This window comes from Lissotriton vulgaris, chromosome 8 (assembly GCF_964263255.1).
Source record: "Lissotriton vulgaris chromosome 8, aLisVul1.2, whole genome shotgun sequence".
Classification (NCBI taxonomy): Eukaryota; Metazoa; Chordata; class Amphibia; order Caudata; family Salamandridae; genus Lissotriton; species Lissotriton vulgaris.
In genome coordinates, this window is record NC_141696.1 from 1,386,173,277 (window position 1) to 1,386,245,365 (window position 72,089).

Here is a 72,089-nt window from a genome sequence, read left to right on the forward strand (position 1 = left end):
CACTCACAATCAAACTTCACAACCTACATTTGGGGTTTATGGATTTGCGAATATTTTCACTATATGTCAAAAGCTGTTTTTGCAAGTGCAGTCTAGTTGCTAGTAGGCTACTTACATATTTTAAATAGTCATGTTCAATAAATGCTCATCTGTACAGATTTACCTAAAGCTTGAGTGAGTCTTGTTTGAAGATGAAGGTGAGTTATGAAATGTGTATTTGAAAATCTCTAACATGTACATTTGGGCTAAGTTTCACTACCTGTTAGGAAATGCATATTTTTTTGGTCATCCCCCCCAAGTTTCTTGACAAGTGCTGCTGTGCTGGTTTTTTGACTCTGAGAGTGCACTGAGGGCTGCTAAGCAGATCTCAATGGCCTGACCCCGAACCGTGTATGTTACATTGGCTATACCCAATTGGCATGAGCTAACTTACCTGAAAGTGTCTAGTGTATGGTACCCAGAGTGCCCTGGGCATGTAAGTTAGGGAGTCACCCCAGGGATTGTGGCTCTGGTTGTGCCACCTGTTGGTGTGACACAGGTAAAACAAGTCTCAGAGTCACGTTTGCAGACTGGAAGAGGAGTCTTAAACTTCTAGCTCGACTTTACCCTTTAAAACTAAGGTAAAGTCAATCCCCACATGCAATATGTCTATGTCACCTATATGGCAGGCGTAATGAGCCCTAAGACAGGGTACAGCATATTTCAAGGACAGAAAATGTAATTGACATGTTCTGGCAGTAAAAACATGAAACTGTTGTTTTTATTGTGAAACGTCTTGGCCACCCGATTGGTGAGTACAGGGTTACACACTGACTCCTCAGCTATGCTAACTCTGGAATTATGGCCCACATGCATCATCCCGGGATTTTGCGAGTTCTAAAGTGCGAAAAATAGCGATTCGCATTTTAGAATTTGCAAAACGGGATGCATGAATATTTTCGCAAATTATTTGCGATTCGGTAGAAATCGCAATTTCTACCAAATCGCAAATATTATGCGATTTTCAAAGTGCGAATTCGCAATTCACATTGATCCTATGGGCCAAATGGGAATTGCGAATTCGCACTTTGAAAATCGCAAATCCTGATTGCATTTCAAGGGTGGTGAGGGGGGTTCAAATGAACCCCCCCTGCACCCATGAAATGTTGTTTTCGCATCATGTTGCACACACACATGTCCTAAGGACATGTGTGTCCGTAACATGAATGTTTAAAAAATTCATTTGCTGCGTTTTTAACACTTTTTGCAAATTTACCGAGTGGTTGCATGTGGGCCTAAGCGACCAAGGTTGATACTACAAGGTGTCAAACAACTCGTTTTATTAAACTAAAGTTGAAATTACTGTAACAAGTAACAGTTTACAACTTTTACAAGGTTACCTCTTTGTTGCCTTCAATCTGCTGTTCCCTTAACGGTTACAGAAGGAGCTTGTCCCCAAGAAAACTTTATACCCTTCCAGGAATGGAGACAATAGGGAATTGCACTGGAGAGAAGTGTTATCTCCCTCCTGTAGGAAGCCATACAGATGTTGGGTCAAAAGGCGAGCATCAAAACTGAAGCCGCCTTTGAAGAGCAAATGAGGAACACTTGGGAGAGCGGCAGCCCCATTGTTTAGGCAAACTAGCTGGCACTCACAAAGGAGAAGGGAAACCTGTTGTCAAACCATTTTTTCAGAAACTTGGTAGCCACACTTCTGGGTTGGGTTAGGGAGCTCTTAACACAGAGAGAGAGATTCTGCCATATTGGGAGAGGGAAGAATGGTGCATCTTGGGCTAACCAGATGCCACACTTTCCAGGAAGTGGTCATCAGGAGGGAGGGACCCTGGTACCGCATTAACTACCAACTGAATCCTACCCTGAGGGCATTTTCTGAGCATAAATAGGGCACCCCTGGCACCCAGAACTTAGATCTCGACTGAACTGGAAGAAGGACCAAAGAAGAGCTGCAATGCTGCACTGTGAAACCGGCAAAAAGAGGCTGAACCAACATGGATTTCACCTGTGGAACCTGGTGTCTAGCAAAGGAGAAGTGACTGTGCATAGTGTGCTCGAGGAGAAGTTACCTCCAAAGCCCAGCCAAAGCAAACAGACTCCAGGGGTCAGTTGGTTGACCCCCTGCTCACAGCACAAGGACACAACAGCTGAGAAGCATGCTGGGGCAAGCTGGCAACCCAGAATCTTCAAGCCACTGCGACCACTGCTGTGCAGCACCAGAGACCAGGATCCAATGCTCAAAGTTGCACCCAAGTTAGATGAGCCCTGAAAAGGTATGGGTAACAGCTTGGTCACCTAAAAACCGAGTTATCACCCAGGGAAGGATTTGGTTGGGACCGCGACACTGGGTGACTGGTGCTCCAGTGGCAACTGGACTTCTACAGCACCGAGACTTTGAGGGACATCAACCCTCTGATTGTGGCTGCCTCACCCCCTACGTGGAACGTGGAGTAGCTGCAGAAAGACCCACACCAACCGCACAGCATCATTAAGCATCTTCAGCTTCCTTCATCACATGCATCTCATAGGAAGCCACTGCAATGTATAAATGTTCTGAGGACCTGGCTTGTCCCCCTGACTGGTTCCCTCCTGGAGTTGGTCGCCTAAAATGGCTCTAAGTGACAGCATTACAACTAGCCCAACTTTTTAGTGAAAATGTTTCTGTCAAATTTGTTGAATTCGCCAATGCTTGTTCTTGGTTGAGTGAAATGTTTTATTTACTATACCTTATAAATACTGTATCTCCAGAACCCTCAGGAGCATCTCTTTCTTACAGTCTGTTTATATAAACTGGTGTCAGATTTCTTTAGTGTCTTGTTGGTTTGTTTTTCAATTGTATTGATGCTGTTTAAATGCTTTACACTTGTTTCTCTGTGTAAGCCTTGTTGCTCAGTGCCACAGCTATCCAGGGTTGAGTTGAAGATTTGACAAACAAAAACCTACAGGTCCTTAGGGGATTGGTAAGTGCATCACGATGTGAGGTCGCACAACCACACCATATAATACACCCCATTTCCTCACACTACCGCTCCGGAACACTTCAATGTTCCTGGTTGTACACTGCATTCATTAGGTCTCGCCCTGGCGAAAGCGCGCGATGCGCGTTCTCGCCGCGAGACCTATAGCCGTCAGCTCTGCTTCCAAGGAGCCAAGTCGGAGACAAAAGATGTGCACGCGCAGCATGCCGGAATCGGGTCAGGTCGCGCGCGTGAACACGCGCTCCGATTCCAGCATGCTCTTCAGTCACCATGGATCACGTACGCACACACAGAGCGATACATATACACACGCACAGCTAACAGACACACAGACACACATATACAAACGCACACCTACACACACAGAGCTACACCCACACACGCGCACATACCTCCCACTTCCCCCCACTCACCGGCTGCACCTTCACCCAGTCCAAGGGGGTACATGAGGCAATGCTCCATGATGCCGCCCATGGCCCGGCCAGCATGTGGGTGGTGACGGTTGATCCCTCGGGCAGAGCTTCGAAATCCAGACCCTCCTCCTGGTCGTCCTGCTCCTGCTGGGCTGCTACGTGCCGCGCTTTAGGAGACACGCGCTGTGACACATCTTGCGCTGTGAACGCGCTCGTCTCTTCTCGCTCTCCGCCATGCTTTCACGAGCGAGAGCGCCTTTCTTTGTATCAGAAGCGCTGTGCGCCTTCCAGCACTGATGCGTCACCGGACTCCGATAACACCCCCTGACCCCGCCCCCACAACTCGGCGGTAGAAGCAGCAGTGTCACAGTTAACTTCCGGTGCCATCTGCCCCTTTTACTCTATCCCAACGCACCGATTTTGAGGGGGTGTGGTGTACAGTACCCTGGGGCGCAGATGGTATTGTTGTGGGTGCTAAAATGAGTATTCTAGGATCTATGCCGCGGAGTGGCTCTTTTCAATCTGTGAGCAGCGGAGCCTGTGCTGGGTGCACAGCTCCACAGCTCTCCTGCCTGCCCCACCCCTGGCGCACCTGCAGCCCAGAGTGGCACCGCCCATGCCCGTCCTAGGACACCTGGCCTCCACCAGTCCCTCCCCGGTGATGCGGAAATAGTACATTACACATCAGCCTGCACGCCGGCTTTCTCTCCTCCACGCACCACACCTGTACCTGCCAGCCTTTTCGCAGAGCTCTGACCTGTGCCCTCCTCTAACAGCTCCAACAGCCCACCCATCATGGCCCAAAACCAGCACTCCGGCACTGCAGTCAGCAGTTCCCCAGGGGGCAACGGAAAGCCCAGGAAAGTAGCACTCATCACTCGCATCACAGGGCAGGTAAGAGTGTAGGTGCAGCATTATTGCATCTAATATGGCCCGACTTACTTAATGTTTTCTTTTAACTTACCTGTGCATTCCTTTCCCATTAACGACATATGCTTCCGTTCCTGGGTTCACATCCAATTTAAAGCTGCTTTCTGGAAGCTGTAGTCTTATTTAACATCAGCTGAATTGAGCTGTTGTATTGCATGATTATATTATTCAAAATACATAATAAGTATTGTAAACATGGGTTTCTGGATGCTTGAAAGATCATATTCCGCCCTCTAGGACAATTTTGGTTTGGCGATGTAAAGTCTATGTACCATCTATAAAGTCCAGATAAATTCAAATCGAGGACAAGAGCGGGACATCAGGTAGTGGTGGCCAGTTGTTTGGTGTGGTTAGTTAACTAGTGTGAGGTCTTTAGTTATTCTTTTTTGTAGCCCAGGTTTTATTTATTAAAACCTTTTTTTGACTCATCACCTGCTGCTTTGTGGTGATCCCATGCTTTTGCAGTCTTTCATTGAAAAAAAGATAGTGGAATTGTGAGGGACATTTATTTAGTGCATACCAGTTGAGTACGTAAAATGGATTTATTGCCCTTTTTGTGAATATATTTAAAAACAGGGCAAACTGCTCATGTAACTGATGAGTGGCAAGTGCAGATATGGTGTACCTGCTGAGTCAGCCAGCAGTTGATCCCAGGGCTGTCATCATCAATTTTCCACAATTGATCAGTAGAACATTACGACCATTCTTATGTCTCAACCACAGCAGTTGGGAATGACTTCCAATCGTCACATATCTTATGACCTGTACTGGGAAACTAACAGATAGCAAAATAAGTAAGCCCCCTTTAGCTCTGCTCATGTTCGAACCTCGTGCTGGTAGATTATAGGCGACATAACCATCATAGCTAATATCATCTACGCTCCAAGTCTCTTGTACACACAGGATATCGTATGATTCCACAATTTCTCTCCAGCCAAGGACACCCAATTTGCTATTCCAGCCCGCAATATTCCAACTTGCTAAATTGTACCCTCGTCTTTCTTTTTCAGTCCCTATCTCGGGGATACGAGCCTTGTCTCGGTATATAACATCTACAGCCTCTGTGTTTACTAGGTTAGGGATCGGTCTACTACATCCTTGTTTATAGGATGGGTCTTTACTATAAGTAGTGCCCCGGACAACATCCTTATGCAGCTCTCTGTCTTTATCTCCAGTAGGGCCCCAGTCTTCAATGTTATTAGGTTGTACATGGTCTAACGACTTTGAAGAGACTACGGGTACTTCTTCTGTTCCCTTCTTGTCCTTGGGGGTTCTTGGTTCATAGGTGGGAAACTGCAGTCAGTCTACTGCTTCAAGACAACTAAAACGATTATAGTTAAGAAAGTGGTTCGGGATGTGAATAGGGATCGATCTACTCCAATTCCCCCTATTTCCACCCCGCCTTTCCACTCTCATCCATTCATGTGTCCTCCCTTTAGCTACCGCTACTTTATTCGGCGGCTAAAAATAGGCTAGTGGTAGTGACTGGATAGTGGTATCCAATACTTGGTTAGGCCAAGCACAAATATAAGAGACGGTGCTAGGGTCTCTAAAGGTAACCACTTTGCAATCACCATCGATATTTTTAATCATTCTACCTATCCACGGAACTCTCCTCACCATTCCAATCTCGCTCGAACTTTGAGGGGGCAGGGGTCTATTTACGTTAAGCCAACTGGTTACCTTGTTTTTCAGAGCAGCAAAGGGCTCCTTAGCATGTTCTCTCAACATTGGGACTCTCGCTAATATAACCACTAAGGGATTAGCTTCTGGGGCAGATCCGTTGTCGATAATCTGTCCTTCCTATTGTCATCCACTTGCGCCTGTCCCTTATGTTGGACACCTGTATTCAAAGAATTTAACCTGGGCTGCCAAAAGGGGCCCAGCGACTATTTTCCCACAAAGCTGGGGTATGGCAGCAGCTGGAGCTTCTCTTACAGGTTGGTCATGTGTGGCAGGTAAAGTTGCGAGTACTTCATTAAGAGAGTTCTGAGGCTGACCGATAATCGTTGGTGCCTCGGTAAGCTTTGTGTTTGTCCCCAGCCTATCCAGTGAAGTGGTGTTAGCTTTCACCAGAATTTCCAATTGATCTAGTTTGCTGTTAATCAACCTTGTTTGTTCTAATAGAGGGAGCATTAAAGATTTTAATATAATTTCCATTTTACCCAAAAATATATCATTTATGCTAGAGTCCGTACTAGGGTTGGTATTTAAAGGGTGTCCCATAGGTGGACTAGTGTATAAAGAGTTTGGTACCAACACTGGAGGGTGATTTCAGAGATGGTTTTAGACATTTTAGACACGTTCCCCTTCTGGGAAACACCTTTTCTTTTCCTTTTACCATTATTGTTATTTGTTTTTGGCCCAGGATTACCATTATCCTTTACCATCGGGTTAGAGTTTTTTTCAGGGGGACTTAGTATAGTTGGAGTAGGAGATGAAGTATTAAGTAAAGAGGGCGACCCAGAAAATCCACTGATAGTGGTAGAATTTAAAGTATCCTCTACTAGATCTACTAGCAAACTGCTCATGTAACTGATGAGTGGCAAGTACAGATATGGTGTACCTGCTGAGTCAGCCAGCAGTTGATCCCAGGGCTGTCATCATCAATTTTCCACACCCCTTCACCCTCACACCCCCTCACACCCCCTCTCACCCTCACTCACCCTCACACACCCTCACCCTCACATACCCTCACTCACTCACATACCCTCACTCACTCACACACCCTCTCATCCTCACACACCCTCTCACCCTCACACACCCTCTCACCCCCTCACACACCCTCACACCCCCCTCACCCCCACACCTCCTCACACACTCTCACCCTCACACACTCTCACCCTCACACCCCCTCACCCCCTCTCACCCTCACACCCCCTCACCCTCACACCCCCTCACCCTCACACACTCTCACACCCCCTCCCCCTCACACACTCTCACACCCACTCACCCTCACACCCCCTCACCCTCACACCCACTCAACCTCACACACACTCACCCTCAGACACACTCACCCTCACACACACTCACACACTCTCACCAGCATAGCATAACAAAACATAGCATAGCATAACAAAACACAGCATAGCATAGCATAACAAAGCATAGGATAGCTAAACATAGCATAGCATAACAAAACAAAGCATAGGATAGCAAAACAAAACATAGCATAACAAAACACAGCATAGCAAAGCATAGCATAATAAAACACAACAAAACATAGCATAAGAAAACATAGCATAGCATAGCATAGCATAGCAAAACACAAGAAAACATAGCATAGCATAAGCAAACAAAGCATAGGAAAGCAAAACTAAACATGGCATAGCATAACAAAACAAAGCATAGGATAGCAAAACTAAACATGGCATAGCATAACAAAACAAAGCATAGGATAGCAAAACAAAGCATAGCATAAGAAAACATAGCATAACAGAACAAAACATAGCATAACAAAACACAACACATAGCATAACAAAACATAGCAAAACACAACAAAACATACCATAGCTTAACAAAACATAGCAAAACATAGCATAGCAAAAAAACATATAATAGCATAGCAAAACATAGCATACCAAACACAACAAAACAGACGCATCGCATAGCATAACAAAACATAGCATAGCAAAACAAAGCATAGCATAATAAAACACAACAAAACATAGCATAGCATAACAAAACATAGCATAGCACAACAAAACATAGCATAGCAAAAGCATAGCATAGCATAACAAAACACAGCATAGGATAGCAAAACATAGTATAGAATAACAAAACAAAATATAGGATGGCAAAACAAAACATAGCATAGCATACAGCATCACTCCGCACCACCACAGCATCACTCAGGGGCACCACAACATCACTATGCGCTACCACAGCATCACTGAACGCTACAGCATCGCTCGTTCCCCATTACATCACTCAGCGCCACCACAGCATCAACCTGTGCAACCATTCAACAACACCTGGTTCAAATATGTTTTCTCAATGTTTCAAGCTTTATTACAAAAGTAACAAAAAGATGTTAATATTTCACTTCTGTTCTTGGATTTTCTTCACAATAAAATACACTGAACATAATCTTCACATAAGTTATTTACAAAACTTTAAGCTATTACCATTATAAATTACAATAACTTTTATTTAAGTAATAATTATTGAAAAAAAATTAAAAGCCATTGTTATTTGTAATATCAATTCATGCAAGTCACGCAAATACAACACATACTGCATTACAAATGCTATACGTGTCACATTTGCGAACGTTATAACTATTGGCATTGTAAATGACAAGGCTATTAATTTCGCTATTTTCAAAAACAAAACATGAATAAAAATGTTGTCATTTACAATACCAATAGCTCAAACTTTCCTAATGCGAGATCTATTGCATTGCAAATGCTTGTTTTTGGTAGTGTAAGCACTTCTCTTCTGAAGCATTTTTCTAGAGTCCTAGCCGAAAAACAACCAATGAGCACCTACATAACCCATACAACCATGGTATTCTGCAACAATGTTCAGCTATGAAAATACATATTGTATGTGTGTCCTGAACATGCTTCATACTTTTTTAGCCTTTTCTTCAAATCAGCTCTCAATTCTGGGATGAGCAATAGAAGACGGACTTTCCATATATAACCTGACCTTACTGGGATTATTCGAGGCTCCTTTTAGCAGGACAGTATACCACAGGTATTTTTTAGTAAGCATTGTTCTTCACATTAGGGTCCTTCAAGATATTCCACACTATCTTTTAGAGATCCTTTCCTGGCAATGGGCAGAGCCCTACAAAGCATGTCAGCAAATATCCCAGCTTAATTAAAATATTTCAAGAAAGGATTAACCTAATGAAACAAGTGTTGGCTGTTTAAAAGCAGAAGTGATCTGAAAGCAAGCCATTAAGCTTTTTTTTATTTATGAAACACTTTCTTGAAAAAGAAGAATTAGATTTTGAGGAATTCGATAATAACAAATAGGTTGAACATATGATAACAAACTTTACATTTGGAAGCCTCTAAAACTATTTCATGCTAGTGTTTTGTACACGTACTCTCTCAGCTGGCCCAGCTCTACATTTAGCCCTTGAGAGCACCAGTGAAGCTGGAAGCAAGGGTGTGGTGGAACACGTGCTCTACTGACTTCCGTCAGTGCTTCTCAATGGCCCTTCCTAACTCTGATATGCAACTTGCAGGTCAAAAGAAAAAAGCTAAACCTACTAAATAACACATAAATAAATAAAATACCATACCACAGCTGTGGGTTGGAGGGAAGGAGTTGGACGGAATTAAACATGGTTAGAGAAAGAGAAAGGATAAAAGAAATGCAAAGAAAAAAGATAGGGAAAAGGAAAATGGAAGTGTGAAGAAGTAAAAAGAAATGCAAAGATTGAAAGTAAGATGGAAGATGGAAGAAAGCAATGTAAAAAGAGGTTTGGAATTAGCAAAGAGTAATAAAAAAAAATAAAGATGGAAGTGAGAAATTAGAATAAAAAAGGAAGAAGGAAGAAAACGTTGCTCAGGGGAACAATTCCAGCTGACCGTCCCAGAAACAGTCGTAATTGCATGCATTTCTCACGTAGAGCAATATGGTTCATACTGGGGAGGAGTATTAGGGGTATTTTTCTGGCGACTCCCTTGGTTGGAAGAGGAATCAGGGGATGCCAGTCAGAGAAAACATCCCTCAACATTGAGATAAAAGTTAAGGAGGGTGGTCTAAAAAGAACTGGACCTTAGAAGGGGATTATAGGTGTCCTTCCACTCACATCATGTCGGCAGATATGCTACCCCCATCCCACAGCTTATGAACAAATGATACTGGAAAATAATTTCATTGAAGCAAGTAAATGTGACAACTCCTATAATAGGGAGATCATTATGTTAAGTACTGTGCAGTTAAAAAGGAACATTCTTAAAGATGACAACCTCAATATTCCTGCTCGGCTGCCTCTTACTTACTCAGCGTACTCGCTACGTAACCTTCCCAATGTATCACTGCTAAGTGGAACTTGAACCTTCTCCTGATTATTCCCTCCTCTTGAAGCAATCATAGAGAGGAACAGACTTCAAACATCTCTTGGTGTTCTTTCCTGTCTCCTCGGACATGTTGGCACTTTTCATCGGCTGGGCTTTCTTTGCTATTCAAGACGAGAGAAGGACCACGAGTATGAATGGATCAATTATTGCTTGACCCTACACCAGGTTCTACAAACGGCGCGTTAGTAGTGCGTCCTCGCAGCGCAGGTCACGAGGTTCTACTACAAACTGTTCTGCTCCTTCAAGATGATGTCTAGGTTGAGATGGTGTTGGCTCTTTAGTAACAGGCGTGTCCAGCTCCGTGGACACAGGGACATTCCACCACAAATTTGGCAAGCTGAAGAGCAGCTCACAGTAGAGCCACCTCCTTCCAGCTGGGAATCAAGTGGCAGTAGAACTAGCAGATGTGGAGCGTCTCCTTCCCTTCTGCAATACGTAATAGGAATATGGGCTTAACGTCAAGGTCTTATATTATGGCTTTGTATATGTAATATCTTGAAATAAAATATTTTCCTTTAGATGCATTTGTGATGGGAACATGGCCGATGCCTTATTTAGGTCTCCCTCTTCTTCTGCTTGTTGATTCTGGTAGGCATTGCTCTTGAAATCGGCAATCATTCGTCCACGAAACAAAACAGCGCGGCTTCTACCCATTGAGATTATGATATCTAGGGTCAAAGAGCTTCAGATGCTCTGACATTCCTGAACTCTTAGAAGTATAGCTTGGTTTCTTAACAGCTTCCCTATCCAAATCACTCTTGAACCCCATCAGTAAGGAGGTGATAGCCTCTCTCCTGCCTTCTGCTTCTAAGTGAAGTGGAAATGTTGCAGTATATTTCACATGTGTTACCCCTTTTAGATGAGACTCACAGAAAGAAGATGCAGCTTCTTTCCTTCTGCTTTTACAGGGATACCTTGAAACATACAATATGTGATGGATGGAATGCTTTGCGTTAATCTCCATTAATATCAATGGGGTAGCCCAGTTATGCACAGAACCTGGGGATAGATGCAGCAAGCGAACAGTGGTTCTGCTACATAGTTTATCAAAAACCTTTATTATTTCATACGCACCGGTGTGGGATCACCATTTAATGGAAAAAAGTCACTAAAATAATTCTCCAAACTACTCAAGTAGATATGAAACAAACCACTACCAAATAATGAAATGTTAATAATGCATATATATTAAATTATAAAGGCTTATTGTAGTTACGTTTAATAAAGTAACCAAGGGCATATAACACACAAAAGATTAATCAGAGTATAATTGAGTCCAACTGGAGCCGACCGCTAGCCGTCCTGTAGAAAGAGAACGTTTCTATATTCGACTCTGAGCTCCAGATGCCAGAGCAGCAGTGCTTCATTTGAGCAGGAGCTTTCAGGTGCTCAGCACCTGCACTTCTTTCTCAGGGCCGGGTCTATAACTTATGCCCTCGCAGATGGTGGTCTCAATATTAATTGTCCAAATTCAAAATAAAAGGAATAACATACATTGCATGGTTTCTGGCTGGTAAATGTTCATAGACAGGCCAGCATACGCCTGTCCAGGCAGGCATGATTGTGTATCACCAAGTTAGTGATGATGTCATCTCGCTGATCACAAATCCAAGAAGTCATCGACAAACTATGTCTTGCATTCTATTCCCAGAGTCTGCTGCACCATGGCACTGCCTGAGCCTAAGCCTCCCATTGGATAATTGTAGCTGGGGGATGGCTCAAGACGGAGTTGAGGCAAGGAAGCTGCGAGAGCGCATTTGGAACTTGGGAGTGAGGACTCTAGAGGAAGAATAAACAGAGTAAGTGCTGACTTTCCACTTGCTGTGTAGCCAGAGTAGCTTATCCTGCAGCTCTGCATTGCTGCTATCCTCAATGTGCTCGATGTGGCTGTGGCCCAACATAACTTTTGTGCGCCGTGGCGTCACCTGTAGAATCTGTGCGCTGCACCCCAGCACGGTAATTGCTGAGCGTGCATGTGAGGTTCCGTGAGAATCGTAATGACGTTTTTGACTTGTTCGAATATGGACGAGTCCTTTGTACGGCGAGACGATAGACCGGCCTTCCTGGTGACGCCATCGTTCTTTCAGTTAAGTATTTGTGGGTCGCTCACAGAAACCTTGGTCGTTGTTGTTGAAACTTGGTTGTTTGCATGGTTCCATTGCATTTGTGGTTCTTAGTTGTTGGTTCTTAGTTGTTGAGTTTTTATTTGATGATTGCAATTGCCAAAAACCGAGGGTCTTGCATTTTTGCGAGGACATCGTAATTCGATAACCCTTGAAGTTTGTAAACTCGGTTAGTGTGCACGATGCCTGGCCGTAGTACTTTGTTGGGTTTCCTTAAATGTTGCGGTACGGATTCCCGGTTGGAGGACTCATGTCCGATACCTCCAGTTGGAACTCCGATTTATGAGCTCTATAGTCGACACGGAGTGGGTTCTATCGTATATAATGAATATTGGATCCGTTATACTAAAAATGATGGTGTCCTTAGTTGGCCACCCCATGGTAGCTTCGAAACTGCAATTTTAGATAATCTCGAAGCAAAATTGTTTAAAAAGAAAGCTAGGCCGGCCATGTTTGATTCCTTTCGGCTATGGCGCAAAGAGGCCAAGCAGAAAGAAATCAAACAGATTAAGAAAAATAAGAGAGAAGGGATCATTACGGTGATGCGAAATGCAGAACAGTATCAGCGAGACAAAGACGAGAAGGAAAAGGAAGTTTTTACTAGATTGCATCATATGGCGGTGGATAAATGTTATCCAGTTTTACTGTCAAGTTCTGATAAGTAGGGAGAGGAATCGATAGAGGATCCTTTGTTATCCTACTTGTTGAAATCACCACCTCCTTATGCACAGGGTACTACAGCCCCTGTGGTACCTCCTGTCCCTCAACCTGTCGTTCCGGCAGCTGCTGGTCAGCCTGTCATTGGTCCTGTTCCTCCGAATCCTCTTGTTCCTCAAGTTGTCCCTGTTCCCTTACCTGCCCTTCTTCCTACTGCTCCATTGCCTATACCTTCTCAGTCTATTGTTCCTGCTACTTCTGCTATCTTGGCTACTCCTACTGCTCCTACGTTCAGTCCTCACGTTGTTGCCCCTGTACTTCTCTCCTCTTCTCCTTCTGTTCGTAGTCGCATACCTAATGCTGTTGCTAATCTTTACTCTGCACTGTTCGGACCGATACTTGTCTCAGAGACTAAGTCAAATTCCTGGTGGTAGGGAGAGTTAGACGTTAGTGAATATGACGCGTAAATGGATTAGACATCCTGCTAAGTACACTCCGCGCATAGTTTATGATACGTTCTCTCAATTTAATGAGCCCACACAAAGATTCGTGTTTGAGGAAATGTGTAAATCCTTGAGAGAGGAGTGGGATAATGATGAGGTAGACAATGTACCGCCCGAGATGACTGAACTTCAGAATCAGTTTTCGAATGGTATGATTGTAGGCGGTAATGTCCGACGTGCTTTAGAGCGTCTGTTAGCTTTTAGATCTACAGTGCATCCTCGAGTGTTGTTTGACAACGACTCTGAGGATTGGAAAGCACAACCTGGTCAGTATCCCATGCGAGAAGTTCCCCCAGTGTGGATGCCAGGTGATGCTGCTGCTAATCCTGCAATTCCGCCACACTTCCAGAGAGTTTGGATACACCTCCCATGGAAGCGATCAGAAGTTTTGCAGGTGAAACAATCTTTGCCTGACCCCCGGAAAAATCCGGCAGGTTATTATAAGGAATTATCCCAACTTGTGGATGCTACTATTATGAACCTTGCCGATATTGATATGTTGTTTGGTAACGTAGTACCGCAGCCGATTTGGGTGAAAATCCGTCATGAGGATCACGCAGCTGAGTTAGGCGGTGATTGGGCCGCACTTGTAGTTGGTGGGGCTAAGCCTGAACAGTTAATTACCGCTCTGCCCCAAAGGATCATTACGCTCATGAAGACACTTATGCCGGCAATGAAGGTGAACTGGGATAAATTGTCTGTTTGCAAACAGAAGAAAGACAAGAATGTCTCCGATTTCTTTACTAGATTTGAGGAGGCATTTATCGATAATAGTGGTCAGGATATGAGCACTGAGGGAGGCCAGCGGCTGTTTGTCAATAAATTTGTATTAAATTTGTTGCCTGAGCTATGCAACAAATTGAAAAATTCCGAAAGTTCATGGGCCGTTTCAACCACTGCTCAAATATTAGCAACGGCTCAATATTATGTAAATAGAGAAAAAGAAGAAAATGATCGTGCAGATAAGAAAATGAAGGAGCTTAAAACTAAGGTTTTGTTGCAGCAAGCGTATCCCCCGCGCTCGAATCAAAATGATTCACAACAGCAAAATCGATCACAATCGTAGTCTTCTAGGTCGCAGTCGCGTTCTGACTCTTCTACACCCAGATCTATGCTTGGGTAAAATCAATGTGCATATTGTAGGGGTGAGGGCCATTTGAAGTTTAATTGTCCGGTTTTACGTGACCGAAATAATGGTGTTTCGGCTCGAGGTGGTCGTAGTGGTCCTCAACAGGCATCTCGTGGTAGAGGTTGTAGTATCTCTCAAAATCAGAATGAGCGTTCTACTACTTCATCGGACTCGAACAATTGCTTTGATCAGCGCGATTCATCGTCCGGTAGATCTGCACATTATCATGTGGATGACTATTACGTCGAGCATGACATTGATGCGGACGGTAATTACTAGGACAGCCACAGACAAAGAGAGGGAGTAGTATCAGTTCCGGTTGATCAGAGAGGGCCTTACGTCGCAGTTGCCACATCGGGCGTAGTTGAGCCTTTTCTGTTGGACACTGGTGCAGCGAAAAGTTCCATCATGCATTCGAAACTCCCTGGCGCACCTTTGTCTGGCTTAACGAATGTTTCCGTTGGATTCTCTGGCGCCCCGGTTAGCAATCCAGTTTCTGGCCCTTTGCCCCTTACAATTGGGCCGCGTGGGCTAGAAGCTCTTTTGATTTTAACTACTGGTTGTGGTGAGAATCTTTTGGGCCTGGATTTGCTGAAGCGGTTATATGCGACTCTGTATTGTTCTCCTGCGGGAGTGGAGCTTACATTGGGTCAGAGAGTGATCTCTCCTATGTACTTGTCAACTGATAAGCTCCCACCGGAATTGAGTTCTCTTCCTGAGTCTTTGTGGGCAACAGGTCCCAACGATGTGGGCCTGCTGGACATATCACCTTATTTTGTCCAATTGAAATCGAATGTGAGATTACCACGTATCCCCCAGTATCGTATTTCCCTTGATGGTGAACGAGCGCTATTAGCGATCATCTATGATTTGATCAAAAAGGATGTTATTGAGGAAACTCGGGGAAATGTGTGTAATAGTCCTGGGTTACCTATTTTGAAAAGAACTGATCCATCCAAGCCTCCTGTGTACCGTTTTGTCATTGATTTGAGAGAGGTGAATAAAATTGTGATCCCACAATTTCCTGTGGTGCCTGACATTACAGCTCTGCTGACCCTGATTCCAGCCTCTGCCTGTTGGTTCTCGGTAATCGATCTGAAGAATGCTTTCTTTAGCATTCCGATTGCTGAGGAAAGCAGAGATCTATTCGGCTTCTCATTAGGTGGTCGCAGCTTCAGATTTAAACGCGCTCCTCAGGGCTACTGTGAGAGTCCATCGATCTACAGCCAAGCTCTTAAGAGTCAACTTGACGCGTTTGTGTTACCAGCTGGTGTGGCCTTGATTCAGTACGTTGATGATCTGTTAGTGGCTGCTGACACTAAGCAGATTTGCAAAATTGCTACAGTATCGCTGTTACAGCATCTATGTGACTTACATCACAAGGTGTCACCTTCTAAGCTACAGTATTGTTGCCAAGAAGTAACCTATTTAGGTCACTTATTGTCAAAGGAGGGAAGAAGGTTGACCCGAGAAAGAATTGCAGCGATTGCTCGAATGACTGTGCCAACAACTCAGAGAGATGTGCGTGCCTTTCTAGGTATCACGTCATACTGCAGACAATGGATTCCAAACTTTTCATTGCTAGGGAAGCCATTGTTAGCTCTCACGTGCAAGGATGTTCCGACTCCTTTGCCATGGACCGAAGAGTGTCAGAAAAGTTTTTCTGAATTGCGTGATGCGTTGTGTTCGGCTCCTGTGTTAGGCACTCCTGATTACAGTAAGCCGTTTACACTATACGGTCACGAGAGAGAGGGTTGTGCGTTGAGTGTCTTGACGCAACAATTTGGCGGTAAGCAGCGTCCATGTGCATATATTTCCTCGACCTTGGACCCAGTAGCTAGAGCATTGCCAAATTGTCTAAGAGCGACAGCGGCAGCTGTGGTGTCCATCCGACAATCTGCAGGCCTGGTCATGGATAATATGCTTACGGTGATGGTTCTGCATGCAGTTGACACTCTCTTGAATCGAACGAAAACTCAACACTTGACGAGCGCAAGGTTGTCCGGTTACGAGTTGACACTTTTGGCAAGTCATATACAAATAAAGCGTTGTAATGTGCTGAATCCAGCGACATTGTTGCCGACTAATATGGAATCAGATGATGTAGCACCACATGATTGTTATCTAAGAACTGAAGAAGAAACGAAGGGTCGTGTTGACCTAAAAAACACTCCATTGGCAGATCCCGATGGTACTCTGTATGTTGATGGTTCATGTTTCAAGTTGCCGAATGGTGATGTGACGACCGCGTATGCTGTAGTGACGTTGAATACGGTTGTGGAAACTGCGAGATTGAGCCAGAATTCAGCGCAAGCGGCAGAGTTGATTGCGTTAACAAGAGCGTGTGTTTTGTCTAAAGGGAAGCGAGTGAATGTGTTTACTGATAGTCAATATGCATTTGGCGTAGCTCATAGCTTTGGTCGATTGTGGAGAGAAAGAGGATTTATGACATCGCATGGCACGAAGATCCAACACGGACAGCTCGTGAACGATCTTTTGGATGCACTTACATTGCCTAAGCAGGTGGCAATCATTAAATGCAGCTCGCACCGAAAGGTTACGGATGATGTTGGTCGTGGTAACGCGTTTGCGGATGAGATTGCTAAGGAAACGGCTAAGGATCTGACAACTCGAATGTATGTTATGAGTTCAGTGAGATGGCCGACGGAGACTGGTGTGTGTGAGGACACTGTTGAGAGCGTGAAAGCGATTCAGAATGAGGCTACTGAGATTGAAAAGACTAAGTGGAAAGAAAGCATAGGAAAGTTAGACGCGCATGGATGTTGGGTTGATTTGTCGGAATGTCAGAGGTGGATGTTACCGGATGCATATGTGCTAGCCGTTGTTACTATGGCTCACGGCTTGTCACATATTAGCGCGAAAGGTATATGTAAGTTGTTGTCTCCTGTATGGAAGAATTATGGGATTGCTAAGTGTGCTGAGAGAGTGGTTAAGAACTGTATGGTATGTTTGATGTATAATCCTGGCAAGGGCACCCCCACTCCACCTGGTCATTTTGCTCCTCCTACTTGTCCCTTTGAAGTCATCCAATTGGACTTCATCCATATGGAGAGATGCAATAACCTGAAATATGTTTTGGTTGTTGTTTGCGCGTTCTCCAGATGGATTGAGGCCTACCCTCTTAAGGATAATACTGCCCTGTCCACAGCGAAAGTCCTACTGAAGGAATACTTTCCTCGGTATGGAATGCCACGGATCGTATGGTCGGATAACGGAAGTGAGTTTGTGGGGAGTGTGATGAAGAGTGTGTGTAAGGGCCTTGGAATACGCCAGAAATTCCGGTCAGCAGGTTTAGTGGAAGGGTACAATGGCACTCTGAAACTGAAACTTGCCAAGATTCAAGCGACGACTGGTCTGTCATGGCCCGATGCACTGCCTCTAGCTCTCTTGTCGACCAGGGCGACTGTGCACTCTCGAGTAGGGCTTAGCCCATGTGAGATTGTGTTCGGCCGTCCTGCGAACATTTGGGGAGTTCCGAGGCCTAAGGCATTCGACAGTCTTGAATATCCAATGTTGATTGATTATCTTTATGATCTGACTGCTAAATTGAGTTTAATTCATCAACAGGTTTTTGAAGCTCTACCGGCACAGACAGAGGGTCCTGGACATCGGCTCCAACCGGGTGACTGGGAGGTTACCCGCAATTTTGGGAGAAAGCATAATCTCGAGCCGAGATTTGTGGGACCTTATCAAGTTTTGCTGGCAACAAGGACTGCAGTTCGGTTGGAAGGCAGGAAGAACTGGGTGCATGCCACCCATACGAAGAAAGTCCCAATTCCTTTGCCAGCAGATAACTGGGTAAGAACTGGTATTGCCCCAACGGAGACCGAGACCCCTCCACGTTATGTGCCATTCAGTGATGCTCAACCGTAGAAAACAATTCAGCGCAGCCAGATACACCTGTTGAATCATCAGCATTGGAGAATTCAAGTCCTGAACTGTCATCTGAACGATCGAACACTGTTTTGCAATCTGAACAGTTATTTGAAGAGCAAACTCGACCTGGAAGAAGTCGATATTTTCTTCGATCACGTGACAAAGACTAATAAAAAAATACCTTTTGTTTTTTGAATTCATATTACCCCCCTACTGTTGCTATGAACATTATGAACAATTGCATCTTTTATTGATTTTTGAGTTCTTTTTCACGTGTATTCCTCTTTTTGTACAGCTAAGAGACTTGTATTAAATTGAATGTTTGTTTAAGAAAACCTATCATCCGGGTTGACCGTAGGGCCGTGCGGGTACTTCCTTCTGTTTAGCAGGTTCCTGACACTAGGTCGGTTACTTTTGTCGATTCCTGGGAACTCCTGGGAATTGATAATCGCTACTCAGAACGAAGTGCGTCAAGAACGTTACGGACGGTTTTTAGAGGATGGAGTTCTCTAAGCTGACGGAAGTAGAGAGGATGTCGGCGCAAAGATCAAAATTGCATAAGGTTTTACGAACAAAATGTTTTCTGTTTCAGGTATTCCTGCTGTTTCTGACTGTTTCTATGCTATTGGTGGGTGGAGTGTATTTCAGAATTCAGTCGTTATTGCCTTCCACTGCACCTACTTCTCCTTCTCACGAACTGAATTCTATTCCCACTGTTTCTCCACATTCCTTTCATCTTCTGCCCCAACATGAACAGGTTAGACGTGCGGAATTCATGAACAACTCCTTTGTCCAACTCCTACATCAGCATCAGTTGGTGATGAATACTACTAACTGTTGGGTGTGTGGGTTAATGCCACATACCATGAATAAAGGTATTCCATATTTGGTTCTTCCTTACAGTTCCCAGGGGTCAGCTCGGGCATTCCAAACTATGTTCCGTAGTGCACTAGATTCCTACCCCCGTCGAGAGCCACGCTCTACAGACCTTGGTCCCGGCCCGTACCACAAGACTTTGGCAATAGCGATTGCTGACTTAGATAGAGATATTTTTGATGCATCGCTTATTCCGGAGGAAGAGGTGCGAGCATAAAAGGATCTGAGTGAGGCTGAGTATAGTATGTCAGTGGGTGATAGACAGCTTAAGAGCTCGTCTCCGATCTGGATCGTACCCCACCTCGGTAATTTCTGCTTGCAGGGTCTTGGTCGAAATCTGCGAGCTCAGCTTGGGAAGAGTGCTTGTACTGAAACGTATGTCTTACCGATGCTCTCTTCCCCTGTCTTCCTGACTGCCAAGGGTACCTATTTTGTATGTTATGATCGCGCTTATACGTGATTGCCCCGTGACTTCTCGGGCACCTGTTATATCGCGAATCTTTTGCCACCAACTTTCACAGTTGCCTCGGACTATCACAAGACTAGAGTTGTGAGAGGCGTTATTAGCAAAGAGGACACTGCCGGTCAAGAAGCAGGAGACTTCTTTAAGGGTTTCCTGCCGTTTTGGGGACCTATGGTTAATAGTAGGAACCTGAGACAGTTGACTCGAGTGGTAGAATCGACTGCTAACATAAATGCAAGTGCTCTTGGTAATCTGACAGCAGAGCTTCAGGCGGATAGACATATGATGTTGCAGAACCGTATGGTTCTAGACGTTGTTCTCGCAGATAGAGGTGGTGTGTGCAAGGTGATCCATTCGAGTTGCTGTATTTTCATTCCTGATAACGCTCCAACTGTATATCAAGCCATCTCGAAGTTGCATAAGATCTCTGAGTCCATACACGTGGACGTAGGTGATTGGACGCTACTAGGATGGTTTTGGGGCCTGATGTCGACTTGGGGTTGGAAGATTCTGATGATCGTCGGGGTTGTTGTAACGTTTCTGTTCACGTGTTGTCTTTGCGTGCAGTGTGGTCCTGCCTTATGTGGCCTCTGTGCTACAACGTGTATAAGACGGCCATCTGTTACCAAAGAGACATTGATGGATAGAATAATGTTGCAGCAACAGTTGAACGATCTGATGAATATCGAAATCGATTCTGATATCGACTAGTGCTTGCCTACATGAGGGCAAAAGGAGCGTCTGAGGTTCCGTGAGAATCGCAATGACGTTTTTGACTTGTTCGAATATGGACGAGTTTGGTATCTATGAACCGCAAATGACGAGTTTAGTGGGTGTACGCGTTTTCGCTACACTACTTTGCACCGTTCGTCCTATTCGTGGGTTTCTTCATCTGAACCCACGGGTTCCATTTTAGATACGGCATCCATTTTGTTTCTTGCCCTCATGTAGCCGGCGAACGGACAATGTCCGCTTCGTGACCCTGGGATTCCCAAACTCTTGCGGAAGACACATGTTCCTTTGAGTGTGTCTTTATGACTAGGGGGATGACACGGCAAAGGCAGATGGCTCCGCTCAAGGCTCATCTTGCCGTGCCGGTCTATTGTTTCAGCCGTGCATGCATTAGGCACGAATCCTTTGATCCTGCGAACATGCTTCCGATGTTGCCCCTACACTCTTTTTCAATGTGTTGTCTGTCTTTGTCTTCCTTGCACCTGTTTCTGTCTCTTTTCTTAACTCGTTTACAGCCAGAATGGAATGTGCCTAATGGTGGGATAACGTGCTTTTACAGTTGGGAACCGGCGATGCTACTGTAATTATGTTCCGGGCTCCTGAAAACATGAATGCAACCCTTTTGAAGTTTATTGCGGGAGCTGAGTTGTAACCTTTTGTTCGCCATGTTGTGCAATGACGAAAATGTGTATAAAAGGAGCGATCCACTTTTGCAATTTGAAGCAGTCTCTCAGAACCTACACTTTGTGTACTTCTTGCGATCTCTGTATCCCTGCAGTAAATAAACGCTGATCTTTGACGCCGAAGGAAGTGTCCCGTGTCTCTGTGAATTGTACGCCGGAACAGGTAACCCACGAAGGTTTCAGGTGTTGTCCCCTGGCACCGCTGGGCCTTAGAATAGCCCAGTCCTTCACATGAGTCCAGTAGGCACCACAGCCATACTTACCGGCATTGGCAGCATTATGGCTGGGGACAATGCCTGCACTGTAACAGGCAGGGTCACAGCAAGCTGAGCAGTGGATGCCAATACCGTTGCCTTCCCTGGACCTACTAATTACAGGCAGCACTAGTAGTGACATCACCTGCTGTGCTCTAGCAGCTACCTGTTCTGCAAATAACCCAGTTATACTGCACTGATAAATATATGCAAAAGAAGAATTTTCATTTGGTGTGCATTTTGTTTTTGCATTCGGTGTAGGTAAGAAAGTAAAACACATGTCATCTTACTCTTCTTTAGGAAAGACAACAGGAAAACGCAGAGTTCAAAATAGCAGGGACATGTACAGGCTGACAACAGGGGTCACAGGCTGCAGCAGTGTTATAGATGAGTGAGAAAGCAGGAGTAAAGAGGAGAAAGAAACAACAGGAGAGGAGAGAGATAAGACGGAGCTAAGTAGAAGAGAAGGAGAGCAAATCAGATACAAAGAGAAAGTAGCCATGATGTGAAGAAGAGAGCATTAGGAAGAGAGAAGATAGAATGAAATGATGTAGAGGACAGGACAGAGGAAAAAAATCAGACAAATGATAAAACGGAAACACAGCTAATCACTGCTAGAAGAGTGATCGTAAAGAGCCAAGATTGAGGGGAGAGAGAGAAGAGGATGGATGAAAGTGAAGAGGAAAAAGGTCAGGGTAGAATGAATAGAGGGCAAATCAGAAATGCAGGAAATAAGGTAACACACCAGGTGTGACAAAGATGATACAAAACAATTAGAGAGGTTAGAAGATAGACTCTTAGAGCAAAGACGTAGGGGACAGACAACAGATCAAGATTAGAAGATAGAGACTGAGGCAGTGACAGTGTTGAAAGGGGGGCTCACAGGAGGAGGAAGTGAGCTCTGGCCTCCTTGGCAAAATGTTCAGCACCTGCACTTCTATTTTTACAAATTAAGCACTGCGGAGCAGTCAAGGTAGAAATTCTGCTCCTGGCTCACTTGGGTGCACGGGATCAGTCGGCTCTGGTTGGACTCAATTATATTCTGTCCTTAAACCATTCAGGAATTTCTTCTCTTTATTCTACGAGCAGAGCATATTCAGCCGGAGGTAGGCATTTGGAACCTTCATTTCTTGGGCAACGGAGGCGATGGGCCCCGGTTGTTGACACAGGAGTACACTTATTTAATTTCATTGACTCCTCAACGCTTGACACTGTAGAACTCAAAGGGAGCACACTTGCCACTCCACTTCAGATTATTTTCAGAGAAGACAGATTACCGCTCATTAAAGACGAGGCTGCTCAATTTGATGAATACGGCATCACACAAATTGGTCCTTAGTCCTGATGAAGACCCCTTAGCGATGGTTACGAATTTCACACCTCTTTAAGGGGCCGAAACGTCGACGTACATGGAAATCAAATGTTATAGCCCAACTAAACTTTACATCCATCGATTACGTTTTTATGTTTATATTAGGGCGGTCCCATAAGAATATGACGTTGATGTAATTGAGTGTGTTATATATGTAAATCCTTTTTGAGTCAATCGTATTGTGATTTATGTGTGTAATTGTTTGTATTCATGTACTGTAATTTGATAGTGTTTTCTTGTGTAATAACCTCTGATTAGTCTTTGGTGTGTTTATATGTCCTGGGTTACTTTATTTAAGGCAATCCACAATAAGCATTTATAATTTAATATATATGAATTATTCACATTTCATTATTTGGTAGTGGATTGTTTCAGATATACTTGAGTAGTTTGGAGAATTACTTTAATTACTTTTTTCCATTAAATGGTGATCCCACGCCGGTGGGTACATAATAAGAAAGGTTTTTTTAGTTAATCTCAGCCACGTGTAATTCCTCGGGCTGCATCCCAGTTCATTATTTTGCACACCATGCCACCCCAGATTGGATTTAGTAATATGCAAATCATTCTTGCACCTGCTCCAATGGGAACAGTCAAGCCCAAACTGCTAAGCCAGGTCCTCCCTGACATGGAACACAAGACCGGTTTTGCCCTAGTTGGAGATCATCAACCAGGTTCCAGTAACTTACTGGCAAACTTCATTATCCTTAGTCCTCCTCGTCTTCATCACATTCATTACTTTTGAAATGATTCCCACCCCAGGAGAGGACAAAGAATGCTAAGTATGATGGCAACATCCTTTCCCAACCTACTGAGAGCGATAAAGGTACGGCCTTCAGCCCAGAATTCCTCCGAACCTAAATGTGAGCAGCAGTTAAATCATAATGACTTTGACAAGGACGAGTAGGACTAAGGATAATTAAGATAATGGGAAAGTAACCAGAAGCAGGGCATTATCCCTGCGTCCCTATCCCCGTCATTACTACTATAGTCATACAGGTGTTCAATCTTAAAAACGTGACTGAAAATATTTAAGCAGAGACACAAATAATACTGACGAGAACTTAGAGCAATTTAAAGCCTACAGAATCCAAAGCATGTTGACCAAAAGAACAGCCTTCCAACCCCAACTCCTATAAAGGATAATGGGAGACAAGGGTGTGGGAAAAAGCCAAAGTGTCGGCTCTGTGAATCTCTAATAAAGCAATAGTTTGAACTTCAGTCCAAGTAGCTGCATCCCTCTAGTAGATCTGCCATGCATGACTTCAGAAGGGGAGTGCCAGATGAAGGACAGGGCATAGAAATGGCACATCACATCCATTTTGCTAATCAATATAATGGAGGGTTTACAAACTGCGCTGGACCACCAAAGGCTACAAAAAGGGGATCTCAATTCCTTAAATGTCTAGACTGTTCCAAATATAGCAATACTGCTATTTTAATACCTAGTAAATGCAGCGAATGCTCTCCCTGCGAAGGAGAAGGGTAGATCACAGGAAGCATATTTATTTGCTCTCTGTGAGCCACAGATGACACCTTGAGAATGAATGAATTCAGGGCCTGACTTTAAAATTAAACCATCCTTAATTCTCGAAAAAGTGGTTGACATTGAAGAATGCCAAGCTCACCAACTGTTATAGCAGATGTAACTGGTACCAAAAACACCAATGTCATGGTTAAAAACATTATTTCAACCATATTAAGAGGCTAAATTGGTATACCTCTCATCTGCAGCCCAATCCTCTCAACTTCCATACTGACAGAAATAAGACACTGAATAGGAAGACACCCGAGTGGTCTTATAGGAAAACATAAAAAGTGCAAGGGTAAAAGAAGTAGCCAGAGATATAGATTGCAGAAGAGGAAACCAAGCTGTGCGAAGCTAAATCAGAAGACCCTATATGACCTCTGCTGCTTTTGGTTGAATTCTCAAAAGAAAGAGGAAAGGATGGAAAATCATATGGGGGGAGGTGTAGGCAGGGCTTCTGTGAGAAGTTGGTCTGATATATAATGTTCACTATTCTAGTGAGCACTTTGTATCAGTCCAAACAACCCTTATGGTGATTGGTTGTAAGTCAACCTTATAGACCAGCTATCCTAGTAGCGTGGATACGAGCAGTCTTCGGGCTAAACTCTAGAGGGCGTGTTAAGCCAGCTGTTATACCATCACATATACCCCTTGAACACCAAGTGAAAGGACACCACACAAGTGTTATGAAAATAAACAGTGTATTTATTAGAATCACAACAGCCCTGTACTCTTTATGAGGACAGGGTACTAAGCACACAACAAAACTCTTATGAAAATACTTTAAGTTGCACAATTTACACAAGTGCCCGAGGGGCACGTCAAACCATATACTATGGAAGTGGAATGCGAAATTACTAGCAGGTAAGTACTGTACTAATAGGCTTTGGAATCGCTAGGACTACGTTACTGAACCTTCAGATTACTAGTAGGAGGCCTAGGGGACTCGGGTGCAGAGTGTGCACTCTCACGCGGGATGCGGGACAAAGTCTATGGTAGCTAGATTTCACAAAGTTAGTGTTCTCGGGCGAACCCGACTAGTTAGGTCGAAAACGACAGTGGATCCTGACCCTTGGATAGTGAGGCTATGCTGGGGCACCGAAATGCCGAAGTTACCTAGCCCAGGGGCTGCAGCTGCATGGGTCTCAAAAGACGTCGGGAATCCTCGTAGACGAACCAGGAGCCTGAAGGAAGAAGTTGCTGGCAGGCGACCAGTGAAGATAGTTCGAGTGATCCAAGCCTGGATCGAAGATGGATGACATCTGAAAGCAGAGGGGACCAAGTTCGTGACTACTAGCTAGTAGTCAGGTGGCACCAGGAGGGCACCGGATGGTAGTCACCTCGACTAGGTGAGTGGGCGACGCTGTGCTCTGCAGATCTCACGGACCAGGAGGCGTTGTCGGTGACCAGGATGGAGGGGCGAGCTGTCCCACGATGGATGAAGCTGTCGACGTCGCTGGACCCAGGATTGGGGCAACAAGTCTTGGCAAATTCAAGCCCACGCGGTGGACTCAAAATGGCATCTGGAGTGGACCAGGAGGGTCCGGGGTGCTCCTCTTTTGGAAGGGAGCAAGGGCCAGTCTGGAGCAACCAGACCAGCAGCAGTGATGTTGTCGGGCATCGTTAAGAAGGCCACAAGCCAGCGGGCTAGAAGCCAAACAACGCGGTAAGCAGCAAAAAGCAGAAGGGCCCCACGCAGATCGTGGAGATGCTGGGAGGCTGGACTTCGGTGCTGGAGCTGCTCAGGGTCGGGGCTTCTCGGACCCCAAAGCACTCACCAGAGGATCCCTCGGCGGTCGTGCTGGATAGAAGTCGTGCAGTTCTGATGATGGCCGGTCCCTCGAGGTCTCGTCGCACCTACGGTTCTCAGCTTAGCTGTAGAGGTAGGTAGAGGTCAGAGGTGCCAGGGAAGCTGGGTCTCGTCGTGCTGGTCGGTCGGATTCCTGAGGAAGGACGTGCAGCAAACCGCAGAGTTCTTAGATGGTGCCTGCGGATGCAGGGTGACTACTCCTTAGCCACAAGGGAGAAATCTTGAGAAGAGTCTTGAGTTTCCTTTCGTAGAAAGTAGTTCTTGATTCAAAGATGATCTAATTTGGAAGGGTCCCAGCTCCTGCCTTTATCCTAAAGAAAGGGGTGGGTACGCGACTAGGTCCTGCCCTAGGGGTGGGACCAGGAAGGGGGGTGGTTACACCCCTCTCCCATGCCGGACTTCCCCAGGCCAGGGGCTGGTGTGCCCCTGGAACTGGTTCTAGCCGGCTGATGCGTAGTGAGCACCGGGGTGCCACGCTGCAGTCACCTTCCTGTAAAGCCCTGCCTACCCAGGATACACAAAACCCTGTCTGGGATGGTGCTAGCACCGCCCCTGACAGGAAACCCTTTGTCCAAGCTCTCCTCGCTGGAAGGACTCCCAGCAGCAGGAGGTCAGACTCGTGTCTGTGGTGGCAGCATCCATTTTGTGGAGCTGAGGCTTCGTTTAACTTTAACCGGGGTTCACAGTTACATACATGTCGTGTCCCTCTAGAAGGGTGGAATGCTAACCCCGTCGCCAGAATTGGTGAGGGGTTAGTATTCCAATTCGTATGACACCTTACTCGACATGTTTTGATAAAGCAATACCAAAGATAGCATTTAACCGCGTGGAGAAGTGTGGCTCAGGGGTTAGAGGCGGCAGACCTGGAGCTTGAGTTCGGCCCTGGACCAGGGTTCAATTCCCCGCCTCGGCGGGTCTTGGGCTCAAAAATTCCACGGACTCGTTAATTCTCGCTCCGGTGCCTTCTCGACTCACGGGTTCACACTCTGCGACTCTGGGCAATAGCTTGCTTAATCTCCACAACGGCCCCTCACAGTGGGATGCCTGGCTTTCACCTTGTGGATACCCTGCCAGGGTTATCTCACAGGGGAATACCAGGACGGGTTCCCTAAGCAAGCGCGGAGATGCCCCAGGGTAAGTCGTGCGCTATATAAGTTTCATTCATTTCATTTCATTTCATTTCATTATAATGCACTTAAGAGTATATGGTATGCGTTATCATGGAACAGCTATTAGGACTTGGTTCCGCAAGCTGCAAACGGGCTAAGCTCATGCCAGAGCACCATTTCACACGAATCCAAGCACTCTGCCTTCAGGATTGTCAAGGCCTGCCATAGGAGTGACTGATAGGAATCTGTGTGTCCATTTTTAGGGTTAGATATAGGTATACTATATCTAAAGCAAAGGGTGATTACACCACCTTGCCCCAGCTGTCGTGCAGCCAGTTGTGTCAGATTTAGATGGCCATCCAGGGGTGGCATAATACATGCTTCAGCCCCTGGTAGGCCCTGGGTACACCTATGCCCTGAGTTACAGGGTCTGACAAGGTGGCCCAGTACCAATTGGATAATGCACCTAAGGTACACATGTCAATTTAGTGAGAGAACAGCTAGGCTGTGGGTCTGATTGGCAGGCCCACAGCCAGAGAAAGTCGTAAACCAGTGAAACAAAAGCAAAAAATCTGGGTGATCATAGGATTGCAGACCCTACTCTCCTACAGCATCCACTCCCCATACTCCTGGTGCAGAAAACTGAGAACAGAATCTGGGAAGTTGAATGTTCTCGGGTGAAGCAAACAGGCTTAGGAAAGGTCATCCGTGTCTCTGACATTATGCTCTTAAAATCTTCCCAAAAAAAGAGAGGTCTTGTGATGTGAGATGACTGCCACTTTGTCTAGCTGCATATTGTCTTACCCTTTGATACTGTTTTGCATTTAAGCATGGCAAATGAAGCTCTGCCCATGTTTTCAAACTGAGAAATTCCTCCCATTGCTTTCAAATTGAGAGTTTAGGATCTGCTTTGTATGCTACAGTCACAAGATTGTCAGTAAAGAATCCACAGTTACTGACTCTGGAATGGTTTGTCAATATCATCGATCCAATAGAGTCTGGGCATGAATCTTTTTTCATTGGCTCTTTCTTTTCACTTCTAGCACATGTTGCTGTAATGGAGTCTAATCGAAGGTGCACACTGAAATTGTCTCAAAACTGTTTCTGAAGACATGCTGGGTAATTCATCAACAGCGAGGCCCATGTTCCATTTTATCTTCACAAGAAGGTCAGGAAGCATATCTCTGTCAGTGTATTTCGCTCTTTGGTGTGGAGGAGGAACCTCAAATTATCCTTCCTCGAGTCAGGTGGATATGAAAGGGCCTCATTCTGTTCTGTAGCCTTAGATGATGGAGGAGCAGGCTGTTGCACTAAGGACATTGTTTCCCATATGATCCTTCTGATCTTGTCCTCAAAGGTCTCGTGATACCATCCTTGACTCCCCTTCTAAGAGGTGCTGGGGATCTGGACTGAGAAAAAAGGAATTGTCCATGAGACTTCTTTTCCTTGAATGTTTGACTAATTGCTCAAAAAAATATTTTAAAATAATCTCAAACTACAAGGAATATTACAATGTAAAGCATCCTTCTCTTCACTCTCCTCCTAAATGCCCTTGCGAATGTGCTAGGGTAAGTGCAAATTGACTTACTGAGTACACCAAAGAGAGTCATTGTCATTGTACCACAGCACTCAGTGAAGGTGGCCGAAGGAGAAGTATTTAAGGTTGTGCTTACGGAACCGTCCATACCTGAGGCGATACATTCACAAAATTGCCTCGTTGGGCTCAGAACGACTTCACAAGTCTTCAAAGAATATTGAGTTGAGAGTGACTCTTGAAATAGTGAAATTTGTCAGATGGAAGCTAGGAAAGTCACATTCACAGATAGTTGAAGATAATTCAGAGGCCATCATGTTGTAAGGTCTCACAGATGAATTGCCTAAACCAAGTTACAGTGATGTACCTGCAGTGTCATTAAGTTCCAAACTGGTCTACCACTCTGCTGCATTCCTCGAAACACCACCACCACCTTTTGATACCGCCAAAAAACAAAATATTGGCAATAGATGGACTGCGTGAATCCAGACATTTGATGATTTCATTGATGCACTTGAAGAGACTGATAACAAAAAGATTATCAAGTATTTTGAAAATCTTGCTAGTGGTGGTGGGAAAGAGGTCATAAAGAAAATGCCACAAACTGACGAAGAAGTCACATACTGCCAGATTAAATAAGCTTTGGATTACAAATGATACATTTTCAATCAGGAGCACTGAAAGGTTGGTGAAACCATTGATGAATTTTTGGAGAGACTTGATACACTTATCAGACACTGTCAGTGAATTTAATGATGAAGAAGCTGCGTGTCTTAGAGTTATTGATGTATGCTTGTCAGATTCATTCAGACATGTTGATGGCTGCCAGAGCTGAAGAACATGCTGAAAGACAAGATGCTAACATAGAGGTTAAAGGGCTCTGAGTTAATCAGTCATGAGTATAAAAAGTAAGCCAAAGAAAAAGACAGAAGGACACAAAGTGATGTCAACACCTAAGAAGAAGCTATGTTTTAAATGTGAATTTTCTTTTTCTCACAAAGGTAAATGTACCACCATTGGACAGATATGTATAGGCTGTGGAAAAGAAAAACATTTTGTGACGGTGTGTAAAGTGAAGTAAAAAGTAAGTGTGTCATGGTGTGAAGACAAAATGGCTGCCAGAACATTCTCAAAGCAATGTTCAATGGAGACACCCACAAGGTCAAGTGGCGAAATCAATTGAGGCAAATTGACACTGCACAAAGTAGATTGTCATCTAAATCAAGGTCAAACAGTACTTCCGCCTCAATATCAAGTGAAAGTGATGATAATGGTTGTACCATGTCGATGTTTACCTCAGAGAAACCTGCACATTTTGGACCGGCTGCATGTCAGGAAAAATGTCTATCAAAGAAAATTCGATATGCTAAAGCACCAAAGTCATATAAGCATTGTCCAAAGATTACATTGAAATTAATGGCTGCTTGATACCTTTCATCAATGATAGTGGTGCGTCAATAAACATTATGCCTGAAGAGAAATACAAAGAATTATCTCCATTGCCTCTACTGACGCCATCGAAAACCAAATTGTACTCATGGGCTGTATCGACGCCCATAAAAAGTAAAGGTTCCTTTATGGCTACAATGAAACAAGAAAATGAAGGTGCAGGCACCCATCCATATGCTTCAAGGTACATCATCAAGTGCTTGTCTGCTCAGCTTCAGCACAGCTGCTGATATGGGACTGATTTCAGTGAACAACAACATGAATGCTCACCAAGAAATAGAAAACCAGTTCCCTTCATTATTTCATGGTTTGGGAAAGTTTAAGACTATGAAAGTAACATTGCTTAGTAATGAAGATGTCTGTCCTGTTGCTTTTCAGTTAAAAGATGCTGTAGAAAATGAACCTGAATCATTACTTAAGCATGATTTCATTGAGCTTTCAACTGGTCCGATGCCATGGTTTTCTCCCATAGTAGTAGTGCCCAAAAAGGGCAGTGAAGGAGATGTACGCATATGTATTGGCATGCGTCAAGCAAACAAGGCAATTGAACAAGAACGACATCCAGGTCCACACATTGCAGGCATGATAAGGCAATTAAATGGAGCAAAAGTCTTCTCTTTCTGTGATTTAAATAAAAGTTACCATCAGTTGTTACTTGAAGAAGATTGGAGGTATATTATGAACTTTTCTACAAATGTTGATCTGTTTCAAATCAAGAGACTCAGTTTTGGTTTGTCATCAGCTGCAGAACATTTCTAAGATGTAATTTGAGGTGTCATACAGCCTATTGTAAATGCATTAAAGTATAACAATGACATATTTATTTTGGGAGCTACACAGAAAGAGCACGATAAAGCTCTCAGTCAAGTATGTTGTTTACTTACTGATGCAGGTTTGACTTTGAATGCCAACAAGTGTGAGTGAGACAAAGTTAAAGTTCTGTGGCCATATCTTTTCAGATGGCGGTATGAAACATGCTCCTGTAAAAGTACAAGCCCTGTTAAAGGCTGATCCCCTACAAGATGTTTCTATGATAGGTTCATTTCTTGGCATGGCCAGTTATGGTTCAAGATACGTACAAGACTTTGCTACTATCAGTGCTCCATTACAAGAGTTAATGGGGAAAAATGTTTCATTCAAGTGGTCACAAGAATTTGGGTGAAGTTTTAAGAAAATCAAACAAGGCATTGACACTGCTGATGAAATGGCCTAATTCAATCCAAAGCTTCATATAGAGGTTGTTGTTGACGCTAGCCCAGTAAGGTTCAGGGCTATACTTGCGCAGAACAGCGGACACCTAAATGCTCGAAGGCATATTGTGGCATATGCCAGAAGAAGTTTATCCCAAAGCGAACGTGCTTATTCACAACTTGAGAAAGAAAGACTAGCCATGGTATGGGCTTGTGAACATTTCCATGCCTTCCTGTATGGAAAGCCTTTTACGCTTGTAACTGACCTATTTTAGGTAATCCAAGAGCCAAGAAGCTTTCTCACATTGACCGGTGGGGACTACAATTACAATATTATAAGTATACCATTGTGCATGGGACATGGAAGGGTAAAACCCCTGCTGACTACTTTTCCAGAGTGCCTATACCAGGTCGGGGAACTCCATCCAAGGCGGCTGAAGCTTACAATAATTTCATTGTAAAATCTAATACCCCAACTGCTATATTTTTAGCCCCGATCATTACTGCCACAAGCCATAAAAGTGACATGCTGTCATTGAAAGATATAACTACACATCAGTCATGGAGCCGACACACTCAACCTCTCACCAGTGATTGTGAATGCCAAAAATACAAAAATGTTAAAGACGAACTGTCCATTCTCAGGAAGGAGTTATACTACGAGGGTCGAGAATCCTAATCCCGGAGAGTCTGCAACAGAAAATAACTGAAAGCTCACGAAGGACATTGTGGTATTATTGCTACCAAAAGAGCTCTCTGAGAACTGAGTTTGGTTTCCCTATTTAGATGAAAGAGTTAAAAAATAACTTGAAGTCTGTCATCTATGCAACTGCATTTCTACAAACATTACTCAACATACTCTTAACATATTTGAACTCCTAAAGCATGCATGGGAGAGAATAGCCATTGATTTATTTGGTCCACTCGATAATATACATCATCTGCTGGTAATTGTGGATGAGTACTCACGTGTTCCATTGGTCAAAGATCTCTCATCCACAACTCACAAGCAAGTCATTGAGATTCTAGATCTTTGCGACATGGGGCGTTCCAGTCTGAAGTTTGATAATGCCTGCCATTTAACAGTTGCGAATTCAAGGATTTCTTGGAGTATCTAAACATAAAGCATCAGAAGAGTATACTGTTGTGGCCGCAGGCCAAAAAATTTGGTGAGCATTTTATAATTATGCTAAAGAAAGCAGTACACCATGCAACTCATGAGAGGCTCAGTTTAAAAACTGTATTGAATTCCACGCTGCAAGCCTCACTTGACCACAGAAGAAAGTACTGTGACTTTGATGTTTGAGAGAGCACTGAAAGTGAAGTTACCTCATTGTACCAGAAAAAGAGAAAAAAATGAGAACACAACTCGTACAAAGGATTTGGTAACAAATGCCTATGGAGACAAGAAGTAACATCCAAAGAACATTGAGTTTAAAAGAGGATATCTAGAATGGTTTATGTGCTGAGCAAGATGACAGCGGACCTTTGACCCCCATTGCGAAGCAGAGCTTCATCATTTTTAGTGCCACATTCCGGACAGCGCACTTCTCCTCAGACCATGGCCCTCTGCCTTCCCATGTTTCCAGTGTTGAAAAGGCTGCAGTAATTGCCGCTTTGGGAGCCTTCTTCTGTAAAGGGCTGTGGCGGTGAGTTTTCGACTTCAGTGGCTGCCATTTTGTCGGCTTGCTGCCCGATGTTGTCCTGCTTCACCTTTGTACATACATCGCTTATTTTCGCTTGCCTCATTATTGTGTGCCCTCAGGTTGCTCTGATATTATGTGGCTCCTTACCAAAATGTTCATCCATGCACTGCTGTCACGCCTTTTCTGTTGTTGCAGTAATGTCTTCTTCAATTAAGTATGAGCTTCAGCCATTTTTTGTGTTTTCACGTGATGCTCGCTCCTCATTCTTCATGGCACTGTTCAGACTTCCTGTCATAAGAAATGTTAGTTGGCCATGAAACTTTATTACCTGCAGTTCTCTTATACACATATGGTCAGTTCCCAAACTAAAGGCAACTATTGTAGAAATATGTGGTGAACCTCTTCAGCTTATTCCTTTTGGTATATATATGAGGCAGTCTTTTAATGGTTGTCCTTTATTGGTAATATTTGCCAACGCTGCAGGTTTTCTCCTCAACCTTGCTCAATCTGTTTATTAGCCCATTAACTATTATATTGTATTACTACTATCTAAATTTTTGATCTAATATTTGTTTCCTTGCTTGCTGGCTACTTGCACACTTTTGCTTTAACCTGTATGGGAAGGACCAACTCATCCCAAAAAACGATATCTCATACTTTACATCACATAAATATGGCATGTAATCCTGTTTCCTCTGCTAAATCGACCTCTCCCATTACTAAACCTAAGAGGGCGAAAAAGTATCCTCTGGCACCCATCTTATCTTCTCATAACGCTGTTTTGGATCCTATCATGGATGAAGTAAAAGATCTAAAACCTTTTATGTGTGCCAACAATGAAAAATTACAACAGATTGAGGATTGTTGGATTGCTATGGAGAGTAAAATGATTGAAATGGAACAGCGGGTCAGTAATCTGCAGGACATGGCTTCAAAATGTAATATTCTTTAGCAGGAAATTCTCAAACTTCATACTGAGGACCTTGCAAATAGAAATAGACTGAATATTCTTCGTATTTACAGACTACTGTGCCCTTTGAGGGTACTGACCGGCTTGGTTTCTTAAAGAAATTTCTTCCAGATCTTCATGGCATTCAGAATACCCCACTTCTCAACATTCAGTGTGAACATCATCCTGGTCATCTTAATTTGCATGCTGCCAAATCACACGGAATTATTCTGTTGTTCAAAGAATTTGTAGACCTGTTATGTGTCTTGAAAGCTGCAAAAGAAAAGAGTTGTCTCATCTTTATCTCTCAGGATCTCTCTAACACAACTAATGTTAGAAGAAAAGAGTTTCTGGCCCTCCAACCTCAAATGTGTTCATTAAATATTTATTATGGCTTACTTCATCCTTGTTTATGTAAAATTACTCATGAGGGTGCTCCAACATCATTTGAGGGTCCTGCGAAACCGAAAACATTTCTTCAGACTCTTTCTCCTAATGCTATGGACATTATTGTTCAACAAACCTAAAATGCTGTTATTGCAACTGTTCCCTCCATTTATTTCTTTTTTTAAGTTTTTGAAATCCATGACTTTTGTATTCTAAATTATCTTTCATCTCTCTGTCGTATTCTTGTTCTGGTGTTGACTCGTCCGATGATGCGTCTTCATGTTCTTCTCCTCAGATATGGACTTCTTTCCTTGATCTGTTCTCTCCCTCAGATTTTTCTGGTTTCTTTTTTTTTATATATGAGGGCTTATCATTGTGCATATATTTACCATGCATTTTGTTGTTATTAATCAATGGTGTAATTTTTTTCTCCCTTTTCGTTTTTGCAACTAGTCATCCATGGCCCTGTTTCCCTATATTTGTTCTTCGTTATATTTAACTTTGTCTCGTGGAATGTTAATGGTCTGGGTCATCCAGTTAAAAGACAAAAAGGTATTATCTCATCAGTCTAAACTTGATACACTTATTGTCTTTTTACAAGAAACACATTGCAATGATATTGAATCGCATAAATTGAAACGTCAGTGGGGTGGTCAGGTATTGTTTTCTCCAGCTATCAATCGCAAGGGTGGTGTTGCCATCCTCTGTCATAAATCACTACAAATACAAATTTTATCTACTGAATGTGACAATGATGGATGATTGGTATTGGTCACTGCTAACATTCATGATAACCTTGTTACTATATTTTACGATTTATGGCCCAGTTAAATCTGATCCTGACTTTTGGCATAGTTTTAAAGTAAAACTTATCTCTATTGATAATCCCAATATCATTGTAGCAGGCGATTTCAATCAATGGTTAGATCCTTTTTCTGACAGGAAATCTAAGTGCAAATTCCTTCCAGATAAATTCCATAAAGCATTTCAGTCAGCCATTGCCATTCGCCCATTATCTGATGTTTGGAAAACTTGTAACCCTGATCTATGCAAATGTATGTTTTTTCCAATGTCCATGATAACATGTCACAAATGTATTGTATTTTTGTCTCCAAATCTCTGTTACCTTCAATACTATCATCAGAAATTGGTTCCATTTTTATTTCATACCATGCCCCTGTTTTATCTTCTTTAGTTTTTCCCTTGGTAATTCTAAAACTGGTCTTTGGAGGTTTAATAAACACCTATTTTCAGATCCTAACTTTATAACAGAAGCTCCTGCTTGTATTACGAAATGTTTTCAAAATAACAAATCTATTGATACTTCTGATCCCAATAATTAGGATGCCCCTAAAGATTCTTTTAGCGCCTTCACCACTGAGTTTTAGGCTAAAAAGAAAAAGAAATTAAACTCCCAATACCTTGCTTCTCTTCAGCAACATAAAACATTGGAACATACATATTTCACCTCCAAATCTTCTGCTGTTTTACTTGACTTAATTAAAGCTAAATCTAATCTTAACAAAATTGCTACCACTGATGCATGTAATATTTTATCCAAAGTTAAATCTATGTATCATGCTGGTAAGATGTTGGATAATTACTTCAAAATTAAATCAGAATGTAAAACTGTGGGACTCATCCATAATGAACTCACTAATACCACCTTGACCTCTGATTCAATCAATCAGGGGTTTGAATCAAGGGTTTATATAGAGCGGCTACTTACTCGTAAGTGTATCAAAGGCACAGATATTTCTGCTTGTTTCCTATGACATATGACATTGTTATATTCTTTTCAAGGGCATTAATCCTCAGTGTGCATTGCTATTACTGAGACAGGTTTTCGTGACCAAAAAGTCCACAAACAATAAAACCCTGAATGGGAATAACTTGACAAAGGGTAAGTTCTCTTCCTCTTTCAAATATGCAATAGATAAGTTCTTCTCTTGCGCCTCTGTCCTACATGGGCAGCCTCCTCCTTAGACGTACTCCTCCGGTTATGTATTGGAATTATGGTACAACTACATGCAAATAAGAGTTTGTTAATACAAGCAAGATGGCACCCAGAATATCACAATATAGTCCTCTCATCCTTAGACCGGAACTGACGTTCTAATTACAATGGTGATTGAACACCCTAGAAAAGAGACTGTGCTGGAAATTCGCTTTTGAATTTGTATGAGCATTGAGAAAGGCACTCGTAGAAACGTGTCTACTCTTTGGATTAAAAAGTCATGAATCCTGATACCCCGTGAGTGTACTCACTTTCTTTTGGAAGTTGCAGCATACATGTATATATTTTTATTTAACAGAGGGGGCAATGTAGTGTCTTGCGAGTTTTATGACGGAACCCTTTTGGCTTCTAGTGGACTCCGTAGAGCTATGACGTAGGTGTCAGAGAGGAATGTCATGAAAGCTTGTTGGAAAGAATGTGGAGTTCGCAGTTACATGCAGCAGAATAAAGACGTGTAATACTGAGCTCCATGCATTGCATAGTCCTTCATGGGTACCCAGGCTGGGTAGGACGCTACACCTGTTATGAAAGATAAGAACTTATTGCAGCCCAGACCTCTCCATGCCTGAATCAGAGAGGACAATACAATACACACAATGGTTGGGGACCAAATCTGACAGGGAACCCTGCTTCCCATCCTCGTTTCAGCCATGAGATAGGAGAAAAACATGAATAATGTTGGGAAGACTACACCTTTAAAGCACCCAGAAAGACAGACATTAAATAACTTTATAATCATCTTCATATGTTAAAAAAAAACCTGTCTGCACCACCCTGAAAAAACTGGAAATCTATATATCTAGGTGGGGTGAATTACTACCACTAGGTGTATTAAGTCTATCTGCTTCCCTTAGCATCTTCTGACAGATAATCCATAACTGACAGATTAAAGCTCGTCATTACTGCATCATCAGTCTCTCTGGCCAATCACCTCTTGTGCAGCCGCGGCCCAAGCGTCCAGACAGTACATGCAGATGAACTGACGTTGCATTGGTTCACCTCATAACATACATTGAGTCACCTTACACTCTCGCACAACGGCCAGTAAGATGTCGACGGGCCTCGGTGTTTCTAACCCAACTACAGAAGGCTCTCTCGCAGACGGTTCCGTTACCCCTGACAGGCTGGATAAGCACAGGCTTCCTGTACCATACAGAAGGTGCCAATTGTCCCGCTATAGGATATAAGCCTACCCCTATACATTCTTCAATCAATGGATAAAATGGAACCTCCTAATATATTAACAAAAACTTCTCTCAGTAATCACAATCCCCACTGAGGATTAATGTCCTTGAAAAGAATGAAACAAAGTCATAAGTCTTCTAAGCCTACAAAATTAGTTGACAGGGCAAAGACATAGGTTCTGTAAACAAAAACATTTTTGGGGGGTGAAATACTGATATCTGTCAACATGTTGTGGACGAATGCAGAAAGGCCCCACTGGGAGTAATGCCTGCTACATTGCAACCCCACTATATTTCACTAGAGGGCAGTAACGAGTTATCGGAAGAAGTTACAATTGTTTTCTGTTTTAATTTACTCGTCATTCCCCGGGGAAGTAAGAGGTTGGAGTTATGCAAACAGGATGATAACAAGGACGCAATATTTCTTGAAGCTTACTTGCAATTTCGTTCAGTACTTGTTTCGTAGACTTGTATCATGAAGCAAAATTCAATTCATTTGTGGAATCATCAGTCAACGCAGCACAAGAGTAATAAAAAGCATTGCAAAGTATACAGATCGCGACCGTAAGACCTTTTGGGTTTGCTAAAGATTTTTAGTCATGCTCTACAGCATTTCAGATACAGTACAAGCAACATATTGGGGGGGGGGGGGTGGGGGGGGGCACATTGTGCAGTCGGTGCATAATTTTGTAGCACATGCGTTAAACACAAAAGCGTGTACCTATAAAAGGACACTTTTTAGGTTTCGCCTATTATCATTCGCTTGCGAATGTAATAGGCGAGAATTCAAGTGTAAATGTAAATGTAAATGTAAATGTATAGGCATTTATATAGCGCACTACTTACCCGTAGGGTCCCAAGGCGCTTCGACCGCTGCGAAACCCTTCCTGGCTTCCCTGGGTGAGACCAGGCATCCCCGGCGGTCTGGTGGGGCCGTTTGTGAAGATGAGGCAAGCTAATGCCCAGAGTTGCCGAGTGTGATCGCTGATCAGAGTGGGCACCGAGGCAAGAGAATTATCGAGTCCGCTGACCCTGGTCCAGAAACCTGCCGCGCCGGGAATCGAACCCTGGTCCCGGGCCGTCCTCTGCTCTCGGGTCTGCCGCCTCTGCTCCATCGACTCATCAAACCACTGCGGTTTTTTCACAGTGCATGTGAGTCACGTGACCACAAAAGCGGGTCACGTGACCACACAAGCACGCACATCTCCCTAATCCGCCTGCCACACTTCTCCTCCCCTCGCTCGCATTCCCGCCACCCACCAGGCTCTCCCGACCCCATCCGGCTTCTCTCCACGCATCTCCCTAATCCGCCTGCCACACTTCTCCTCCCCTCGCTCGCATTCCCGCCCCCCCACCAGGCTCTCCCGCCCCCATCCGGCTTCTCTCCACGCATCTCCCTAATCCGCCTGCCACACTTCTCCTCCCCTCGCTCGCATTCCCGCCCCCCCACCAGGCTCTCCCGCCCCCATCCGGCTTCCCTTCTCCATGATTTTTTGCATTTTCAATGATTCCTTGAGGCTTGTAGACTTGCATCTCTCTCCTATAATATTATATCATTTAACCACGCTTAGACAAAAGTACAAAACATATTCGAATTCTTTAAATGAGTAAGAAAAGTATATCCATCTTGATGATACCTTGCAAAGTACCGTTCACCAGCAATACATTTGTTTAATCAGTATCTCCCTTGCACTTGGAACACTATTGTTTTAATAACAAACTCCGCGAACCCCCTACATCTCTCTGGGCAGATGTACTTTTGGAAAACAGTGACAGAGGTGGAATCATCCAAACACAAACGTGCAAGTACATATTCCATGCAAAAAAAACTGTTTGACATGTTTAAGATTCCGGCAGGCAGGTCAGAGCAGGTCTTTTTCTGTATAAACAGTGAGAAGTTGATGGGAAGCAACCTTTACAGTCCCCCACAAAACACCCCTTCAGCGCATGTACCTCAGTTAAACAATATTAATGAACGGTCTCACTAGGAACGTCTGTAAGATTTATATGAAACTCGTAAATAATTTACATATAAAAACAGATGTACAATCTGCATCGAGGAAATTATGATATAAATAAAGTGTTAATTCCTAAAAAGAAAACCCAATTTAAAAGTAAAAATGAGGACTACTCCAATATTTTGTTTACTAACTTAGACATGAATACGTTTATGTTGGTCTTCATGTTTTTTTCCTCCTGTGGTCCTGTTATGGTATCTTCGAGATTTGATTACAGCTTTATTTTACTTTATACTACTCAGAAATGCACACCCTCTACCTAAGAGTTTAGGAGAATTGCTAAGCTATTGAAACAAGCACTGGCGTTGCCAATAGGTTTCGCATTTGGAAAGTTGGAGCTATTGCTTTTGTAAATGACATTTTATATTTATATATTGTTATTGACAATGCCAATAACGATATATAAATATAAAATGGCATTTACAAAACCAATAGCGCCAACTTTCCAAATGCGAAACCTATTGGCAACGCCAGTGCTTGTTTGATCTGGGATCAATCACTCAATCAGGGATTTGTATAGCTCGGCTACCAACCTGTGAGGGTCTCAAGGCACTTATGGGAGAAAGGTGGTGTAAGAGGTGTGGCGCCGTGGCCAAGGCGACTGACTCCGGAATCAGGGGCTCACAGTTCGATCCCGGCACCAGCGGCAGATCAGCCCAGCACTATGTGACTCTTGGCAATAGCTTGCTAAATCTTCCCGACGGCCCCCAGCGCCGGGATGCCTTCGGGTAGCTGTTCGCGCTTTACAAATACTGGATTTACATTTTATTGATCCTTCTAGGATCAGTCAAAGAGCCAGGTCTTGAGAGCCTGCCTAAATTGAGTCAGCAACGAGGATTGCCTAAGGTGGAGAGGCAGGGTGATCCAGGTCTTGGCGGCGCAGTAGAAGAAGGATATTCCTCCGGTTCTTGTCTTGTGGATCGGAGGGATGGAGGTAGACGATGTTAAGTCTGTGGTTTCTTATGATGGTGGAGAGGGGAGCCTTGTAGACATTAAAGAGGGTGGGGCTCACGAAGAAGCCCTGGAGCACTCCGTAGCTGATCTGTGTAGGTTCGGAACGGAATGGGGTTAGTCTGACTCATTGAGTTCAGCCGGAGAGGAAGGGGTTGATCCAGTCTAGGGCCTTGCTGCGGGCGCTGGCGTTGTGGAGTCTCCTAATTAGGGTGCGGTGTGAGACTGTATCGAAGGCGGCCGAGAGGTCCAGCAGGATCAGGGCTACCATTTCACTCCGGTCAAGGAGGGCATGGATGTCGTCGGTAGTGGTGAGGAATGCAGTCTCAGTGCTGTGATATCTATGGAACCATGATTGGGAGATGTCCAGTAAGTGGTTCACTTCAATGGATTCAGATAGTTGGGCAGTGATGGCCTTCTCGGCGACCTTTGCTGGGAAGAGGAGCATGCAGGTGGGTTGGAAGTTTTTGAGGTCTGTTGGGTCGGCGGATGGCTTTTTCAGCAGGGGGTTGATCTTGCTGTGTTTCCAGTTGGGGAAGGTGGCGGTCTCGATGGAGCAGTTGATGGTGCACTGGAGTTCGCGGGTGATGGCGGTAGCTGCTCTATAAAATATGTGGTGCAGGCATGGATCTGATGGGGCTCCGGAGTGGATACTCTTTATGGTCTTGAGTGTGTCATCCATGGTGAGCGGGGTCCGGTTGAGCAGGGTAGGTTCGGGTGCGGTGGTGTTGGGCTCGGTGGCAGGGTCTTGGGCGTCGAATCTGTCGTAGCTGGGAAACAGCCATTACATCGCAAATATCACAACGCATGGTATCACAATGCAAGTGCCATTACAACGCACTGCCATTACAGTTCATGCCATTACAACGTATATGCCTTTACCACGCATACCTTTACAACAAATTTCATTGTGAAGGCATTAATGGTAAAATGTAAGTATAAGGTAAATATATGTAATATATATATAAATATATATTTATCAATATATATATATATATATCCCAGAAGCCGCTTGAGGGAATCGGATGCAGCGTGTTGTCTCCAGCATGCAACGAAAAGCAGACACGAGCCCAGGTTGAGTGCAGAAAGTAGCGTTTATTTCTCGTTAGTCAGCCATAACGCGTTTCACCACCGGAGTGGCTTGATCACATGACAACGTTCAAACATTGAATGGACCATTAAGACAGCTAGCACCCTATGCACGTGACTGTGGAAGTGATAGACATAAAGAAAAGGTGAAATACAACTATTTTCCTTCCTTTGAAAAAAGACTTGCTTTACAAAAAATGAAGCTATTAAAAGCAACGCATTCACCATCTGATAGAGATTTGAAAGTATCTCAGTAAAAAATGCATGTAGTGACCTAGGTTATTAACCATCGTAATTTACAAAAAAAGAAAGGGAAACTCATAGCTTAAATGCATAAATAACAGTATAAATACCTAGACAATTGCACAACATTGAGTTTAAAAGAAAGTAAATAAGTGCATATAGAAATATATAAGTACATGTTCTTAAAATTGTTATTTTCATACAAAAATAGATTCAGTATAAAAATTCATTTCATATATTTACACAAGTATTTTTACCCGAAGGTTAAAGCCTGTAGGTCATAGCATGATTTTAGCATAAATGCTTAGTTGTGGTATATCTGAGTATACTATGTTGTGAAAAACCCTCATGGGTATGTGATGACCCAAGGTCAAAAACAGATGGTGGTTGAAGGAAAATATTGGTTAAAGTGTCATTAGGTGCAGAGTGTGAATAAAGTGCAAATGTTTAAAAAACAACCCCAGTATGAGGGTTGTAGGTTAGGAGAAGGAAATGGCAGCCACATGGGACTCCGGAGTGGATACTCTTTATGGTCTTGAGTGTGTCATCCATGGTGAGCGGGGTCCGGTTGAGCAGGGTAGGTTCGGGTGCGGTGGTGTTGGGCTCGGTGGCAGGGTCTTGGGCGTCGAATCTGTCGTAGCTGGGAAACAGCCATTACATCGCAAATATCACAACGCATGATATCACAATGCAAGTGCCATTACATCGCACTGCCATTACAATTCATGCCATTACAATGTATATGCCTTTACCACCCATACCTTTACAACAAATTTCATTGTGAAGGCATTAATGGTAAAATGTAAGTATAAGGTAAATATATGTAATATATATATAAATATATATTTATCAATATATATATATATATATATAGAGAGAGAGAGAGAGAGAGAGCTATCCTTCTGAATCCAAATAACTGACTAACCTATCCACCACTCAAATGACTTTCATATTTCACTATACTAATTCAACACTAATCCTTTATGGGTTCAGGAGTAGACTGTTACTCGCCGAAAAAGCACTATGACGCCTCATCAGGGGTAGTAAGAGCTATATAAATGAAATTACAATACAATACTATATTTTGTTTAGGAAGGGTAATGTTAGGGTTAAGGGCAATGTTCCCTCTAATATTGTTCTTCTCTGTGCGGCAGTATAAGGTCTCTGTGCGCTGCAGCCAAGGCTATGTGCGCCAAAAACCCAACCGCGTGCGTGGGTGCAGCGACAAATATCAGTGCAAATATCACTCAAACAATTGCTTAATAAAGTGAAAAGACAGTGTATTTCTACACATACAGCACCACATGAATGGTCTTAAGACAGGTTTGCAACTTACATCAAACATAAAAAGGATACAGTATTCAAAAGCATATTCTTGATTAAAAGTCTTTTAATGTAACAATGTATCCCTTGCTATCACTTTTGTTAAATACCCATAACGAAGCACCATAGAATCTAAGGCCAGTCCTGAAAGGCCAGGCCCGGCCTCTCTCCTGCAATAATCAGCAAAGCAACACCAATTACCGCTAACCCCATCTCAACCTGGCCTGATTCTTGCTTGGCACAGGTGAGCTGAACACTGCAGATGTGAATGTGGGTAAGATGGAATGCGAAGGAGCAGGTTGGTTCTGGTGGATATGAACCGACCAGTGCTGGTCTCCGTGTGGTGAGGACTGCCCGACTAACTCTGGTTGGTTATAGCACTGTGCAATTATTCTTGCACACTTCTTATTTCCCTTACCTGGAATTAGGATTAATAAAACTGGGAGTTATACATTCTCGCTCATCCAATGCTTCCATTCCAAGGCACTAACATAATTTTTTATATAATATCTTGAAAAACGGAAGCATCTTTTATATTTTTGAATGATGGCTTAACTATTCTAGATAGACATTATAGTGAACATCCGTTTGCCCTCAAGAAGTCCTTCTGATAGGGACAAATCGCGTCGGCTGTATCTCAATAATAATAATAATAATCCACATTTGTAAAGCGCACAATCACCCGTAAGGGTCTCTAGGCGCTGGGGGCCGTCGGGAAGATAAAGTAAGCTATTTCCCAGAGTCACATGGTGCTGGGCTAATCTGCCACTGGTGCCAGGGATCGAACCGTGATCCCCAGATTCCAAAGTCAGTCGCCCTAGCCACGGCTTCAAACTTCTCCCCATCATCCTGAATAAAAGAAGACATTTTTTTAAGGGTATTTTGTGGACATGAATTTTATATAATCCTCTGTCCAATTTGTTATGTGGTGCACCTGTGTTAATGAGTAAAAAAATGCACTGGAAGAATATCAGATGTGTTGGTCTTTGCCAGTATTTACACAAAGCAAATTGCATTGATATAGAGCTTACTTCCCATGAGGTGGCGTTTAAATAATTTAAGTACCACTGTTTTTTCTTATATATCCCAACCCATTCCAATGCAGGGTGTCAAAGTGCTTTACATAAACACGTGCATATTGCATGTACAATAAGCTATATACGTTTGGAAATTAATGTACAGGATGTGTAATATAAAACTGGGGGACTGCGAGGTGTAGAACTCACATATCCACTTCCATAGCTCACTGTGCTAATATCCTCGCAATGCTCTCAAACGTACACTTGATAGACCCGCTAAACATATATGTGAAGGCTTTAGATCTGATGTCACTTCCTGGAAAGCCGTGGCTTGTGATGCCACTTTCTATTATGCAAATTCCTGTGATGCCATGTGTGATGTTGCGCGCCGTGATGTCGGGCACCTTGATGTCACTTGCATCCTGCCTAACTAGGTTAGTCCCCCCACTTCTTTTAGTTAGGACTTGTGCCCTGATTTCACAGAAATTTTGAAAATGTCACACATAGCAATGTGAATCCTTGGCAGCTATGTGTAGCCATTTCCTGTTTGAGTGAAATGTCCCGTTTTCGGCTTTAAAATTCTGGTCGCCCTATCTACAAAAGGCACACAGTAAGCCTAACAGCACTTCACAATCCCTAATATATATTAGGAATTGTGAAAGCACACGTCGTGCTTCGTGCCTTTTGTTAATAGTGTGCAGCAGATAGTGTGCCTTTTTGAGAGTGTTCATGTCCATTTGCAGCTCCCGTCTTGCTTATGCTCGGGCTGCATTTAACATAAAAACTTTCAAAAAGGCACACAAACTGCTGCGCTCGGGGAAGAAAAGGCAGGCAGCAAGCAGAACTGCACCACGTGTGCTTTCACAATCCCCAATACATATTAGTGATTGTGAAAGCACACTTGTGCTGTTAGGCTTGCTGCTTGCCTTTTGTTAATAGAGCGCGGCAAACTGCGTTCCTTTTTGAAAGTTTTCTTGTTAATTGCAGCTCCCTGCATGCTTACGCAAGGGGCTGCATTTAACATAAAAACTTTCAAAAAGGCACAGAAACTGCTGCGCTCTGTGAAGAAAAGGCAGGCAGCAAGCTTAACAGCACAACGTGTGCTTTCACAATCACTAATGTATATTAATGATTGTGAAAGCACACGTTGTGCTTTTAAGCTTGCTGCGTGCCTTTTCTTGATGGAGCGCGGAGGGGGGCAGATTGTCTGCTTTTCTTCAAGTATTTAATGTTAATCGCAGCGCCCGTCATGCTTCTACAGGGTGCTGCAATTAACATGAATACTTGCCTCTGGTGGTGTGCGCGCTTTAAAGAGGGGACTGCGTGCTCAGATTCACCATGTGCGCGGGCGCCTAGGCGCGCAGGTCAAAGGGAACAGTGGTTAAGGGTAGAGTTGGGATTTTGGGTGGGAAGCGTAATTTTAGTGTTTAGGTTGGGTTTGGGTTTCTGGGTGGGAAGGGTAATTTTAGGATTCATGGTGGGTTTGGGTTCTGGGTGGGAAGGCACATTTAAGGGTTTAAGGCAGAGTTCTTCAATCTGTGGGGCGCGCCCTCCTGGGGGGGGCGCGACACCGTCTCACGGGGGGCGCGCACTCCACACTAAAATCTCACCTTTGTCCTCTAACAAATGGCAGAGTGGAGCTGCAGGGGCCCTAAGAAGGGGTGAAAGCCATAAAATCCTCATTAACAAGAAAAAGGTCTTTAAAGACCTGTGAAATACTCGGGCTGTGTGCGCTGGGAAGCTGTCTCATCAGGCTGCCACACACTGGGTTTGGGGGAGGGGGGCTATCCTGATTAATTCTTACAGCTGAAATGCTTTAGCTACAGTGGGAGGCATGGAGCCCCCTTTGCTAAAACTGAAAGCGATGACTTCATAGCAGAGGAGACTCCTTGCCTCACACTGCAGATGAAATAAATGTCTGTTACTTGCTTTCAGTTTTAGCAGGGAAGGCTTCCTGACTCCCACTGCAGCTGAAGTATTTCAGCTCTCGGAATTTAACCCCTTCCAGGGAGGGGCAGCTCTCCCCAGGAAGGCGACAATGTGCTTTTTAAATTACACCAGCAGGAGCAATGATCACAGGGCTAAAAGGGTTTTAAGTTGCCAAAAAACAAATCCCAGTCAGGTGTTTAAACAGCCTGCACATTGCTTCTCTTGACACTAAATATGAGTTATAAAGACGTATGTATTCATTTGTGTTACTTTTCTGTCTTTATTTCCTTTTATTAGCAGTCATATCATTCAAGCAGCCCTAAAACACATTTTAAAGTGCTTTCTATTTATATTTGCTGTGCAGGGTATGCACAGATAAGTGCTGAAAATAGAGCTTTAGGTGACTGCTTTTTTTTTAACCACGTGGGACATCAAATTAATTAGCTGGCAACCCTAATCATAAAACTGGAATTTTGTTGCAAGATCAGCCCAGTATTTCTTTTCTCCACCCTTGATCCCTGGTTAATGCCATAATTGCAATAGCAATAGTTTAACATATCTAAAACCCTGCGCTGCCATCAATAGCATGCTGATTTACTGCAAGTGTCTGGGAATGCACCCTGCATTCAGACAACTTGCTCCTCATTCTCGCCCTTCACTTTCATGCTCACCCTACACTCACAGCGATCACAATTCCCTCACACTATCCCCCATGCACTCACACCATTCACCCTGCACTCGGTGATCACTCTGCTTTCACAATGCACTTTCGCGGTTTTCCCTGAACCTCAACCTGCAGCCACACACGCACACTACCAACCCTGAACTCATGTGACACTTCACTCACCTGTCCCCCTCGCTGCTCAATCTGCAATCTCGCTTAAACAAGCCCATCACTAACCATGCATTCATTAGTCCCACTCTGCACTAACATGCACACCCAAATTCATATGGTCACCTCACCCTGCAGTCACTCCACTTACCCTACTCTCACACTGTCGCATACCTCACTGTGCACTCACATGAGCACTCCTGCCACCCTCACAGCACAGAGGGTTAATGTGCCTGCTACAAAGAAGGTGTACCATGCAGATCAAAGAACTGAGGGGCATATGTTCAAGGAAGTTGCGGAGTGAGGCGTTAGCAGTCCTGGGTTAATGCCTCTCTCCGCCACTTCAGAAAAAGAAGGCTGCACCATATTTACAACAATATGGTGCAGCCTTGCGTTTCCCCTGCGCTGGCGCTACACTTAGCAGTGTAGCGCCAACCTAGACACCATTGCACCATAGTGCAAGGGTGTCTGGGTGCAGGGAAAAGATTGCTTATGTACAGGAGGGGGACCTTCCTGTACAGAAACAATCTTTAAATGCAATTTGTCCCACTTACATGTGTGCTGCTTAATGCAGCACATACAGAAATCACAAAATGGATTTTTTTTATAAACATTACAAATACAAGGCATTTTGCTTTTTCCATGTGTGCTGCACAAGGCAGCACACATGGATGAAGCAAAAATGCGGAGAAATAATACATTTCTCCTAGTTTCGCCAGCTTAAGACCATGTTTTCCCTGTTCTTAATTTTAACGCTGCCTCACTTTTACGCTGCCCTTGTAAATAGGGCACAACATCAAAATCAGTGCCTTTTGCAGTGGAACGCCCACCGCAACAACCACTGCCCACCCTTTCACGCTAAGCATAGCATGAAAGGGGGCCTTATTTACAAGGCAGCAGTAAGCCAAGTTAAGTGGCTTAACTCTGCCTTGTACGGCAATGCCTCTATCGCCACCACAAAGTCGTAAAAAGTGACGGTGTGGTGTCTATAGGGGCTTGTACATACGCCCCTGAGTATGATAAAACTATGAGTAGCACTATAAAAAATTATATGATTGCCAGAATGGTGCTATAGAGAGATGAGGTGCATTGTTGGTGAGTGGTAGTGAGGGAATTAATGGAGGAGGCAACACTCATTGTTTTAAACATTATTTGCCGGATATGGCCCGGGATATGTGAGTAGCGGTCGATTATGTAGTGTACCAGATTCCAGAAATTTCTGTCAGGTGGTTGGGGGGCCCGACATTTAAAAAAATTCAGCTGAGGGGCTCAACCTTCTGGTTTAAGGGGTAAAAAAATATATTAAAAAAACATATATATATATAGTAATACACACATATAAAAATGCATGTGTGACATAAACAGATGTGTATATATATATATATATATATATATATGTATATATATATATATATATATATATACCCATTTATATATATATATACATATATATATATTCACTGAAAAAACCATAGGTTATAGACCATATATAGTTAGGAATTCACATTTACAAAACCTTATTTTACTCACACAAAACCATTGAAATTCCATATATAGTTAGTTGCACTAACTATATATCGCGCACCCGCAATCCACTGCTGATGATGTCACATATTACATCATTCATGACATGGTCAGTGACATCACTGATGACATCTCAAATGACATCACTGATGACATCTCAAATGACATCACTGATGACATCACTGATGACATCTCATTTGACATTACTGATCACATCACTGATGATATCATTCATGTGATAATACGATGAACCTCTTCAGACTCTAATATAACCTTAGATACAATCAGTGTAAACAGACACTCACAGACTGTCACTCATCCATGGAGTTACTCACACACCTAGTCAGTCATGCAAAGAATCAATCACACCTCCATTTCCTCAACTATACAGTTATACAAACTTTACTTATTCAAATATATACTAACACATATTTACTCTCTTATACAATCCCTGATACAAGTTCACAATGATCCATACAGCCACTCACACATTCACTGGCTCTTATGCACAGTTATTTATATATGTCAACTCTCACATGTACTGTGTTTTACATATGTACTTATTTTGACATGTAGCACTGAGATATCCATTCACTCACCAATACACTCATGCACACAGTCAACTGCCCATACAGCTGTTTCCACATGCACTTTTGAAACCATACATCTAGTGAATCAACTGCTCACACATCTATGCACAGAGTCATACACCTCCCAGCCACCCACACACACACTCAGTCTCCCATACAAATACTTGGGCAACCAATCAATAACCCATATAGTTACTCATATAGCTACTTATCAACACATGCAACAGTTTACAGAACAACAGACATAATGATGCACAAATTAAGACAGTTTAGTCACTAACCCATGCACTCAGTGAGACACATTTAATCACTCACTCATACAGTCAGTCATGCACCTACTAAATCGTTCATCCAGACACTTATACATCCACTCATTCTTCAATATGTAAGACATATTTTAACTTTACAGAAACATACAGTCACTGGATGTTGTCATCAGTGATGTCATCAGTGATGTCATTTGAGATGTCATCAGTGATGTCATCAGTGATGTCACTGACCATGTCATGAATGATGTAATATGTGACATCATCAGCAGTGGATTGCGGGTGCGCGATATATAGTTAGTGCAACTAACTATATATGGAATTTCAATGGTTTTGTGTGAGTAAAATAAGGTTTTGTAAATGTGAATTCCTAACTATAAATGGTCTATAACCTATGTTTTTTTCAGTGAATATATATATATACATACATATATAAACATATATCATCTGTACATCTATATAAATACAAACATAAATGCATGCATACATATACTTATATGCATACAGTTGCATGTTATTTACATGAAAGTTGAAAAAACACTAATAAAAGCAAAGCTAAAAAGCCACCTCATTACAAACAGAATGGCTTTAACTTAAACGAGGGCGAGATCTATTGCATTTTCAATGCTTGTTTACTTTGGTTCCAACAAGAAGGCATTCAGATGTGTCACACATTTGCCATAAATTCTGAATGTTAGCACTCTAGTTGCACATTAGATCATTGTAGTAAAGCTACTGCTCACCAGGGACGTCTGCTGCTGGTATTCAAAGTGCATGTTTCAGTCTGCATGTCAGAATTTTTTTAATGAAATTGAAGAGGGTTTGAGAAGTCACTCAAAATGTGCCCTAATTTTTCTTTCTGCAGCACTAATCATAATTCATATGGCAAAATATACCCCCTCATTTTGTTCCTTTTTAAATTAAATGTTTTAAGAGTTACCACTTTATTCCAATCAAGATGGCTTCAGGTGTGCCATACCTTTGTAATAAGTAGGACTGTTAGCGCTCTAGTTGTTCTTTAGAACACTCTGGGACATTCTGTCATTGGGCTATACTTGGGCTACACCTGGGTGATATTTGGGCTACATTTGGGCTCTTTTGTCTCTGGTGGCCATTTTGGGAGACTGCATGTCAGAATTTTTTAATGAAATAGAAGAGGATTTGAAAAGTCACTCAAAATGTGCCCTAATTTTTCTTTCTGCAGCACTAATAATACCTTCTATTGCATAATATACCCCCTCATTTTGTTCCTTTTTAAATTAAATGTTTTAAGAGTTACCACTTTAATCCAATCAAGATGGCTTCAGGTGTGCCATACCTTTGTAATAAGTAGGACTGTTAGCGCTCTAGTTGTTCTTTAGAACACTCTGGGACATTCTGTCATTGGGCTATACTTGGGCTACACCTGGGTGATATTTGGGCTACATTTGGGCTCTTTTGTCTCTGGTGGCCATTTTGGGAGACTGCATGTCAGAATTTTTTAATGAAATAGAAGAGGATTTGAAAAGTCACTCAAAATGTGCCCTAATTTTTCTTTCTGCAGCACTAATAATACCTTCTATTGCATAATATACCCCCTCATTTTGTTCCTTTTTAAATTAAATGTTTTAAGAGTTACCACTTTAATCCAATCAAGATGGCTTCAGGTGTGCCATACCTTTGTAATAAGTAGGACTGTTAGCGCTCTAGTTGTTCTTTAGAACACTCTGGGACATTCTGTCATTGGGCTATACTTGGGCTACATCTGGGTGATATTTGGGCTACATTTGGGCTCTTTTGTCTCTGGTGGCCATTTTGGGAGACTGCATGTCAGAATGTTTTAATGAAATAGAAAAGGATTTGAGAAGTCACTCAAAATGTGCCCTAATTTTTCATTCTGCAGCACTAATCATACTTTCTATGGCAAAATATACCCCCTCATGTTGTTTCTTTTTAAATTAAATGTTTTAAGAGTTACCACTTTATTCCAATCAAGATGGCTTCAGGTGTGCCATACCTTTGTAATAAGTAGGACTGTTAGCGCTCTAGTTGTTCTTTAGAACACTCTAGGAGGCTGCAGTAGAACACAAAGGAATCAACTGACAGTCTCTGTCCTTGTTGGATGTACATGTTTCACTGAGAATGTCAGACTTCATTTTCACATGACTGAGAAAGATAATGTGAATTTACAGAAAATATGCTTTCAGTTTAGCTTATAGATCCCCTTCCAAACCACTGTGGGAAAATCATGAGATATTAGTTTTCTTTCAAACAATATTCATGATATCACAGCAGAAGGTTTTTTCACATGGTAAAATCACCTTAGAACCCACCACAATTCCTAAAACGAGTATGGTACCATCAACAAATGATTTATAATGTAACTAAAGTCCTAAAACCCTCTATTAACTACAATGCTTTTTAATGAGGTGCTATCATGTATATTGGTCCCAAGATGGCTGCCAACACTTCTTGGATGAAGTGCTGACAGCCAATCAGATCAGATGTGTGGTTAGGCTCCGCCCAGATATATATCTTTTTTTGAACCTAAATTACTCAAAATCCACTGGAGCACATATATTGAGACCTAGCAAAGGCACATCGGGCTAACAGTCCCTACAATTTTGCCAAGTTTCGTGCAAATCCATTCAGCCGTTCGAGCTAAAAGTGAGGCCAACCGCCCTATGGAAATGAACATGGGAAAAACGCGTTTTGGGACCCCCCTTTTTTCTCTGCCCCCCCTTGATGAAACCCCCCCAAATTGTCTGGGGCTGCTCAGAAACAACATGTTCCATTTTCCTGACAATTTCAGCCAATTCCGTCCACAAACGCCAAAGTTATTAGACATAGAATTTTCAAAAATCCCATAGAGAAAAAATCCTAACTATATATACCTACTGGCGACCGCCAGTAGGTAATATATATACCCATTTATATATATATATATATATATATATATATATATATATATATATATATATATATATATATATATATATATATATATATATATATATATATATATATATATATATATATATACTACTATCATAAAGGAGAAAGTTTCAGGCTTTGAGGCGGGTAAACTCCGGAACCACTGCGCCAATCTACACACCCGATACATCGTAGAAATCGGCAGGGTGTGTAGATGGTTATAGGCTATATAAAGTTTCAAAATAAACCTTATTTAAAAAATTAATTTTTAAAAAAAAGTAGTCCCCTCAAAGTAGCGCCGGCCGCGACGTGCGGGCTCACGTCGAGGAGCGGCGTCAGAGCGGCGTCAGAGGAGCTCCGGCCATGGCGCGGGGAGGAGCGGTCACGTGAAGAGCAGCACGGAGAGGCTGAGAGGCGGGGGAGGAGCGGCGGCGGACAAGCGGTGAGGAGCAGAGCGGCGAGGAGCTGTGACCTCAGTAGCGGCGGAAAAGGTAAGCAGGCGGGTGTCGGGCCAGGCGGGGGACGGCCAAAAGGCAATGTCGGGGCAGGCGGGGGTCCGGGAAGGCGGGGGACGGGGACGGGATTGGGATTGACTCAGGCCACGCGAGGGTCGGGCCAGGCGGCAGGTAGGGGGACGGGGCAGTGGAGAAAACTACCTAGGCAGTAATTCTAAATTTAAAAACACAATACGAAAAGGACCAACACTGAGAGTGAACAGCTTCCAATTAGATACATAAGTTTATTACAATCACATAAACATTAGCTAAAAATATACATTTCATAAAAGATTGAATATACATCAATCATAACATAAAAATTCTTGGGCATAGAAGAGTAAGTTGTGTGACGGGGCAGGCAGGGGCACGGGCTGCAGGCAGGGAATGGACAAAAGGCAATGTGTTTGGTAGGCAGTCTATCATGAAGGAACCAAGGTGCAGCAGGCTGAAAGCAGGATGCAACATCAGCCCACTGGGGTGTTTAAGACATGGAATATCGTGTGCAGCAGAACGGACTCACTAGAGTGTTGTTTTGAACATTGCAAACTACGAATACCAGAAGGCCACAGGAGTGGCAACGCCCACTGGGGGAGGTGTTTGTTGAACTTAATAAGACACTGCAGCATGCGCCAATAACCAATGATTAAGGGACGCGAAGTCCCGAAACGCGTCTGGTTGAACCTGTGATGGCGCTCTTGCTTGAAACTGCATGCAGCCTTCATGAATAAAGATATTCAACTACCTACCTTGAGGCTCTTCCATATGGGGTAAGCTTTGTCGTTTGGATGTTTTGCGGTCTGCTCCGGCCGCGGAAGAAGCCCCGCTGCGACGCAGCGCACTGAGGTGAGGCCACCGGGCGTCGCCTGTGTTTGGTAGGCAGTCTATCATGAAGGAACCAAGGTGCAGCAGGCTGAAAGCAGGATGCAACATCAGCCCACTGGGGTGTTTAAGACATGGAATATCGTGTGCAGCAGAACGGACTCACTAGAGTGTTGTTTTGAACATTGCAAACTACGAATACCAGAAGGCCACAGGAGTGGCAACGCCCACTGGGGGAGGTGTTTGTTGAACTTAATAAGACACTGCAGCATGCGCCAATAAGCAATGATTAAGGGACGCGAAGTCCCGAAACGCGTCTGGTTGAACCTGTGATGGCGCTCTTGTTTGAAACTGCATGCAGCCTTCATGAATAAAGATATTCAACTACCTACCTTGAGGCTCTTCCATATGGGGTAACCTTTGTCGTTTGGATGTTTTGCGGTCTGCTCCGGCCGCGGAAGAAGCCCCGCTGCGACGCAGCGCACTGAGGTGAGGCCACCGGGCGTCGCCTGTGTTTGGTAGGCAGTCTATCATGAAGGAACCAAGGTGCAGCAGGCTGAAAGCAGGATGCAACATCAGCCCACTTGGGTGTTTAAGACATGGAATACCGTGTGCAGCAGAACGGACTCACTAGAGTGTTGTTTTGAACATTGCAAACTACGAATACCAGAAGGCCACAGGAGTGGCAACGCCCACTGGGGGAGGTGTTTGTTGAACTTAATAAGACACTGCAGCATGCGCCAATAACCAATGATTAAGGGACGCGAAGTCCCGAAACGCGTCTGGTTGAACCTGTGATGGCTCTCTTGTTTGAAACTGCATGCAGCCTTCATGAATAAAGATATTCAACTACCTACCTTGAGGCTCTTCCATATGGGGTAACCTTTGTCGTTTGGATATATATATATATATATATATGTTTATTTTTAAATTACCTACCATAAACATGTTTTACCAAAAGTATGCATTTACCGCGCATGCTTTTGCGCTGTAATGGCATGCGTGCTAAAAGCATATCTGTGGTAAAAGTTTGCGTTGTAATGGTAGTTGATTGTAATGGCATTTGCATAGTAATACCCCCGCTGTAATGGCACGCGTGGTATTAGAACGCGTTGTAATGTCATATATTCGTCGTTATGTTGGCAGCATCAAGCTGCCAGTACACAAAAGGATTCTCCAGCACCTCAGATCCATTACCAACGGCGACACCGCGTACCCAGTAGCTAGACACTTTAAAGAAACTCACAATAAGAACTCCGCCGAACTAAAATACTTTGTAATCGATACAGTTCCTTCACTCAGGAGAGGTGGTGACCGGGAGTCACTATTACGCAGATTGGAAATAAGACATATAATTTTACTCGATTGCAAAGTACCCAATGACATGAATTCAAGTGAAGATTGTTTTACCTATCTCTAGGCATTCCTGATTAATTTTACACATCTGCTGCTATCTGCTCTTCTAACCAAAATTCTGTTTTTTTAATGTTTAAGTATTATAGTTTTTGCACTTTAACAAATGATTTTACACTTGTTTGGTTTAGCGTGTAGGTAAATATTTTTTTGCGGAATTTGCACATGTAATAGCACATGAATGCTAATTGCACATTGGATCATGGCCCACTTGGGCTGCACTTTTGGGTACATGCATGTGTGTCTGACTATAATGTAGGAAGGAACTTGATAGATGTTTTTCCATTACCTTTTGCCATGACTGCACATATGTCCATATCGAGCTATTTGAGAAGGTTTTAACAGCATCAATTTGAATATTTATATGAAAAAAAAAATTTTTGTCCATGGAATTATTTATGGTCTTTGTTGTATGTATTTATTCATTGTGCTGTTCGATTATCCGTTTTTATAATATGCTCTGTTATTTATTGTATTTTACAAGTATTTATTCAGTCTCTTTATTGCAAATACCCATTGTTTTTCCGCATTAATGAAGTGACGAGTCTGTCTTCTATGTTTGTGAATTATCACATGCACGCTTGCACTTTAAAAATAGCACACCGCCTTCTCAGTGTTGTCATGTGATCAAGGCCCTTCGCGGGCTGAAACGCGCTATGGCGGATTTTGTGTTGGGCAAATAAATGAAAATTGCACCAGTTGCGGGTACATCTCGTCTTGTTCCACGTACTGCAGAAGACGTAATATGCCTCATATATATATATATATATATATATATATATATATATATATATATATATATATATATATATATATATATATATATATATATATATATATATATATATATTTATTTATTATATATTTATATATATATATATATATATATATATATATATATAATGGGCTATCTGTGGAAACACGACGAGCAGATCCTTCAGGCTGAATCTGACCTCATCCTCCTTGACGCATCCCATAACGCGACTCCGTCAGATGCTAGTGCTGCTAGGCTCCGTGCCCAGCAGCTGGTCTATAAGGCCTTGTCACAGGAGAAGGCGCAAGCGCGGCTGCTTCACATGCACCATCAGGTCTACGAGTTCGGGGATAATGCGGTTAAGATGCTTGCCTGGCTGGAGCGCCGTGACCAAGGGTCCAGGTGGGTGTCATCCATAATCAAGCCAGACGGCTCCACAATTGTGGACCCGCAAGACATCGCGGAGGCCTTCGCAGACCACTTGGAACGGGTCTATACGGCTGGCGATGGCTACACATCTGATGAATCCAGACAACTTCTGGAAGTGATGCGCCTCCCAACTGTGTCGGATGCGGATAGAGTGGCCCTGGAGGCCGACATCACGGCGGAGAAGCTAACTGCGGCACTGTTTGCCGTTAACTCCGGCAAGGCTATGGGCCCCGGTGGGGTCCCTGTTGAATTTCTGAAGGGCATGGTCCCTGACATTATCCCTCATCTTCTGAATATGTTCACAAGGAGTCGAGAGGTCGGGGTCCTTCCGCTTGCCCAGAGGCTTGCCTCCATAGTGGTCCTACTTAAGCCCACTAAACCACCCTCTGACTGCAGCTCTTACCGGCCTATCTCCTTAATTAGTGCGGAGGCTAAGGTCCTGGCTAAACTTCTAGCAAATCGCCTTCTCTTAGTGCTCCCCTCCCTGATACATGATGACCAGTCCGGTTTTCTTCTGGGTCGCAACACAGCATTGAATCTTCGGAGGGTACATAATGTAATGAGCCGCCGGTCCATTCTGCAACAAAACGTGGCCATTTTGTCCCTCGATGCCACGATGACATTCGACTCGATCGAATGGCCTTATATGTTCGAGGTTCTCCGTCGCTTCGGCTTCGGGCCTCAGTTCATTAGTTGGGTGCGACTCCTTCATACAGACCTTTGGGGTCAAGTCCGAATCAGCAATCACACACCTCGGAGGTTTCAACTTCATCGGGGTACCAGGCAAGGCTGCCCCCTGTCCCCACTATTGTTTGCTCTCACCCTGGAACCCCTGGCTCATTGGGTCCGCACGGACGTCTCTATTAGAGGCCTGCACTGGAACGAGGACATTACGGATAAAATCGCCCTCTATGCGGACAACATCCTAATATACGTGTCATCTCCCCAATCCTCTATTAATAGCCTATTTCACGTTCTTTCTAATTTTGGGAAGTTATCTGGATGCTCTATAAATTGGACTAAGTCGGTGCTGTATATGTTACATGGCTCCCCGCCCCGTTTGCCCAAAGGGTTTTCCATTGAATTGGCCATGGAGGGTTTTATGTATCTTGGTATTTTTATTACACCAGATTCTAAAGTACTTTATGATAGCAACTTGTTGGGCCCCCTGCGTAGGCTTCGCAGTGATGTTGCCCACTGGCGCTCACTCCCACTGTTGCTCCCGGGCAGGGCGGCATTGTTTAAGATGCTGCCACTCCTGCGCTTCTTATATGTCCTGCAGAATTGCCCTTTCTTGATTCCAGATTCATATTTCCGGTCTGTAGAGAGCGAGCTCCGGCTTTTGTTATGGAACAGGGGTGCAGCTCGGATTTCCCTCTGTAAACTTTTCCAGGGATGGTATGACGGGGGCATTGCCCTGCCTAACCTCCGCCTCTATTATTGGGCTTTGCAGTTGGTGGCTATAAACCATTGGTTACACGGTTCGCCCCTGAATCCTGCCTTCCTCTTGGACAGTTGTCAGACTGGTCGAGAGGGTTACCTGGGAGCTCTTTACAGTAAACCTGCTAAAGCTAGATACTTGGGGCCAATGGCACACACAGTAGCTATTTGGCACAGGGCTAATGGATGTTTGGGGTGGTCGAACAGACTCACTAGGGTAACTCCTCTGTGGTCGGTGCAAAGTTTGGGTTTCCTCTGCTTCCTTCGGGGCTTTGATAGGTGGGACACGATTGAGATCTCTGAGATAGGGGACCTTGTTCATAAGGGTAAACTGCTGACCTTTAGTGATCTCCAGACTAAATATGCTCTAGCGCCCACTGAATTCTTCCGTTATTTGCAAATTACACACGCTATTCTTGCGGCTGTCTCGGATCTTGCCACCTTACCTGAGTCATCTCCTATGGAGGACAGGCTCCTATCAGAACCCCTCCCCGAGAAGGCCATTTCCCTTACATATCGCAAGCTATGTAATAATCTCCCTGATCCCTTCCAGTCGCTGAGATCCAAGTGGGAGGCTGACCTGTGTCCCTTAGATGAGGAAGACTGGCGTTCGGCCTTAATGTCCCCGAGGGAATCAGCCATCTGCCATAGGTTTTGGTTGATCCAATTGAAGGTGCTGCATAGAGCGTATATGTCTGCCCATACCCTGGCCAGGATTGGAGGGCGCCCTGATGCACTGTGTCTGCGAGGTTGTGGTCTCCCTGGTACCTTCTACCACATCTTGTGGGTCTGCCCGGTGGTGCAACAGTTTTGGAGCGGAGTACTTCGGAAAATGAGTGTCTCCCTGGGTAAACCACTCTTGCCAATGCCCAGGGAATTCGTCCTTAACATCTGGGGTGCTAATGACCTGAATGATCAGGAGCTACATTGGTCAGCGTTAGGTTTTCTGCTGGCTAAACGTGCAATAGCAATGAAGTGGGGATCAACGGACAGGCTATTGGTGGTGGGCTGGGTGGCTGAAATGGATAGATGTATGATTGCTGAAAAGACAGTCTACATGGTGCGAGGATGCCCAAAAACGTGGGACAAGAAATGGGGGCATTGGAATGCTTATCAGGGGGGAAATATGTGACTCTCCAACAGCGGAACTGGCCATGTCCCATGATGGACCTGTGGGAAGACCTGTACGGTGAATCTGATATGATTGATTTGTGTATAACTTTATGGACTATGCAGTGCTTGTGACTGATTTCTGACTCCGCTTTCTTTGTTTCATTCAATGTTTCAGTTAAAACAAAAAATGAAAATAGGCCGCTATGATATCCTTGTAGGAATTGGGGGTTCTGGGTATGTCTTATTCTACTGCGGTGCCGGACCCCAGTGTTGTCGATTAACGGGCTGTGTTGAATGGAAAATGATCTGATTATTGCTGCCGGCCCCTGGGTTGTAGGCATGTAGCTGTGTTTTACAGAACTATGTAATAAAGGTCTTTTATAAAAAAAATATATATATATATGTATATATGTATGTATATATATATATATATATATATATATATATATATATATATATATATATATATATATATATATATATATATATGTATATATTCACTGAAAAAACCATAGGTTTCACACCAGTTATGGTTAGCTGGAAATTTTACTGATATAAAGCCATTGAAATTCCCACGTTATAGTTAGTCGGACTCACTATAACTTGCGCGTGCAATGCACTGCTGATGACATCACATATTACATCACTCATGACATGGTGAGTGACATCACTCATGACATCACTGATGACACCATCCTTGTGACACAGTGACAGACCTCCTCTCAGTGTAAAGTAACCCTTGAGACACATATTCAAAAATAGAAACTGAAATTTAAAAAAAATGGACATACCTATATCAGTTACAACAAGCAATTCTGTACTTCCACTATCTATATACACATCCACTCATTCACCAACAGTTCTATATAGTCACTCATACATATACTCACTCATCATATGAAGAGATACACCTATACATCCTGTTACACACCGACATTCATCCAAAAGTTACTCACACACATATTCACACGTGCAAATAAACTATTGAACAACCATTTATTTGAATATAGAGTTATACACACACTTCCACCTTACTTCTATTGAAAATTACACATATTTATTCTCTTAAACAATCACTTATAGAAACACATACTTATTTAAACAGGAACTCTTACAATCTCTTACTCTCACATATACTCACTTATATACATCAATATTCATATATACTAGATTAAAACATATGTAGTTACTGATAAAGACACTAGTGAGACAGTCATTCACTCACTAACAAACACATATAGACACTCATCCACCCATACAGTCCTGTACATATGCTGTCTTCAAAACACATACAAACAAAGAGTCAGTCACTCATGCATCTATGTGCTAAGTAATACCCCCACCAAACCATATAGACACTCAAACTGATACTAATAAAAATATCAAATAACCCATATACATACGCATGTAGCTACTTATCAACACATGTAGCCACTTATACACAAAGTGAAACACTAATATATGTATTTAAATATTTAAACATAACTCACTAATATTTATTTTTCAGAAAGACACATATTCACTGGATGGTGTCATCAGTGATGTCATGAGTGATGTCACTCACCATGTCATGAGTGATGTAATATGTGATGTCATCAGCAGTGCATTGCACGCGCAAGTTATAGTGAGTCCGACTAACTATAACGTGGGAATTTCAATGGTTTTATATCAGTAAAATTTCCAGCTAACTATAACTGGTGTGAAACCTATGGTTTTTTCAGTGAATTTAATAGGTTTTTTAAATGCTAATTCCTAACTATAACCGGTGTGAAACCTATGGTTTTTTCAGTGAATTTCATAGGTTTTTTAAATGCTAATTCCTAACTATAACTGGTGTGAAACCTATGGTTTTTTCAGTGAATTTCATAGGTTTTGTTAATGCTAATTCCTAACTATAAGTTTCACTTTATAAATAAGACTGTTAGCACTCTAGTTGTTCTTTTTAACACTCTGGTACATTCTGTCATTGGGCTACAGTTGGGCTACATCTAGTTGAAATTTGGGCTACATTTACAATTTTTGGTCTCTGGTGGCCATCTTTGGGCTACATTGGGCTACTTTGGGCTACATTTGGCCTACATTTTGGCTCTAACATATATTAAGCCCAATGTAGCACAATACATATTTTTATAATTTTTTTACAAACCACTTCAGAATAGGGCTACCTGTCCCTACAATTATCCCATTTTTTTTTTTTAAATTTTTGGGGGAGCGCTCCCAGAGCGCGCCCCGGAGTGCGCCCCGAAAAGCGTATTTCTGAAAAGCGCCCCCTGGCGCGCTCCGGGGAGCGTCCCGTGAGCGCCAATATCGCAAACGAAAACATGATCGTGACGTATCGCGTAGCCGCGACCGCGTGATACGCGCGGCGTAAGCGCACCCGGAAGTACTCGGCGAATACGATCGCACAATGTAAACTTCCGACGCGCTTACGCTGCGCGCCCCCGGGCGCGTAGCGTAAGCGCGTCGGGTCATGTGATCAGAAAATAACACTTTTCATTGGTTCATAACAGTTTTAGTTTCATAATGATGAAGCCCCTGGTCTTGTGACCTGAAAATAACACTTCTCATTGGTTCAGGACAGTTTTTTTTTCCAAATGATGAAAGACCCCACCTTTTTTCCTTATTCTGACTTTGTCCTTTGACTGAGGAAGACCTGTTTGTTGCTCTCTCTACTTTTTTGCTCCAAATAATGGCTTCAGTAGTAGCATCAGCTGGTGCATCTGCCCCACCACCACCACCACAACCACCAAGAGGACCAGCTCCAAATTATATTGGTGGTCAAGAACAGGAGGAGGAGGAAGAGGAAGAGGAGGAGGGGAGAAGAAGATGGCTGCCAGAAGAAAATACACCTTACAAACCCAAACCACACATTGTATGGCAGTTTTTTTCAATCCCAGAGGGGCAAAAAAAGGTGAATGCGCCCAAGGTGACTTGCCTCATCTGCAATGATGAACTTTCACGGGGCAACCCAAACAAAAAATATTCTTTTGGTAACTATACCATGATTCGGCACATGACCAGAAAGCACCCAAACAACTACTCTCGTGCAGAGTTCAGGGAACTGGCCAGTAACCTCCCCCAGTCATCAAGGACCCCCTCCCAAAGAAACCAACCCACCTCATCAGAACCAGAAACATACGAGGTGATGCCTTGCATTCAGCCGAGATTTGCTGATTTTAAAATCACTTGTTCTGCATGTGGCAGGCTTATCGCCTATGGCGAAAAAAGCGTTAAGCTCATCGTCCTTGCAGGTGATAATCACAAGTGCCCCAAAAAGAAGTAATTTTTTGGGTTTTTTGTTTTTTTGCTCCAGTTGAGCCAGTTTCAATTCCCTTTTTTTGTTTCTCCCCCTAAAAAAATACAAAAAAATATAAAACTGTTTAGAAAAGCCAAAAAAAGTTCAAAAAGTTCAAAAAACACAAAAAAATATAAAACAACAAAAAGAAGAAAAAAAAAGTTCTTTTCAGAACTACCTCCAATTTCTAAATAAAAACTTCATTTTTTAAAAACTCTGTCATCTTTTTCCCTCATTTTACGCTCTCCGGTGCGCTACCTGGTGCGCGCACCGGGCGCTTCCCCCGCGCAAAACGAAAAAAAAAAAAAATTTGAAGGCCCCGCGGGGCCCTTTAATGGCCCCCATATCAAACCTAGGGGGTCAGGGGGGGTCTACCCTACCCCCTTATGGTCAATTCCCCCCTTTGTTTTTGCCACCTCTTATGACTAGATTTTACCGATAGACAAGATGGCGGCCGCTCCGGACTGTTTAGAATGTTTACAGACAACTGAGAGCCAATCAGCTTCCTGCGCGCAAGTCGTGTGTCGCGCCTGGAGCGCTCTCCGGTGCGCGCACCGGAGAGCGGCTACAGATATATATATTTTTTTGAACGTTAATTTCTCAAAATCCACTGAAGCACATATCTTGAGACATAGCAAAGGCACATCGGCCTACCAGTCCCTACAATTTTGCCAAGTTTGGTGGAAATCCATTCAGCCGTTCGGGCTAAAAGTGAAATCGACCGCCCTATGGAAATTAACATGGGGAAAACGCGTTTTGGGACCCCCCTTTTATCTCGGCCCCCGCTTAACGAATCCCCCCCAAACTTTCAGGGAAGGACCGGAGCTCGACGAGGCCATTTTCAGGAAATTTTCAGGCAGATTCGTCAACCGGTGCCAAAGTTATTCCAAATAGAATTTTGAGATTTAACATTGAAAAAAATCCTAACTATAACTACCTACTGGCGACCGCCAGTAGGTAATATATATATATATATATATATATATATATATATATATATATATATATATATATATATATATATATATATATATATATATATATATATATATATATATATATATATATATATATATATATATTTATTTAATTACCTACCATAAATATTTTTTACCAAAAGTATGCCTTTACCGCGCATGCCTTTGCGCTGTAATGGCATGCGTGCTAAAAGCATATCTGTGGTAAAAGTTTGCTTTGTAATTGTAGTTGATTGTAATGGCATTTGCATTGTAATACCCCCGCTGTAATGGCACTCGTGGTATTAGAATGCCTTGTAATGTCATATATTCGTCGTAGATGAGTCTGATCTTGTGGGGAAGTAGGTGCCAAGCTTGTCACAGAGTTCTTGGGAGGGGGGCGTCCGTGGTCTCGCTGCTGGGCCTGGTGAACTCCTTGACAATGGCGAAGAGTTCTTGTAGGAAGCTGGCTCTGTATATACTATAACAAAGTAAGGTATAGTCGGTACAGAGTCCAGGGAGTCCTCAGAGGTATAGCACTGGCTAAATTAGGTAAGTACTAGCAGCTCTCTTTGTGTTCGTGTGGCGAACAGTTAGGCCTATCCAGTGGGTGTGTTAAGCATTTATTGTATGCACTCAATCAAGCACTGATACACACTCAGAGACAGAATGAAGACCAATTAAGTAAGTATAAAAAGGTATACTTATATTTTATTTTAGAACCAAGCAGGACTTGGCACAGGTGAGTAAAATATGCTTTCAATTGCAAAACTGTTCAAGGAAATGCAGTTGTACTAGAAATTGCAGTTGTTACAGGTTTGTATAACTTTGAAATGCAGTTTGTATCATACTTTCAGATTACTTTTTAGTTACTTCAGGATTACTTTGAGTGCTTGGGGTGGTATGCCTAGATACCACACCTTAGGATCGCTACATACAAGGTAAGTACAACTTTTTATACTTTGCAATAGGAATCCCTTTTCTTCATACAACACAGTTCAACACTTAGGGCCAGATGTAGGTAAGTATATTTTACCGATTCATAAATACCGAATTTTACAGATTCGGTATTTATGAATCGGTAAAATAGAAGAGGGGAGATTTAAGTAGAATCGGTAATTGAATTACCGATTCTGTAAGAATCGGTATTTACCGAATCAGTAAATACCGATTCGGTAATGACCGAATCGGTAAATACCGATTCGGTAATGCCCATTGATTCCTATGGGCATTGAAGCCCATAGGAATCAATGGGCATTACTGAATTGGTATTTACCGATTCGGTAAATACCGAATGTTGCAAGGGTGCAGGGGGTGTCACTTTGACACCCTCTAGCACCCCGAATTCAGGCATGTGTGACATGTGGCACACAGGCATGCCCTAAGGGCATGTCTGTCTGTCACATGCCATAGGTGTGCATGCACACATGTGCATGCACACCTGGAATCGGTATTTTACCACCCAATTGGATTGGGTGGTAAAATACCGAATCAGTAAGGCAAGTGGGACTCAGAAGAGTCCCACCTACATCTCAAAATTACCGAATCGGTAAAAATACCGATTCAGTATTTTACCGATTCGGTAAATTTACGAATCAGTAGAATAGGGCCCCTACATGCCAAATACTTAATACCGGTCGGTAACGGCCGAAATCGGCCGTTACCAACCGGTATTTGGGCTCCTACATCTGGCCCTGAGATATTTGTTAGGGTCAAAATTTCTTTACATGGGTTCGTATTGTAAAAAAGTGTTTGTGGTTTTGGAGGTAAGTACACAACTTACAGGGGAGAATTTTGGGGTTTAGGACCAAGGTTCCCCAAGGTCTAGATGCCACTCAAGTTGCACCATCAGCAGCACTGGGGCGGCCGGGTGCAGAATACAGGGGCCCAATGTTAGCCAATGGGGCTACGGGGGCCATTGGTTAGGGACTGCTGATGTGCAGGCCACTCGGTTGCGTGAGCCAAGCTTCTGGTGTTAAGGTCAGCACTGCAGGGGGCAATGACCAGCACAGGAGCTGCAACACCATCAGCACTCGGGCTGCCGGGTGCAGGGGACAAAACTGATGTTGGGAACGCTGTGCTTTCCAATGAAGACCTCCGGCTTCAGAAAGATGCTGCAGGCTCGGACAAAGAGACTTCCTGAAGGTGACCTCCGACTGCAGAGGTAATTTGGGATCTGGAAGGATGCCTGGACACCATCTGTTGTGCCACCAAAGTCCGTGGGGCGTCAGGTGCAGGGGTGTCTTCTACGTCGGATTTGCTTACCTGCTCTGGTCGCGGTCAGGTAGGCCCTCCAGGTTGAGGCTGCAGGGGTCATCGGAAGTCTTGAGAAAGGTCGGAAATCACCAGATGCCAGGTCAGGATCGCTGGGGAAACCTCCCTGGGGCGTTGGGCTACTCGAACTCGGGCTGTAGGCGTCAGGTGCAGAATCATGGAGTCAACGAAAGGAGGATTCGGAGGTGAGCCTTTGTTTGAGCAACTCCGGTGCTCCCGGGAGACCGAATCTGTCGGCAGGTCGCATGTGGGGGCCAGAACCGGCGGGAGCCATTCACTGGGAGCTACAAAAGGCAGGGTCAGCTTCCAAAGTCATCATGCTTTTGAAGCTTCCCCATTCGTGGACCCTGCCCATTCTGGGGAGGACCAGCCCATCCTGGGGGAGGAGGCATGACACCTCTGCCCAGTATGGGCTTTGTTTCTGGGCCCAGAGAGTGGAGACTCTCTACCCAGGGGTCCAGGAACCTGTCTGGTGGTGACAATTGGCGTGAAGTCCTTCAGGAACCATACCAGTGCAGGTCGATTTTCAGGGTGCATCTCTAAGATGCCCTCTCAGTGCATTTTACATTAAATCCCAAACTGGCATCAGCGTGGGTTTAATGTGCTGAGAGGTTTGGTACCAAACCTCACAGTTATTACCAAAGCCAATATGGAGCTGTGGAGTTCGTAGTGACCGACTTCCAGAACATATACTCTTTATGGCTTTACTACACTTACAATGTCTAGGATTAGGCTTAGAAACTGTAGGGGTACAGGGTTCATGCCTCTGTACCCCCACCTTAGGGCTAATGCACCCTGCTAGAGGGGTGACTTACCTAGGCCTCAGGCAGTGGATTGCAGACATGACAGATGTCTGCCATGTAGACTCTTCCCTTTTCTCTGCACCAAAACACACAGCCTGCAGTAGCAGTGTGTGTGGGTTAAGGTGCAGGGCCTCTAAGGGAGGCACAATGGGTGCTGCAGCCCTTAGGGACCTTCCCTGGTCACAGTGCCCTTACTACTCATGGTACATTTTACAAGGGGCTCACCTGTGGCCAGAGATTTGCCAATTGTGGATACATAGGTACAGTCTTGGGAAAGAACACAGGCCCTGGGAACCTGATTGGCAGGGACCTAGGGCACATCAAGTCAGGGTGCATCAGACGTCAGACAAAAAGGGGGGGTAACCATGCAAAAAGGTTCTTTACTTTACTGTTGTGTGCGTTGGCCTGGATTCTGTCTTGGAGGGCCTTTTTCTTTGTGGATTTTTAGAGGTGGTGTGTGGTGGCGTAGGTTTTGAACGCTGCGTGGTTTTCCGGGGTTTTGTTGTTCCACCATCTCTTCTCGAGTCGTCTGGTTCACGGAGGTTGGGAGTGAACCAGCTGGCTTTCTTGTAGTGTGGTTTGCAAGGGGCCTTCTTAAGGTGAGCCAGGGTGTTGGTGCAGTTGGTGATCCATTGGTGGAGGTTGCGAGCTGAGGTGATGGTGCCTGCCGTGGTCGGTGGTGTGGTGCTGCTAAGAAAGGTGGTGAGATGTTCTCGGTGATCTTGTTCCAGTTGTGCTGGGGGCGGGGCGGTGGGTGCAGTGGTGTATGATGGGAGAATTGAAGGTGAAATGCATGCAGTGGTGGTCGGTCCAGAGGCGTTTGGTGGTGTGGTCGTAGGTGATGTTACTGCTGGTGGAGAAGACGGGGTTGAGCGTGTGCCCCGCTTCGTGGGTTGGCGCTGTGACTAGCTGCTTCATTCCGATGTTGGTGAGGTTTTCCAAAAGGGATGCGGTGTTCTTATCATGGGGATTGTCCTGGTGCAAGTTGATGTTGTCAAGTAGGATGTATTCAGTGGAAGCGAGAGCCTGGTGTGCGATGACGTCGACGATAGCATTGGTGAAAGGCGAAAGTGAAGGTGAAGTTGTTCAATGGTTGTTGTACATGCCTTTGGAGTGCCAGCAGCCACTACTAAGTAGTGCTGTAGGAGGCTGACTGGACAGCTGAGAGTCAGGAAACGCTGGAGCGGGAATCAGGGAAAAAAGCAGAAATAAAGGCAAAAAGCGGAAAAGAGAGACAGAGGGGCAGCAGCAGAGCAGTGAAGCTCTACAACCAGACCACCAGGGATGAAGTGCAGGCAGGAGCCTGTGGATGGAGGAGGGCCTCGAACTCCTGACCAGAGGGTCATTAGCAGCAAAGTGGGCCGCAGCAGTTACCAGGCAGAGCTGAGACGTGAAGGGAGCAAGTCCACTAGAAGGTCATTGGATCGGTAAATAAGAAATAAGCAGTGTCAAAGCACAGTTTTAAAACTGAAAGAGTTTAAAAAAAATCAATGAACAGTTTGGAGTAGTGGGTTGTGGAGGGGCTTAGGTGAAGCATAACGGTGGGCAGATGGAGCGAGAAGCAACACAGTGAGCAGAGAGAAGCAACAACAGAGAAGATGGAGCATGGTGGCAGTGGCACACGGGTGAGGGAGAGCAACACGTATGTGTGTGGGGAGAAAAGCATATGGGTAGTGAGAGCAAAGGGAGAGAAAATCAGACAAAGGAAACAGCTGGAAAACACATGTACTCTCCTTGAGTTCTTAAACAAAGTGAAAAAGGTAAGTTCCCTAAAAGGGACAAGAGGAACCATAAAAGCTAGCCAATCAAAGAGATGCTATAAAGGCTGTGCTCCATCGGAGGGACAGGCTGGAATAAGAAAAGCCATCCAGTAGAAATCAAACATCTAAGTGTGATAGTAAAGCCAACCGATGGTAAGCAGTGGGCGGGCTGCAAGCTCCTGTATGTTCTTGGTAAGCCCAAAATATGTCTTTAGCAAGCAGAGAGCTTGCGCTGTCTTGTAGGTTTGCCCTAAAAATCACATTTTGGATGGTTAATAAACACCACATGTAGTCGAAAAGAAAGATTATGCACAGTAGAAAGGTTCATCTGATAAAATACAGCAGCCCCAGTTATTTTAACTAATGCACTCATACCTGTCAACCTTTTGCCTCAAAAATGTGTGTGAAGTCAAGTGTTTAAGAGGGTGATTTCATTAAGTTCAATTGGAATGGATGGTTTATTAGAGAGTGATCCAAGTTTGAAAAGTGGGTGACTCCATTAAAGTCAATAAAGGCATTTCCTTTGTCAGATAGGTGATTAGAAGCAAAAAGCAGACGATATCCATCAAACGTGGCTGAGTTGACAAGGAATACACTACAATATAGGAATATCATGTTCAGTCACGGTACTTGTATACAAGTATCTAAGCAGGTTAATATGCTATGTATGTTACTTTAATTTATAACATGCACAAATCATTCCGGCAGGGGCATCTCGGATAGCCCGGACAATAAACAGAATCAAAACTACTAGGCCACAAACAGCTATGTCTTAAGAAGTTTTGTCCATTTTAAATGATCCGTACAATGACGTAAGCAGAGCTTTTCCCAATACAGATGGGCTAAATAAGAAAAAAGACTTGCCTCCTGGATGAGACTTTCTTATTCGGGCAACAGTAAGCAGGGCTTTATCACTAGACCATAACGATCTACCTGGCCAGGGAGGGAAAAGCTTTGCAGACAGATAACTTGGGTCTTTGCCATTTAAGGATATATGTGTCAGTCAAGAGATTTTAAAAATGATTCTTTTATGAATTTGCAGCCAATGAAGAGAATGCACAAGAGGAAAAGAAGACGTCATGGGTGGAAGGTTAGTTATGAGACGTGCTGCAATATTCTGAACAACTTGCAAATTATGAATCACTGTTTCATTGATGTAAGCCAATAAGATATTACAATAATCTAGGTAGCTGATGACTAGAGCTTGAATCAAGGTCTTCCTCGTAGAATGAGGAAGAAAAGGAAAAGCCCTCTGTAATAAGCGCAACATGTGAAAGCAAGCTCCTGTAGTGGTCCCAACCTGCTCTTTCATTGTGAGCGCCTGATCTAGGCGATCTTCCACATTTTTTACCATCAATTTAAGAGGGGGTGCCGGGTCCAGTTCTGAGGGCCACCAGTCAGGTACCCAAAGCTGTTGGGCATTGCCAAAGAGCATAATCTCTGTTTTATTCGCGTATAGCTGGAGACAATTATCTGTCATCCATGTCGAGATAATTGTCATACTGGCCGAATAGCTCACTTTTACATTATTCAAATCTTTGCCAAATGTAACAATTAATTGTGTATCGTTTTCATAAAACAAAGGTTCAAAACTAAATGCTCTGGCAATTTTAGCAAGGAGGGTTATGTTTATGTTACAATGTGCAGGGCTCAGAAACAAGCCCTATGGCACCACCTTATCTAGTTGTACGGTTCGCGATTTATAAGAGCCCATATTAATAATCTGGATTTGATTGGTTAAAAAATCTTTGAACCATTTTAATGCTGGGCCAGGGATTCCCGTCTCCTGCAGCCTCAGCAGCATTCTGGGATGGGACACAGTGTTGAATACTGTTGATAGGTCCAACCGTACAAGCAATGATGGAGTATTTGTGTCAAGAGAGCATCTATCAATCAATCAATCAATCATAGCATTTGTAAAGCGCACTACATACCCGCGATGGTCTCAAGGCGCTAGGGGGTGAGCGCTGCTACTGTTTGAAGAGCCAGGTCTTGAGGAGTCTCCTGAAGGTTAGGAGGTCGCTGGTCTGCCGTAGGTGGATGGGAAAGATGTTCCATATCTTGGCGGCGAGGTGGGAGAATGATCTGCTGCTAGCGGTCACTCTTCGGATGCGAGGGACGGTGGCGAGGGCGCGGTCTGCGGAGCGGAGCTGGCGGGCCGGGCTGCAGAGGCTGAGTCGGCTGTTGAGGTACGCTGGTCTGGTGTTGTGGAGTGCCTTGTGTGCGTGGGTGAGGAGCTTGAAGGTTATCCTCTTGTTGACGGGGAGCCAGTGCAGGTCTCTCCGGTGGGGTGTGATTTGGCTGCGGTGGGGGATGTTGAGAATTAGGCGTGCGGCGACGTTCTGGATACGTTGGAGCCGTTTTAGGAGTTTAGCCAGGGCTCCTGCTTAGAGTGACTTGCTGTACTCCATTCTACTGCGGACGAGGGCCTGGGTGGCCGTCCTTCTAGTTTCGGTGGGGATCCATTTGAAGATTCTGCGAAGCATGCGGAGGGTGTTGAAGCAGGTGGAGGAGACGGTGTTGACCTGCTTCGTCATGGAGAGTGTGTAGTAAAGGATGACCCCTAGGTTTCGTGCGTGGTCGGTGGGTGTAGGGGGTGCTCCTAGTGCCAACAGCACCCAGGAGTCGTCGCAGGCCGAGGAGGTGGAACCGAGGATGAGGACCTCCATCTTGTCCGAGTACATCTTCAGACGGTTGTTCCTCACCCAGTCGGCGACGGCCTTCATTCCTTTCTGGAGGTTGGTTTTGGCGGTGTGGGGGTCCTTAGTGAGCGAGAAAATCAGCTGGGTGTCGTCGCGTAGGAGATGATGTTTAGGTCGTGCCGACGGGCGATGTGGGTGAGTGGTGAGATGTAGACGTTGAACAACGTTGGACTGAGGGATAAGCCTTGGGGTACGCCGCAGATGATCTCTGTGATTTTGGAGCAGAAGGGGGGGAAGCGGACGCTTTGGGTTTTCCCGGAGAGGAAGGAGGTGGTCCAGTCCAGGGCTTTCTCTTGGATTCTGGCGTCGTTCTTAGTGTGTGGTGGCAGACTGTGTCGAAAGCGGCTGACAAGTCCAAGAGAATGAGGGCCGCGGTTTCTCCGTTGTCGAGCAGGATCCTGATGTCGTCAGTGGCGGCAATGAGGGTCGTTTTGGTGCTGTGGCTGCTGCAGAATCTGGACTGGGACGGGTCCAGGGTGTTGTTCTCTTCAAAGAAGCTGGTCAGTTGTTTGTTGGCGGCCTTTTCGATGACCTTCGCCAGGAACGGGAGCAGGGAGATGGTCTAATATAGTCAGTAACCCCAATTAGAATTGACTCGGTGCTATGCATGGGTCTAAAGTCCTGAGATGGATCCAACAACTTGATGGTTTCAAGATACTTCATGAGTTGTATGTTTATTTGTCCTTTCAATAGCTTGCCTAGTAAGAGAATCAGAGAAATAGGTTGATAGTTAAAAAGGTCCATGAGTGACAAATGTGTCTTTTTTTTAATTAGAATGACCTGTGCTGCTTTCCAAACTTAGAGGAACTTCCCCGAGCTGATGGGCAAGTTGAATAATGAGCAGATGGCGGGGACAAGCTGAGAGGACAAGGCCACAGAGATACTAGGCGGACAAATGTCTAATGCGGACCCTGATTTGGCAACTGCCAACGCTTTCTGAATTGAATCGGGCACAAGTAAATTAAATTTGTCAAGAGCAAAAGCACCATTAGAAAGCTGCAGATGGGAATAAGACTGCCCACTTTCCTGCTCAGCTATTGTTGAGAAATTCTGCTAACTTACATACAGTTTTTCTTCAAAGCAAATCGCCAAAGAATCGCATAAGTCTTGTGATGGCGGAATCTCTTGGAAACAGGCATGGGGTTTAAAAAAGTATTAAGAATTTAAAATAACACTTTGGAAGAGTTGCTCTCCTGATTAATTTGATGGAAGATGTATGCCTAATGAGCTTTTTTATGTTACGATGATTGCTCATACGTTTCTTTATCAACAGATGTTTTAGATTAGTG